The sequence below is a fragment of the Oncorhynchus kisutch genome, linkage group LG2, assembly GCF_002021735.2.
Source record: "Oncorhynchus kisutch isolate 150728-3 linkage group LG2, Okis_V2, whole genome shotgun sequence".
Classification (NCBI taxonomy): domain Eukaryota; kingdom Metazoa; phylum Chordata; class Actinopteri; order Salmoniformes; family Salmonidae; genus Oncorhynchus; species Oncorhynchus kisutch.
In genome coordinates, this window is record NC_034175.2 from 12450943 (window position 1) to 12512756 (window position 61814).

At 42.8% G+C, this 61814-nt stretch overlaps 2 protein-coding genes and 1 non-coding gene across 3 annotated transcripts; 1 reads left to right on the forward strand and 2 right to left on the reverse strand.

The window, feature by feature from the left end:
* Nucleotides 1-6883: 6883 nt before the first annotated feature.
* On the reverse strand, nucleotides 6884-22350 carry LOC109907691 (phosphatidylinositide phosphatase SAC1-B). The gene is made up of 18 exons (XM_020505812.2): nucleotides 22182-22350; nucleotides 21516-21613; nucleotides 20762-20836; nucleotides 20476-20603; nucleotides 19639-19788; nucleotides 16517-16576; nucleotides 16367-16400; nucleotides 15598-15699; nucleotides 13175-13347; nucleotides 12865-13013; nucleotides 12574-12672; nucleotides 12296-12434; nucleotides 11254-11323; nucleotides 10990-11062; nucleotides 10442-10535; nucleotides 10245-10337; nucleotides 10053-10110; nucleotides 6884-9795 (listed from the first exon to the last, which is right to left on the reverse strand). The coding sequence occupies exons 1-18, from the start codon at nucleotides 22208-22210 to the stop codon at nucleotides 9659-9661; spliced, it is 1761 nt and encodes a 586-aa protein (XP_020361401.1). The 5' UTR covers nucleotides 22211-22350; the 3' UTR covers nucleotides 6884-9658.
* Nucleotides 22351-22481: 131 nt separating this feature from the next.
* On the forward strand, nucleotides 22482-22554 carry trnar-acg (transfer RNA arginine (anticodon ACG)). The gene has a single exon. It is a non-coding gene; the product is annotated as a tRNA-Arg (tRNA).
* Nucleotides 22555-23575: 1021 nt separating this feature from the next.
* LOC109907682 (Wilms tumor protein 1-interacting protein) lies at nucleotides 23576-53765 on the reverse strand. Its single transcript, XM_020505800.2, has 8 exons — nucleotides 51629-53765; nucleotides 40361-40462; nucleotides 33286-33353; nucleotides 32542-32604; nucleotides 31745-31875; nucleotides 29596-29647; nucleotides 25687-25755; nucleotides 23576-24659 (listed from the first exon to the last, which is right to left on the reverse strand). Exons 1-8 carry the CDS (start codon nucleotides 53040-53042, stop codon nucleotides 24516-24518), a joined length of 2043 nt encoding a protein of 680 aa, XP_020361389.1. The 5' UTR covers nucleotides 53043-53765; the 3' UTR covers nucleotides 23576-24515.
* Between the last annotated feature and the right edge of the window lie 8049 nt (nucleotides 53766-61814).

Below are 61814 nucleotides of genomic sequence, written 5' to 3' on the forward strand. Positions count from 1 at the left end.
TGGTTAACAGTGCAAATGATTATGGTACAGCTATATGGACACTTAATCATCTTGGTGCTTTTTAATAAATCCTCTTAAGGATCTATACAGATCGGTGTCCCACCCACGGGATGGTTGAGCTAACGTAGGCTAATTTTATTTATAGGACATAGACATATCTGATATTGGCAGAAAGCTTAAATTCTTGTTAATGGTACGTTTACAAACATTGGTTGTGGTAAGTATAATTGAAACTTGGGTATCATTATGGTAAGTGGAGAAATAAGTATAGCCAGTTATAATTGTAGTGGCTTAGGAGATCATTAAAAAAATGTTTATATGGATGAAAGAGAAATAATATAATATCTATTGTTTACAGGAAACTCATTCTACAAATATAGATGAGATTGGGTGGAAAAGGGACTGGGAGGGAGAAAACATTGTTGTAATGGTCAAAGAAATTCAAAAGGGGTGATTATACTAATTAATACAAATTTTGATCCGATTGTACAAGCTGTGCAAACAGATCCGCAAGGAAGATGGATTCTTTTAAATGTTCTATTGGACAGATCTGGCTAATTCATCTATATGGGCCAAATAATGACGATCCACACTTATTTGAAAATATATATAATAATCTATTGAGCTCACAAGCAACAAAGTAATCTATTATTATGGTGGGAGATTGTAATACAGTTTCAAGTACCTCAATGGATCGTAAAGGAAATCATTCTACAAACTATCACCCTCAAACACTTATGGAGATCACAAAGATGGATACATTAGAACTAGTGGATATATGGAGGCTGAAAAACCCTGACCTAGTGAGATATACATGGAGGAGGCTTCATCAAGCTAGCCGTCTTCATTACTTCCTAGTCTCGTTCTTGCTGGCATCAAAAGTAAAAAAATAAAAAGAAAGTGTTAATAGGAGACCGAATGTGATCGGACCACCATCTAATTGACCTCCATATAACTCTTATAGAATTTCCACAGGGATATTGGAAATTAAATCAAAACCTATTGGATGACAATTTGTTCTTAACTAAGACAAAATAATTCATAATTGTCTTTTTTTTGTACAATATAGGTACAGCAGATCCCCTTATTGTATGGGAAATTTTTTGTATGGGACACTTAGAGGCCATTCAATACAATACTCATCATTAAAACAAAAGCAGTTTAGGTCCAAAGAAACTAGACTAATAAAGGAAATAGAGGAAGTAACAGCGCAGGTAGATGGTAATGGAAACTACTATAGAGGCACAAAATAGGTTAGAGGAAAACCCCCAAAATGGAGGTACTTATTCAAGAATGATCAAGTGCAATGTATTACAAAAATAAAGCGAATTGGATGGAAAATTGGGAAAAATTCACAATTTGTCTTGAATCTTCAACACAGAAGTTGTACCAAAAATAATTTACAGAAACTCGTTACAAATGATGGAGTTATCCATGATTCACCAAATAATATTTTGAAAGAGGAAAATATTTGAAACATCTTTTCAGTCTCCTCCATTTCCACTGAATGATGTTAATTGTAAGGACTTCACAGAAAGACTGCTGTGAAGGCTAACTTACAGAATTGGAACTTTGTGAGGCAAAATATCTGGAAAAACACCAGGGCTTAACGGTATACCAGTAGAGTAGAATAGATATACCAGTATATCAGACCTTTTTCGATGTTCTCAAAGATCCATTATTAGCATGTTTTAATTACTCTTATACAAATGGTAGACTTTCAGGTACTCAACAAGAAGGTCTGATTTCATTACTACTAAAACAGGACCCAGGTGGTAAGTATAAAGATCCAGTCCATTTAAAAAACTGGAGGACTCTAACACTTCAATGTTGTGATGCGAAAATACTGGCGAAATGCTTAGCATATAGAATAAAAAAGGTTATACCAGATATTGTTCATCCTGATCAGACAGGTTTTTTACATGAACGATATATTGGAGATAATATACGACAATTACTTGAAACAATTGAACATTATGAAACGTTGAAGATACCAGGTCTGGTCTTCATAGCAGATTTTGAAAAGGCGTTTGATAAAGTACGATTAGAAATTATATATAAATGCCTGGAATACTTTAATTTTGGTGAATCTCTTATACAATGGGTTAAAGTTATGTACAGCAACCCCAGATGTAAAATAGTAAACAATGGTTACTTCTCAGAAAGGATTGAGCTTTTAAGAGGAGTAAAACAAGGCTGTGTGTTGTCTCCATATCTATTTATTATGGCCATTGAAATGATAGCTATTACAATTAGATCCAAAAAGAACATCAAGGGGTTAGATATCCAGGGGATAAAAACAAAAGTGTCACTGTATGCTGATGACTCTAGTTTTTTCTTAAGTCTGCAATCTGGATCCCTGCATAGTCATCAAATAAAATTTTTAAAATGTATTTATATAGCCCTTCTTATATCAGCTGATATCTCAAAGTGCTGTACAGAAACCCAGCCTAAAACCCCAAACAGCAAGCAATGCAGGTGTAGAAGCACCTGCATTGAGCATAGTCTCATTGAAGATCTTGATCACTTTTCTAGCCTCTCTGGATTAAAACCTAATTATGACAAGATTGCCATGTTACGTATTGCATCGTTAAAAAATACAGTATTTACACTACCTTGTAGTTTACCAATAAAATGGGTGGATGGTGAAGTAGACATGCTTGGTATTCACATCTCAAAAAATATAAATTAACTTACCACAATTAATTTCAATAGAAAGTTAGCAAAAATAGATACGATTTTGCAACCTTGGAGAGGTAAATACCAATACCATTGATTAACTCTTTGGTCCTATCACAGTTTACTTACTTACTAATGGCATTGCCTACTCTCGATGATTCCTTTTTAAAATCATATGAGCAAAAAACATTTCATTTTATTTGGAATGCTAAGCCAGACAAAATTAAACATGCCTATTTATATAATTAATGAGTTCGGGGGGCTAAAATGATTAAATATTAAAGCTTTAAACCTCTCACTAAAGCTTCACTCATACATAAATTATACTTAAACCCAAAATGGTTCTCCAGTAGATTATTAAGAAAAGCTCATCCTTTGTTCAAAAATGGCTTTTTTGCCTTCATACAGATTACAACTTCTCATTTCCGACTAATTGAAAATGAAATTTTGTTTAAAGTATCGCTGTTTCTTAAACAAGCCACACAAAGCTGGTTACAATTTCAATTTTAACCTCCAGAAAATAGGACAAATATTACAACAAATGTAATGGTTAAACGCAAATATACTGATTCATAAAAAAACATTCTTTATGGAATTATTATTTTTTTAATTGTATTATATTTATTATTAATATTATTAATAGAAATGGAGGAGTTATGCAATTATTGAATATATGGGAATATCTGCTCAATCCAAATTTACAACTAAAACTGATTGCAGCACTTCCACAAAAATGGAGGAGGCAAGTGGAAAAAAGAAAAGGTAGGGAACTTGTTTGCCTGCCATATATTAAAGATACAAATTGGCTGAAAGGAACTGGCATAAATAGAAAAATATACCAGTTTAATCTGAGGACAAAAATGTTGACAGGTTGCAAAATAAATGGGAGGAGATTGTCAATGTACCAATTCCATGGCACATGGTTTATGAACTGGTACAAAAAACTACACTTGACTCAACACTTAGAGTTTTTCTATTTAAATGATTATATAAAATTCTTGCCACCAACAGAATACTATATATATGGGCCATACAACAATCTCAGCTCTATAGACTTTGTTGCGAAAAGACAGAATCAATAGATCACTTATTCTGGTATTGCCCCTATGTAGCTTATTTCTGGTCACAGCTTCAGGAATGGTTTAAAAATCACAACATGCACTTAAAATTAACCTTACAAATAACTGTGTTGGGCGATCTGGAAAGCCATAGGCAGTCAATAAATAATATAATAATACATGTAGGAAAGGTTTTCATCTTTAGCTCACAATCTGTGGATAATATACGATTAGAAAGATTCAAACATTTTGTGAAACATCACAGCGCAATTGAAAAATATATGGCACATGGAAACCAAACAAGGGCGGTCTATGGTGATAGGTGGGATGGGCTGAAAGTGTCTGAGGGTTGGGATTAAAGAGCTGAGGTCTATGGTGATAGGTGGGATGGGCTGAGAGTGGCTGGGGGTTGGGATTAAAGAGCTGAGGTCTATGGTGATAGGTGGGATGGGCTGAAAGTGGCTGAGGGTTGGGATTAAAGAGCTGAGGTCTATGGTGATAGGTGGGATGGGCTGAGAGTGGCTGGGGGTTGGGATTAAAGAGCTGAGGTCTATGGTGATAGGTGGGATGGGCTGAAAGTGGCTGAGGGTTGGGATTAAAGAGCTGAGGTCTATGGTGATAGGTGGGATGGGCTGAGAGTGGCTGAGGGTTGGGATTAAAGAGCTGAGGTCTATGGTGATAGGTGGGATGGGCTGAGAGTGGCTGAGGGTTGGGATTAAAGAGCTGAGGTCTATGGTGATAGGTGGGATGGGCTGAAAGTGGCTGAGGGTTGGGATTAAAGAGCTGAGGTCTATGGTGATAGGTGGGATGGGCTGAAAGTGGCTGAGGGTTGGGATTAAAGAGCTGAGGTCTATGGTGATTAGGTGGGATGGGCTGAAAGTGGCTGAGGGTTGGGATTAAAGAGCTGAGGTCTATGGTGATAGGTGGGATGGGCTGAAAGTGGCTGAGGGTTGGGATTAAAGAGCTGAGGTCTATGGTGATAGGTGGGATGGGCTGAAAGTGGCTGAGGGTTGGGATTAAAGAGCTGAGGTCTATGGTGATTAGGTGGGATGGGCTGAAAGTGGCTGAGGTTTGGGATTAAAGAGCTGAGGTCTATGGTGATAGGTGGGATGGGCTGAAAGTGGCTGAGGGTTGGGAGTAAAAAGTTTGTTTGGTAATGTATTGTTGTTATATATAAAAGTACCATGTATGTAAAATGTGTATGCAAAATGTATAGATAAAATGTATGTATATTTAGCATAAAAGCTAAGATATTTGTCCTCCAAACGGGGTGCTGGAGATCTGTATCTTTGTAGTGACTGTGTGTATTGATACACCATCCAAAGTGCAAATGGCTTCACCATGCTCAAAAGAATATTCAATGTCTGTTTTTTTAAAACTCATCTACCAATAGGTGCACTTCTTATTTATTGGACTATGTAAATATCAAACTGTGTAGTTTGCAGTACCATTGTTAAAAAATATATTTTTTATTTAACCTTTATTTAACTAGGCAAGTCAGTTAAGAACAAGTTCTTATTTACAATGACAGCCTACCCAGCCAAACCCTAAGCTGGACGACGCTGGGCCAATTGTGTGCCACCCTATGAAACTCCCAATAACGTCCGGTTGTGAAACAGCCTGGAATCGAACCAGAGTCTGTAGTGACGTCTCTAGCACTGAGAAGTAGTGCCTTAGACCCCACCCCTCAGGAGCCCCAATATGCATGTTTAGTTCTATTATTCTATAGAAACCACAAAACTCACTTTGTGTGTGTGTGTGTGTGTTTTGACTAAGAGAATAAAACTCTGGACATGGACACATCTGCCTGGTTCTTTCCGGACATCTTGTAGTGTGTCAGACCAAAGTAGAATCAGCGGGTGAGGGCTCAGAAGCCAACTGCTCAGGCGCTCCAGGTGGCTGTTTTAACACAGGTACACAGCGGGAGCGACACCAGCAGCTAGCTAGCTAAGACAACGGGAGTGTCCTTCGCCCCCGCACTCTGCTATCTAGCAGTTTAACGTTACGGCAAGGGCAGGTGCTCGGCAGGCGGGAGCAAATGACACTGTGAGCTAGCTAGTATTCCAGTAACGTTACACAGGCGTTCTGTTAACGTTACGGCGAGAGCATCTGTGTCTGTTTATCACAGCTTTCATCACAGCTTGGATAAAGAGAAGGGTGAGGTGGCTGGTATCTGTTACATCTTGCTATCCTACTCCTCAGCAGATAAAACATTACACATTAAAGTTAGTCTCAGCAATGTGACATAGATGCAGAAAAATAAACAGCATAGTGGGTCAATTTCCGCAACAACTCAAAGAGAGTGTTGAAACGCAAGGCTCAACTTCCACGCTGCGAAGGGAACCTGTGCACATGCAGATACTGTGTGACTGTGTGAGAGCGATGTCTTGCATCTCACTCTTCTCAATATCTGCGGTCCTGCTAATGGCAAAATCATTTTCGCTGTCTACGTTTAATTATACTACAATGACAGCAACGCCGAAACACTATTGACTCTGCAACACAGTATCACATATTGTGAAATATACAAATGACCTATTCAACATTTGTCACACGAAAAAGTATAGCCTACTGCCTTTGAAATGCAATGAAAACTAAATTGTGTTGCGGACACAATTTTTTTTTTTTATAAATTATTTGTGATAGTTGGTTGACATTTCAAGGGAAAAGCACGTTAAAATTCAAGAGAACATTCTAATGAGATTGATCACTCAATATGAAAATTGACTGTTAAATGTGACCTTTCAGGTATTTTAAATGTCTCTAATGTCTACTTGTCAATGTTTCTTAATGTCTAATGTCTTTTTTGTTAAGTGTCAGACCCCAGGTAGACTAGCTTTCGTCATGGGGTCAGCTAATGTGGATCCTAATAAAATCAACATACTGACATACTGTGCCTCAGTGCATCATAGATGGAGGGAATAACACCAAGAGCAGGCTGTATATGCACATCCTCAAACTAAAGTATGAACATTTAAACTACTTTCTGTTGTGTACCAGCACTAGTAAGGGTGGGTACCACTTTGTGGCACTATGCCACCTAGGGAAAAACTTCCAAGAAAATAGTTAAGGGCAGTTCTGTTGTTTTCTGAAAAGAAATCAGACAATGATAAACCATTATCTAATAAACTGCTACACACATTCATAAACTACCCCCTAAAAGGAAATAGATTTTTATTACGGTACCAATAGTATTTTCCATATTGTCACTTAAAACTTAACCAGAAAACACTATGGACAATAAATATGCTACATTTTGTGTAAAATAACCATTTCTATAGAACAATATTAGGAAATGGAACAGAATGACTGATGACACATTTATTACACATTCTTGGACACAATGTTTTAAGTGACAAAAAAACACAATAACAAATTAAAATCCTGGAAAATAACACCCCCAAATTAAATCCTCTGATAAACAAAAGTGACAATAATATAGGCCTAGAAAACAATTCAAACTGGTCCAGCTTGTTTTCTTATTACTGCATTGAGCCAACAGTAGCAACCCATTTTCATTGGTAAAGCAGTCAAACCAAAAATATTTGTCAAACATGACTCAGCTTAAATAGCACATCATTCTTACAAGCATACGATGATTTGTCATTACATGAAATTGTATCTAGGTTAACATGGCACCTAAATCATCTGTTTAAAAACACAGATCAGCAAGAGACACTATGCTGGCCGATTCTTTTATTTGATAGGCTTATGGCTGATAATGCACAGCGGAATGTACTGTTGTCCATTTGCATGGCATCCTATGTATACCAAGGGTTATAGCTACAGCAAATGAGCCATTTCAATATGTAGCTTTGAGAAGCATAATAACCAACTTATGCTTCATCATAGTAACCATACCCCGATGTATTATTGGACCACTACATTTAAAGTTATAGGACATACATACTCTCATTGTCGTTTTGTACCACTACAGTTGAAGTGGAAAGACACATAAGCGGCAATATAATCAATTTAATATTACATACTTTAACATTCTCAGATCAGCAGATGCCACTCTGACAGCAGGTAAGGTAAGTGTGATCCTGTAATGATTATGTACACTATACACCAGGGTTGGGCTCAATTTCATTTCAATTCAGGAAGTAAACTGAAATTCCTATTCCAATTAAACATGTTCTCAATGCTTTTCAATGAGAATACAATTGTGAATTGGATTTTACTTCCTGAATTGAATTTATATGGAATTGGCCCCAATCCTGCTACTAAACACCCCGTCTCTTACCTGTCATAAGGCAGCATAATTTGACTTGGGGCTAGTGCTACAGAACAGCCAATAATCAAAGGATAAATAATATAGAGAAAGATTGTGTAAGAGAGAGCAACAGTTCACATTCCCATCCAGAGACACACTAAAACAAAGAAATGGTCATAGGGGACAAGTGGCATTTAAAATCCCCAATGCCCCATGAGACTTTGGTTCGTTTAAATGCCCAGTTCAGTCAAAAACTATATTTTCCCATGATTAATATATATTACCAGGTTGGAATAACACTGGGAAATAATAATGCTCTTCTAGTGTTAGAAAAGACTGCCTGAAATTTCAGCCTGTTTTAGTGGGATGGAGTTTTGACCTGCCTGGTGACGTCACCCGACAGTAAAAATGTGTTAATAAATGAATAAGAAAGATTTCCAAACCTCTCTGCCAATAACAGCTAGTTCAGTTTACCCCTCCCCTAAAACCATTCCCAGACAATTATTTTCTTTTCAACCATTTTAATTGAAAACAATAACAGTAAGGTACTTAGCGGTTACCCAGAAATGATTTGATATCGATATAAAAATGGCTGCATTTGGATCCATGCTTCATTATTAGCCTAGGTCTGGGCCTCGCAGTCTACTGGGTAAAGACAGATCCTACTCACTATAGCATATAGTTTGATGCTCCCTCACACCTTTTAGTTGTCAGAAACTAATGAGGATTTGTCTTTCCAGCTGTTTCATGAAGCTTTCCATCCCTGGGAAGACTAGACAGCCAAACATTCCTCTCGTCACATCTCAGAGGAATCCTCATGTGAAACCCTTAGAGTCTGTCTGTGCACTCAGAAGTGCAGTGATTGAGAATAGTATGGCCAGTTACAATGGCATTAATGGTGGTGAGGCACCATAACTAAAGAAGTTCGTCCCAAGTTCGGCCCATTCTCTCCCCAACTATTGGCCAGCTAGCACATTCTCTAGCTGACTGTTGGCCAGCTAGAAAATTCTCTCCCCAATCACTGGCCAGCTAGCACATTCTCTCCATGACTATTGGTGAGCTAGTTTTGGGATCATGGCTTGGGCTGGGCCGTCAGACAGCTGACATATTGGGTGCCAGTGGCTATCACACTAAGACACCACGTTCAGGTCGACCCTTCAGGGGCAATAACACAAACAATATGGCAACCAACAGAGAAAATATGACATGATGTAGCTAGAAGGCGACAAATCAACAAAAACAACGACAAAAAGGGCAAGATTTTTGAAAAAGTAGTTCCCGTGTCAAGATTGCTATGGCAACAACAGCAGTGCCAGTGTCCGTTCATATGCATTCCGTGCAGAAGGGTAACTGTGTTACCGTAGTGGGGTATTGTATCATAAAATCAGACAGTTTTCAGCTTATACAGTCAGTCTATGGACAAGGTTAGGGATCTTCCCCAGCCCCAGCCCAAACAATGTGCTTAGTGGTGTGGACAGCAGCAGGCCAGTGCAGAGCGAGTCCCTGTATGCTTCACAGCCCTACATCATACACCTGGCCTTTCTCTCACCCCATCCTCCTCCTCCTCCTCTTCCTCATGCCGTTGGATCAGTAATCAGTACAGGCTCCAGGCCCGCTGATGCTGAGGGAACGATGATGAAGAAGAGTGGGATGAAAAGGAAGAGGAGAAGTCTGTGGGGCGTAGCTGCTTTCCACACGCACACATTCAGTCCATCTTCTCCTTCTGGACCAGCTTGGGCGAGTCTACAAACTCCCGACCGTTGAAGAGGATGACGCCAGCCGTCACGAAGCTAGCTGTGCCCCAGAACAGCACATACGCCAGGGTCTCCGTCCACGTGTCACCTGAGGGGGGGGGGGGGGGGGACACTGAGGATCACTACGGGTAATAACTAAGTACCGAAAAAGTTCCCATTGATAGCACATACTTGCCTAGTCAGTACCAGTTCAGTACAAGTAGAAACAGTATTGTAAAATTAATGTGTTTATGGACCAAATCTTAACTTGAGATCGGTGCAGGTGTAACTAGAATTTTCAAATAAATTCCATGCCCCTATTAGGATTCAATGCAGAATTGACAAGGGAGTCCACTGCTGTCTTACCAGCCATGAGGAGGCAGATGATACACATGGAGAATGCCACAACCATGATAATGGGCAACTAGAGGGGGAGAGGGGAAACAGGAGTTAAATAAGATAACGGAATCTCAATCTACCACTTGTGACTGAAACCAACACATATTGTAGCCTATCAGTATACATAGCACTGATCAAGCCTAGCCAATCAGATCTCACCGTGAGGAACTTCCAGTCTTTGGTCTCGTGAAGGGGTGTGGTCATGTCTGCCTCATCAATGGCATAGTTACCCAGGAACAGATCAATAGAGTCCTGATGATCAGGAGAGATGTCTCAATTATCAGTTACCACACACACACACACACACGTCAAGGATTTACAAAACATGACTAATAACTGGCGCACACTAGACACACCTGTCTGAAGCCGTCTGAGAAGTTGTTCTTGTAGTATCTGATCATGGAGTTCCAGCCGTCCATCACCAGCCCCCATTGTGTCCTCTTCCCTGTTCTGAGACATGAGCAACGCTTCAGTCATCCCTGTCATAATCATCTCTCACACATACTACAAATAATCATCATCGTCATCCTCCACCCTTTCATTGAGCACACTCTTACTCAGAGTTGTCTTCCTGGTTATCACAAAAATCACAAGCAGAACATCCCTGTTCTTAGGGCACCAACATCCAGTAGGATGTTTTGATGTAGTTCATAGCCAATAATGCATGGCCAACTTCATGGGTGTGACTGACAGTGGGATGGTACTGTGCCAGTAGAAAGACAACTAGTTCTCTGTCATTGTATAATGGACAAGTTCTATTGGAATCCATAATATCCTCCTAAAGCCAGGTGAACTCAGTGACTTCCTGATGGAATGGAGTGCGTTTCTATGGAGAGAGCTAGTCCTGTGCCTTAGTTTGCTAATCACCAGAATAGCAAGAAACACGTGAGCCCTTCTCTCTCACCTTGTGAAGTCTGTCTTCAAGGCCCCTGTGCCAGCATACTGCTTGGCACACGCATTGGCATTGTCTGCCCACGCTGCAGCGAGCAAGGGTGAGAGAGGGAGAGGAAGAAAGAGAAGAAAAAAAAAAACAGATTTAGTCAGTGGAAAAAGGGGAGGATTTCAATCATGTTAAACCTAAGTGTTGGAATAATCTCATAAGGAAGACAATGCTGTGCTCGTGCTGGCAGAGGGGTAGGAAAGTGTGTAGATTTCAGCTGAGGATCACCATTTTTGTAGATCTTCTCGAAGTCGGCCTGATCTTCAATCCTCTGGCCCATGTGGAGAACTCCCAGTCGCTGCAGATAAACAAAGATGTGTGGTAAGATACTGCAGTGGCCTGACTACAGGGGGCAAGGCGGAACCAAGATGGTCGCCATCAGATTCAGCACTATTGTTTACCCGAAAGACCTTGATGCAACTTCACCTTCGTCACCCTGTGGGTCAACTAGCAGCCTTACTACACTATTAATAGATGTTTCAAAGACAGTTTAACCCACAGTGCTAAAAGAGTTTAATAAAAAACACAATGGTACCTGAAGTATTTATTGTACCTGGGTGACATGAGACCTGACCTTTTCACAGCCCACATAGGGTCAGATAACTAAACAGCCCACAGTCAAAGTCCACAGAGACAGCAGCTTTAGTCAGAGGCCTTCCCACATAGAGTTTGGGTTTTCCCCGTCTCTGTTATGTCCGTTTGTTGCTCATTTGCAAATATGGGTCAAGTGAGTCAAGGTAATGTAAGTTGTGAAACGTATGACTTTGTCAAGTCAAAAGGTCTATGTTAGGTCAAAATGGACGAGCTCCTCATAAAATGTCGTTTCCATTAAGATTTTTACCATTGTTTTTACAGAATGTAAAAGGGGAGGCTACGTCTACACCTTTATTGAACAGTAAAACTAAAACTCCTGAGGTAGAACACGGAGGAACATGACATTACTCATTATGCCAAAGACACAGAGAGAGTGAGTCTAGATGTGGTGAAAGTGTATAGATCAGGAATGTGAAACTCATTCCATGGACAGCCTAGTGTCTGCTGGTTTTTGGTTTTTCCTTTCAATTAAGACCTAGACAACCAGGTCAGAGGGGAGTTCATTACTAATCAGTGACCTAAATTCATCAATCAAGTACAAGGGATTAGAGAACCTGCTTCCACTTGGCCCTCCGTGGAATGAGTTTGACACCTGTGGTTAAGATGGATGTGGTAGAAGTGTCTAGAACTAGTGGGAGTGTCTATATATTGGACATGTCTGGTTGGTGGTTCCCACCTCCAGCTGTGACTGCAGTGAGCGTCGTGCCAGCAGACTCTGGATGACGTTGGTACGGTCCAGACAGTCCATGCAGTTACTGCGGAACATCCCTTCCTGTTGCACCAGAACGTTCCCATCCACATCAACCAGGAAGTACCTGACCAACCAATCAAACAATTTGATTCCTATTTGATATTACAATAACATTTGTCCCAAAACAAATCAGCAAACCACAGTCGGAGATGAACACACAGTACACAAACTCATCTCACCGGCCATGCAGACTAAATACTTACCCATACTCATCCTGCATCTCTGTCACCATATCGACTAAGATCTGCAGGCGATGCCACCTCATCCGACTGCATTCCTTGTGGAAGTCAAACGCTATGTACCTAGAGGTGCACGGTACAGGGAGAAAGGTATGTAAAATCCAATTAAATCATTTTCTTTAAGGGGTTATTTGGAGTTCCATGGCTTTAGACAGAATGTTCACCCCTACATTTTTTTTTATACATGAATGACGTTAGAAGAAGACGGGCATAGTGGGATCAGAATGAATGATGGGGAAAAGCTATAGTCCTTACTTGACCATGCCGTTGCCCAAGCTGGACACCATTTTGTCAAAGGCCTGTTCCAATTGTTTCTCTGAGCCTTTCTGGTCGATCAGATTTAAAATCACTTGCTTTCCATAAATGATGATCTGCGAGTCAAAATGCCTTTGGAAGCCATCCAGCTGTGAAAGCAGGACAATAAAAGGTAAGAAAGACTTGACTCAGTATAGTAATACTCAATATCACATACCTCTACTGTATTTAAATGACTACTACTACTGTACATTAAAATGTTTTTACATTTAAACATTGAATGATATGAATATTTTAACAGGTAGCTTACATGGTTGATGGTTTTACTGATCTGAGGTTTTGGTTTGTACTTGAGGTTGGGTCTTTGGGACCAGTAGAAGGGGATGGAGCCTCGGGTCTGTACGAATGAGGCCTTGCCCCCGCTGTACTGGACAATCTGCTCCGTCTCCACAAAGTTAGCTGCATGACCCTCTGAGTCAATGCCTGATGGACCAAATAGACATTATGTAATGATCCATCTGAGTGAGGAGTGTTTGACAGTAAAAATATAAAGAAGTGGACAGGCCAATATTTTCTGCAAAGGGCTGGAGTGTGTGCAGGGTTTTGTTCCAACCCAGCTGTAAAAAACCTGATTCCACTAATCAAAATATTGATTGAAGACCCAGTTAGCATATAACATTCTGAGAACCATGTGTTTCTTAGAGCTTAGCGAGAGTGTGGATGTCCTATGGTTATTTAGCAAAACATCTTCCCACAACTATCTGGGAATGGTGCAGGATAGTTCATGGCTTTGGAACATTCTCAGCACATTTAAGATACATATATAATAATGTTATTTACTTGGCATTTCATTACCTTAACAGAACATTTACTAAAAGTTCAAACATGGTTACATTGACTTTCAATGTTTGTAATGTTCTAGGAATGTTCTCCAAGTGGTTTGACATTGGGAATAATTCTAAACTCAAATGAACAATTTTGTATTTGTTAGAAAAATATATGGCATGCTAGCTCCATCCTGGTGGCGGAGTGGACTAATTCCATGGATCGAGAACAGAAGAGCATAGGGTTGAATCTCACTGACGCCATGCCACAATAAAAAATATTAAAAAGTTTGAATGATTAATGTCTAAGCATATGAATTTCCATGTGTCGCATCTGTGCACAAAACAGTTAACCCAAACTAAGATAGCAGTGTTAAAAGCCCTGTTGAAAGATTTGCTCAGAACGTTAATAAAACCTAACAAGAAAACTTTCAGGGAACCATAGTAAAACATTTAGAACATCCCTGCAAACAAATGTTTTTACTTTGACAGCTTTGCACAGCCGTGTCATTCTCTCAACCAGCTTCATCACCTGGAAAGCATTTCAAATAACAGGTGTGCCTTGTTGAAAGTTAATTTGCGGAATTTCTTTCCTTCTTAAAATAGCCAATCGGTTGTGTTGTGACAAAGCAGGGGTGGTATACAGAAGATTGCTCTATTTGGTAAAAGACCAAGTCCATATTACGGCAAGAACAGCTCAGTTAAGCAAAGAGAAACGACAGTCCATCATTACTTTAAGACATGAAGGGCAGTCAATACGGAAAATTGCTATGATGAAACTGGCTCTCATGAGGACCGCAACAGGTAAGGAAAATAAGGAAGGTAAGGAAGACCCAGAGTTACCTCTGCTGCAGAGGATAAATTCATTAGAGTTAACAGCCTCAGAAATTGCAGCCCAAATAAATACTTCAGAGTTCAAGTAACAGACACATCTCAACATAAACTGTTCAGAGGACACCGGGTGAATCAGGCCTTCATGGTCGAATTGCTACAAAGAAACCACTACTAAAAGACGTCAATAAGAAGGAGACATGCTTGAGCCAAGAAACACAAGCAATAGACATTAGACCGGTGGAAATCTGTCCTTTGGTCTGATGAGTCCCAATTTGAGATTTTTGGTTCCAACCGCCGTCTTTGTGAGACGCAGAGTAGGTGAATGGATGATCTCCGCATGTGTGGTTCCCACCATGAAGCATGGAGGTGTGATGGTGCTTTGCTGGTGACACGGTCTGTGATTTAATTAGTATTCAAGGCACACTTAACCAGCATGGCTACCATAGCATTCTGCAGCGATACGCCATCCCATCTGGTTTGCGCTTAGTGGGACTATCATTTGTTTTTCAAACAGGACAATGACCCAACACACACCTCCAGGTTGTGTAAGGGCTATTCGACCAAGAAGGAGAGTGATGGAGTGCTGCATCAGATGACCTGGCCTCCACAATCACCCGACCTCAACCCAATTGAGATGAGTTGGACCGCAGAGTGAAGGAAAAGCACCCAACAAGTGCTCAGCATATGTGGGAACTCCTTCAAGACTGTTGGAAAAGCAGTCCTCATGAAGCTGGTTGAGAGAATGCCAAGAGCGTGCAAAGCTGTCAAGACAAAGGGTGGCTACTTTGAAGAATCTAAAATAGATTTTGAATTTGTTTAACACTTCTTTGGTTACTACATGATTCCATGTGTGTTATTTCATAGTTTTGATGTCTTCACTATTATTCTACAAGAAGGAAAACCCCTTGAAAGAGTAGACGTGTCCAAACTTTTGACTGGTACTGTATGTATTACTGTTTGGCTGGAACAAAACCCCCTGCACCCACACCGGTCCACTGTGGAAAAGATTGTCCGTCATCCCTGCTCTAGTCAGAAAGCTCCAGTTAGACGTGCTGGTGGATGTGGAGTCCGTCACCTCTGACGTAGTAACGTACTCCAGCCCTGAAGCAGCTCCGCCTGGAGATGATGTTCCAGTCAAAGATCTTCCCATTGATGCAGCAGGACTTCATAACGATGACTGGACAACACATGGTTAAGGATAACACGGTCTTAACCTTTAAAGCCTAACTTTACCTCCTGAATTCAACCTTTCTCTGCCTCCTTCAACCTTTCAGAAAATGTTTTGGAGTTGGGCCTGCTGTGATGCTTAGAAACGTGGGCTCCATCACAATATGTCAATAGATCCACTTTCCATTCATTGTCTGTGAATACAATATCCCTAATTTCCCAATTATAATGTGACGTATATGGATCTCTAGCTCCCCCTTGTGGCTAAAGGAGAAAACCGCAAGTGAACTTCTATTGATATTCATGGTCTGTCAAACAGTTAAAGTTTTTGTCAGGGAAAAGAATGACAAGACTAATCCAGAGTAATGGGCTTTACATCCAGTCACTCAGACCGCCAAACCCCATGCAAAATATGAACGTAAAAATGACCATGTGATCTAGTGTGCTCCCATCACAGAGGGCAGATTTCCAACCAATGACAGATTACAGGGTTTAAACTGCAATGCTGTTTAACAGTTCATTCACTCTAAACAACCGCCCCGTGAATGACATCTCACATGGGTAATATCTGTTGTCTTACAGGAAGTGGTAATGAGGTCTTCCTGTTTATGAGAATTGAAAAGGAGGGAAAAGTCTTCATCTGGAGTTTGTAACAAATAAAAAACCTGAAAGGATACAGCCGTGGACAACTGGGAAAGCAAACCTGTGCAGCTGTCAAGAGAAGAACAGAGACAATGCAGTTTAGAAAGATCATAAGATCTGTACTGGAACATATTCATTTTATATTTACCACAAGTGGTTTTAACATGTGTCAGCTCTGTCCTTACCTCTGGCTGTGGCATGAATTCTCTCAACAGGTGACCATTCCACACAAACCGCTGATCTGCCTAAAATGAGGGCAAGAAAACAACACATCTTTATCATACCATTCAACTTGTTTCCACATGCCCTGCATAGGAAATGTCTGCATCTGGACAGGACACAAGTACAAACACATTACTCGTGTTTTCATGACTGTATCTCCAAATGGAAACATGTTTTTACATTATTGTCCTCCCTCATACAGTTGAAGTCAGAAATTTACATAAACTTAGGTTGGAGTCATTAAAACTCCTTTTTTTCAACCACTCCATGAATTTCTTGTTAACAAACTAAAGTTTTGGCAAGTCAGGTAGGACATCTACTTTGTGCATGAAACAAGTCATTTTTCCAATAATTGTTTACAGACGGATTATTTCACTGTATCACAATTCCAGTGGGTCAGAAGTTTACATACACTGAGTTGACTGTGCCTTTAAACAGCTTGGAGAATTCCAGAAAGTGATGTCATGGCTTTAGAAGCTTCTGATAGGCTAATTGACATCATTTGAGTCAGTTGGAGGTGTACCTGTGGATGTATTTCAAGGCCTACCTTCAAACTCAGTGCCTTTGTTTGACATCATAGGAACATCAAAAGAAATCAACCAAGACCTCAGAAAGAAAAAAATTGTAGACCTCGACAAGTCTGATTCATCCTTGGGAGCAATATCCAAACGCCTGAAGGTACCACGTTCATCTGTACAAACAATAGTACGCAAGTATAAACACCATGGGACCACGCAGCCGTCATACCGCTCAGGAAGGAGACGCGTTCTGTCTCCTAGAGATGAACGTGCAAATCAATACCAGAACAGCAGCAAAGGACCTTGTGAAGATGCTGGAGGAAACGGGTACAAAAGTATCTATATCCACAGTAAAACAAGTCCTATAGACATAACCCGAATCACCGCTCAGCAAGGAAGAAGCCACTGCTCCAAAACTGCCATAAAAAAAGACAGACTACGGTTTGCAACTGCACATGGGGACAAATATTGTACTTTTTAGAGAAATGTCCTCTGGTCGAATGAAACAAATTATAACTGTTTGGCCATTACAGCCATCGTTATGTTTGGAGGAAAAATAGGGGGATGCTTGCAAGCCGAAGAACACCATCCCAACCGCGAAGCACGGGGGTGGCAGCATCATGTTGTGGGGGTGCTTTGCTGCAGAAGGGACTGGTGCACTTCACAAAATAGATGGCTTCATGAGGTAGGAAAATGATGTGGATATTGGAAGCAACATCAAGACATCAGTCGAAGTTAAAGCTTGGTCAGAAATGGGTCTTCCAAATGGACAATGACCCCAAGCATACTTGCAAAGTTGTGACAAAATGGCTTAAGGACAACAAAGTCAAGGTATTAGAGTGGCCATCACAAAGCCCTGACCTCAATCCCATATCAAATTTGTGGGCACAACTGAAAAAGCGTGTGTGAACAAGGAGGCCTACAAACCTAACTCAGTTACACTAGCTCTGTCAGGAGGAATGGGACGGAATTCACCCAACTGCTTGTGGGAAGCTTGTGGAAGGCTACTCAAAACGCTTGACCCAAGTTAAACAATTTAAAGGCAATGCTATCAAACACTAATTGAGTGTATGTAAGCTTCTGACCCACTGGGAATGTGATGAAATAAATAAAATCTGAAATAAAATAGCTCTTATTATTCTGACATTTCACATTCTTAAAATAAAGTGGTGGTCCTAACTGACCTAAGACAGAGAAGTTTTACTTGGATTAAATGCCAGGAATTGTGAAAAACTGAGTTTAAAATGTATTTGGGTAAGATGTATGTAAACTTCCAACTTCAACTGTGTGTGTGTGTGTGTGTATATATACATATATACACACACACACACACACACACAATGGGGCAAAAAAGTATTTAGTCAGCCACCAATTGTGCAAGTTCTCCCACTTTAAAAGATGAGAGAGGCCTGTAATTTTCATCATAGGTACACTTCAACTATGACAGACAAATGAGAAAAAGAATCCAGAAAAATCACATTGTAGGATTTTTTATGAATTTATTTGCAAATTATGGTGGAAAATAAGTATTTGGTCAATAACAAAAGTTTTTCTCAATACTTTGTTATATACCCTTTGTTGGCAATGACAGAGGTCAAACGTTTTCTGTAAGTCTTCACAAGGTTTTCACACACTGTTGTTGGTATTTTGGCCCATTCCTCCATGCAGATCTCCACTAGAGCAGTGATGTTTTGGGGCTGTTGCTGGGCAACACGGACTTTCAACTCCCTCCAAAGATTTTCTATGGGGTTGAGATCTGGAGACTGGCTAGGCCACTCCAGGACCTTGAAATGCTTCTTACGAAGCCACTCCTTCGTTGCCCGGGCAGTGTGTTTGGAATCATTGTCATGCTGAAAGACCCAGCCACGTTTCATCTTCAATGCCCTTGCTGATGGTAGGCTTTGTTACTTTGGTCCCAGCTCTCTGCAGGTCATTCACTAGGTCCCCCCCATGTGGTTTTGTGATTTTTGCTCACCGTTCTTGTGATCATTTTGACCCCACGGGTGAGATCTTGCGTGGAGCCCCAGATCGAGGGAGATTATCAGTGGTCTTGTATGTCTTCCATTTCCTAATAATTGCTCCCACAGTTGATTTCTTCAAACCAAGCTGCTTACCTATTGCAGATACAGTCTTCCCAGCCTGGTGCAGGTCTACAATTTTGTTTCTGGTGTCCTTTGACAGCTCTTTGGTCTTGGCCATAGTGGAGTTTGGAGTGTGACTGTTTGAGGTTGTGGACAGGTGTCTTTTATACTGATAACAAGTTCAAACAGGTGCCATTAATACAGGTAACGAGTGGAGGACAGAGGAGCCTCTTAAAGAAGAAGTTACAGGTTTGTGCGAGCCAGAAATCTTGCTGGTTGTGGGTGACCAAATACTTATTTTCCACCATAATTTGCAAATAAATCCTACAATGTGATTTTTTCTCCATTTTGTCTGTCATAGTTGAAGTGTAACTATGATGAAAATTACAGGCCTCTCTCATTGTTTTAAGTGGGAGAACTTGCACAATTGGTGGCTGACTAAATAGTTTTTTGCCCCACTGTATATCCATCCCCTCATTCTCTCACCCTTTCCAGCAGGCTCATCTCCTGGAACTCAGGACTGGTGTTGGCAAGTCTCTGCAGAGTGTGGGTCAGGTCGTAGTCTGTCGCAAAGTAGAAGCCGTCTGTGAGCAGAACACTGTTGATCATGGACAGGAAGGCTTTGTTGTCCTGCATCTGATGGGGTCAGAGGTTAAAGATGGGTCAGGAGGCAGGTTGAAGAAGGAAAGCAAAACAATAGTTAGGTGGAACAGTGGTTAGAAAGTATCAGATGACCACTATTTTTCTAAAATAATATATACAAGGAATCTAAACTGAAATACTATAAATAACATTTCCTCCAACAGTAATTCAACTTGAATCCAACATAGAGATGCCCACTAATAGAGAAACACTTGTCTAGACTTGGGGACAGAACAGAGTGTTCTTGTAACAGCTACATGATGATGATACAGTCTGAAAGCAGTACTTGTTCTGTCTGTGAGAAGGGGTCTCGTTCTCTGACTGATAGACAGCTTTGCCCTTCACATACACTCGACTGTCTACAGACACACTGTCTGTCGTTGACTGGCTCCATAGCCAATTCAACGCAGGGCATTTATGTCAGCGCAGACGCCTAGCATTCTCTGTCCAATATGCTGCTTTCCTATTGGTCACATACAGGCGTGAAGGAAAGTGACTTCTGCAGCTAGCAAATAACCCAGAGTATCAGGCTAGGCTTTTTGACATCCACATCAAAACAACCCACTGTCATTAACAAGGAATCATTGTGAAACGCTCTCTTCTTGGCCTGAAACATCCACAGTCATGTTGAGCTTGGGTGCTTGTGGACTGGCACTGGGGCCCCAACTCACACCTTCCTACCTGGTTGTCTGTCAGGTGCAGCACAGTCTTCTTGTAAGAGATAACGTCAAAGTCCATAGCCTTCCACACGGCATGGCCCAACAGGTCACCCACCTTCTTCTTCTTTGTGATAACGATGAGGTACGTGCCTGTGGAGGGTAGGCAGAGGAGCACAGGTGTCGCTAAAGTAAACACTCACCCTGTTGAGAACATTTGTGTGTAATGCACAGGTAAAGTCTTCTCAATGGATAATTTTACTGGAGAGTATGAACTGACTCACGTTGAAAGAGTGCAAGATTGAACCTACCTGCCACCAGACGGATAGTTCCCATGATCCCACATATTGGCCTGGTGACCGCATGGGGAGGAATGTCCTTCCTCACTAGAGGGACAGAGACAAATAATCATTTTTTAATAAAAAAACAACAACATTTTAGTAATTTAGCAGACATGCTTATCCAGAGCGACTTATGAGTGCATATATTTTTTTGTTTTTTTGTACTGGTCTCCCATGGGGATCAAACCTATAACTCTGCTGTTGCAAGTACAGTGATCTACCAACTGAGCCACATCATTTTTTCATTGCCTTTATGATCACAAACCACCATTTGCTCATCTTTTCAGTTCGCTGCAACTAGCGACTGGAATGAGCTGCAACAAACACTCAAACTGGACAGTTATCTTAATCTCTTCATTCAAAGACTCAATCATGGACACTTACTGACAGTTGTGGCTACTTTGCATGGTATATTGTTTTCTCTACCTTCTTGCCCTTTGTGCGGTTGTCTGTGCCCAACAATGTTTGTACCCTGCTTTGTGTTGCTACAATGCTGTGTGTCATCTTAGGTCTCTCTTTATGTAGTTGACTCTCGTCGTGATGTGTGTTTTGGCTTATATTTTTATTAAATGTCATTTTAATCTCATCCCCACAGGAGGCCTTTTGGTAGGCCGCCATTGTAAATAAGAATTTGTTCTTACCTGACATGCCTAGTTAAATAAAATAATGTGGACTTTGGTCATCGTCATGATGAACGCGCACAAACACAGCGTACTCAACATACCGGTGAGGATCATTTCTGTAGACACCCTGTCAATGGACAATACATCATTGGAGCCGTCATCACATGCCTCAATGTAAAACTTCTCTGGGGTAGTGTGCCTATGGGGAGAGAGTGGGCACAGAGGAGAGAGATACAAAATCAGTGACCTTGGTAGACGAACATCTGGCATGGTGAATCCCGCCTTATACAAAGGGAAACAAACCATTGGCTTGATTTGGCAATGCTCAACATAGTGGCTAACGTCACCACAAGCTAGCTCACACATACTAGCTGGCTCAATGGGCTAACTAACGTTAACAGCTAAGCTAACTATTTTTTAGCTAGCTAGCTGCTTCATCAACAAGATCGATTGAATTCTACCACTCAATTAAATCGAAAGGCAGATGGCTAAATAAGTACTGTTACGGACAACACAACTACACATCATTGACATAACTGTAAACTATCTACAATACTGTAAACTGAAACAAATCCCGCATACGAATGACTGCAGCCTGTAATTGCATTTGAACGTTCGCTAAATAGCTTATAATCTGCTAGCCAGCTCTAGACGTGCACCTACGCCAATTTTCTCTCATCAGAATATGGCAATTTTTTTCAGAAAAGTTGTCATAGCTAGCTTCTGAAAATAAAAGACTGAAAACGATATATATTTTCAAGACTTACAGGTTGAATTTCTCGTAGGCGGTCGCCATCTTTAGAGGAGGTCTGACATAGTGACTTGCCAATGAATGCGCACATTGTATATTATGGCTGGACCGGAATTCGCGTCCAGGGTCAGACAATTAGCGTCGTACTTGCAAACTATGATAAAGTACAGGCAGTTACTTATTATGTAGCACACACAAATACATTATTTGATCAAAGTTACAGTTTAGTAATCCTACTATTACTCTACGAATCCTCATTTCAGATCATGATAACTTTATAACTTTATAAGGCAACAGTTCTTATGCCAATTTCAGCGGGCTAGTGGCGCAATGGATAACGCGTCTGACTACGGATCAGAAGATTCTAGGTTCGACTCCTGGCTAGCTCGTACTTTTATCTTTCCGGATCTTCTCTGATCTTTATATTCTACGAATATTAAGCTATTGGTTGTTTGTTTTCATGATGAAGGAAGACTTTATTCTTTGTTTCGATACTATCATAAATTGTTTGATTGAGTTCGACTCTTGGCTGACTCGGATCCTCTGATTCGGACCTTTTCCTCGCCAATGGGCTACTGCATATTTGATTCTGCACTGCCGCGAGTTTGTTGAAAAAACAGCGCTGTCTGGTCTAACGTTACTGCTCATATTACAGTTGATCAGACTTTTGTATTCATATGTTTTTGTGTCCCAATAGCCTTAAAATGACAATCAGCAGTTGTTAAATCCATACATTAATGCTCTGTACCCCTTGATTATTGAAGAATATCATTTATAAATGCCTCATAAATGTATTTTAACTGTCGTACCCCATCAGAACCAAAATATATAAGCTTGTTTTACGCAATGTTAAAAAAAAAGTAAACGTCAATAAACACTGTATAACCTCAAAACATGGAAAAAAAACGAATTTTGCATCCATAGCTATGTCTATGGATAGGAATTACATTTCTCCAGCCCAATCTATCAATGTTTTACTGAAACAGTGGTGGAGAGGGCTTTGTTTTCGTTGCATCTGCTGATTGCCCCTTTAGGCCTACATTTATTTGGATTATCCTAAATACCCGTGTAAAGATATACCCACTACAGGTGTGCAAAAGCTTTTGTTGTATATAGGCTACTCGTTCATGAAGAAGAGACAGACAATTTGACAGGCTATTACAATGCATTTATCTATATATATATATATATATATATATATATATATATATATATATATATATTTCTTATGGACATCTCTCAAATCATTTTCAAATATAGTAAGCCACTGGAATACAAATTATTAATGATCATGGGAATTGTTTTAAACAAGCATAAATACTGTATAATAAATCCTGAAATATGATAGACTAAGCTTACTAAAACAGAATCATTTAGAGTCACTTTTTTATCACTGCAAAACAAAATGGGTTCAGGGCATTTGGTGGTTTATTGGAATAGAATAAACCTAGTTATCTATTTTGGAAACATTGTTGACCCAGGCATAACATAACTGCCATATTTGGGTTAATAATGCAATAGAAAGTATATGCTAGGGGTGGTGTGTGACAGAGGACAGTGGGAATATTAGCCCAGTATCAGTGTTGGGAACAGAACATCCAGGGTTCATTTAACAATAGAAATGTAATACTAATACAACATGATTCCCACTGACATGGAATAATACAGGACCATGTACAGTTTGTGTATTCAATTGCTAACTTTGACTTTCTAGACACTGCCTGCATATTAGCTAAAATGAGCAATTCATGTATTTCTAGTATAAAATGTCATGGAAACACACCTTCATAACCCACACACGGAGACATACAACAAAACTGGGCAATTTCTCTATTAAGCCATGCAAACTATTTCAACTGTATCAGTATCTACAAACACATTGATTCAAACTGAGCAACTGAAATTGGTGGCACACAAAGGGGAAAATGAAGATCAAGATATTTACACATAAGCACATGAAGTATAAGTCATTAAAATATAACTGTGCTTTGGCATTGGTATTTAAATATATATATATATATATATTTAAAATAAAAAAGTTTGTTATTTCCAGATTATTAACATTTGTGTCAGATGAAAGTTCAACACTTTACAACTAATTAACAATGTCTTCAATAAAAAATAATAACAGGTCATTTACAAGCACACTCCCACACACACAATCAATCAATCAACAAATCGCACAATTAACCCTAACAGAGACCTAACTTACATCAGAGATGTACAGTAAAGGCACACATTATCATCCAAACCATTATAGACAGATTTTTTTGGGGCAGATTGGTTGTGGTTGGTTATTGGCAGTTAGTTCAGAGGGCCACCTGGTGGCACCATGCACTAGATCCTAAAACTAGAACTGGTGCTGGTAGGAGGCAGCGGTGGGCGAGGCGCAGCCCGGCTCAATGTGCTTCAGGTGGCAGGCGTGGCAGAGGAGGTGGCCGTCCAGCGGGTAGCAGCGGTGCCCCTCCTCGTCGTTCAGCTCCATCTGACAGTCCTACAGACCAACACAGAGGGATGAGGAAGATAAAAGGGAAAAGCCTATCAAATAAATCGAATAACACTTGAACATTACCCCAAAAGGTGATTGTGATTCCATCGACCCAATTCTATGGGATCTGAACGGCAAAATGTGCATTCAAAACGTGGGTTTAAAATACACATTTGTCTATATCCCAGAGGTATAGCGATCTATGACAGCAAGGTGAATTGTGGGCCATTCTATCCCCCAATGTAAACATATTTGAGAACAAAACCTTGTCAAAGGCGAAATAACTTGAAGAGATTCTTAAATCCCCTTGAATTGCCCAGCAGGCTTGACAGACTATGAGAAATGCAGTTGAGAAGGGCAATTGTTTAACTGGCTTCCACAGTGGAGCAATTCAGAGAGACAGATCCTCAAAAGCTCTCGTCTCCACACGGCTTACTGCTGTTTGTTTTCAAGTGCTCTCAGAACTCTATACGTCAATCAAATGCTGTTGAGGCGGGAGTCAGGAGAAAAGGCACTTGAGGAGAATCAGACAGTGTTGACGAGCGAAGCAAATTAACATGTGCTTGAGCTCCTCTTTCTAGCTCGCAATTAGGACCAAGACTGTAATTAAGTACTGGGACCACCTTGTCTATGATCTGTGTGCAGTAAATAGCTTTCCAGAATATGTGACCAAACGAAGTGAGACTATTCTCCTGACACTTTGTTTTTCCTTTAAAATTCTGTTTACTTTATGACGACTAATCTTAGAGACCAAATCTCTCTAACGTTTATTTTCAAAGACTAAATGATGACTGAAATATGGAGTTCTTGATATGATGAGAAGGCTGACATATGGTATAGGATCTAATCCCTGGTATTTAAGCACATTCATGTGGAGAAATAATGAGCCATTTTATAGTGGATATACTTACTAAGATGACAACTTTAACATTTAGTCTGGTCACCAACAACACAGAACATCCAGTCTCTACAAGGATATAGGGAAAACATCAAGGAAATAGAAAAGGGAATTTGTATCTTAATGTTTACCCACTTCACAGTGATAGCACTCCACGTGGTAGTCTTTATCCATGGATACCACTCGGATGGTTTCATCAGAGCCCTGTGGAGACAGACAGCCTTTTCAGTGTCCACTGAACCCGAGTAGCTATCAGTATAGGCTTGATCGGTTCATTTAAAGCAGTTAAACAAGGCATGCATGGCCAGGACAACTCTCCAATTTTTCCTGCGGCCAATGTCAGGTGTGGGAAAAACATGTGACAGGTGGCTCTGTTCAGTGGACTTTTAAAATTCTATTTAAAATATGTAGAAATTTTAGCAGCCTCTCTGCTCCAGAGCGATTGACAGGTAGTGCATCCTAAAATAGTTGAGACCATAGAGATCCAATTAAATGATTCTATGGCTGTGACAACCACTTATCACAGTCATAGTATGTACATTTTTCCTTAGTAGTTATCAGCAAAGATGTTTTGTTTGTTTGTTTAATGGACAAAAACATAAGTAGATCTTGGCAGTAACAGAGTGCATTCAATTCAGAGCACTTCTCATCTTCTGCAGGTGCAGGTGACAGTGGGAAATGCATCAGCCAATCAGAGCCCTGTAACCAAAGAGATCCTATTCAAATGGGATTCCATAGGTCGTTATCAGTAAAACGTCAGAATAAGGTTCAGAGCGTTTTTTATTTCACCTTTATTTAACCAGGTAGGCTAGTTGAGAACATTTTGATTCACCTGCTGGGGGGCAAGGAGTCACCCAGTTCCACTAAAAGCATTGACAACTACTGTACATGGTGTTTTTAATGGATTGTTAAATACATGTTATAACTATTTGGTTTTAATATCATCACCTTGAAGAGTATAGTGAGAACTACACATTTCAGATTATTCCACATTTAGCTCTATCATCAGAGTTATACAGTAAGTAACTGCATGTTTGTCATGATAAAGAAACATCAATTGATCATGTATTTTCAGATTCGTGAGGATAGCCTATCCATTTGGCATGTAGCTAGCTGTTGAAAAGGGTTCATGTTAGCTAACTGGTAGCTTGCAAAGTAAACATTATCAGCTAACAGAACATCGGCAAATGAGCCCTTCTGCTACCTCTCATTCCTGTAAGGTATAATTCACTTATATTTTAGATCACTCAAATATCCAATTAATGGTGGCCAATATTGAGAGATATCATGAGGCTACCCTCCTTGCCCCCCAGCAGACAAATCAAACGCTCTGCACCTTATTGTGACGTTTCATGGATAACGACCTACAGTATTGAGATGCTGAGATCCTTAGATAGCCTACAGTACATTTGTTTTTTAATGCTGAGCGTCCATGGATAAAAATATCCCTTTGCGTTATATGCCTCTGTCCATTGCCTTTTCATTTAGCCTGATTATTTTTCAGCTACAGTTAGCCGTGATTGCTAACAGGTACAGTAAGCTAATTACTGATGATATATCAACCAGCAGGCAAGCTAATTAGGCTTTGTCCTGACATCCATATATGTCCTTTTTCATCCAACCTTTACAAACTACAGCATTTGAAATAGGCCTACACATAGGCCAAGATTGGCAAGATGGTAGTTGTGTAGAAACTTGTCCTTTGGCCAATACCAGCATTCTGAACAGTACTGTGGACCTTCACCTGAGAAAACAGCCAGGTGTCAAAGACCAAGGCTAAACCAACAGTCAGCTTCTGACAGACAGTCTGGGTTCAGCCTGCGACAGCTTCAGAGGGCAGGTACTACAGCTGGAATGTTCCGTATATATTAGACTTTCACTAATTATTACTGTCATCACGCAAGCTATTCATCATGGTCATGTGGTTATATACCATTGTTATGTGATAGTGAAGTAAGGCTGGTCAGAAATGACATTATGATAGAATTAACTATTCAGCCAACTGACTTCTTATATTCTACATCAGCCAGACACACTCAGCAGGAGGGTACATGGAAGACTTTCAACTATCTATCAACTCATTTAAAACCAGTTATACACATGAAATAAAACCTATTCTAAACTCTCCCCCTTGTACTGTAGTGGTCCTACAAACCACCTGCTAGTAGGCATGAATTTATCTGGCCTTTTTCATGACAAAGTACATGCACGTCCAACACAAACTGCCCCCCCCCCCCCCCCCCCCCCCCCCCCAGCACTGAATTCTACCCTTATAGCCTCAGTGAGGAGGGGCCACATTCCTGTAGAGTCAACTCTAATTTTGGACATTTTTTTTAAGAGGGAGGGATAACGTTTAGGGTAACAGTCATGCACTGAGTGAGGCATTAGGGTGCAGTGCCTGCATCTGAACCACACACCAGAAAATGCAAACAACACCCCTCCCAAAACCACCCCACGTAGGCCTACACACAGAGGTCTCCAATAGAAGCCCAGCCCTGAATCTACACCTCAGTGGATGGTGTCCTAGTAGGGCCTCTGGTTCAAATAGTGCTCTTTCAGATACTTTGATAGTTTGATTGAGCCTGAATGGAGTGCCAGATCGTCTGGGTTTGCTCTTTTGGGACTATTCCATTTGCGCCAGCTCAATCAACCACTAAATAAATAAATAAAATGTTTGGGGGGATGTCTGCTGACCTGCGTGTAACTATGGCAGCCATTACAACAAGAGATGTTCCCAGGTCTGTTATCAGGTTGGTTTATTGGTTCAGCCCAGACCTTAGACTGAGTAAATAGCTGTAAAAATTGATGTCTTCCTGAATCCTGACTGCAGCTTGCTTGGCTCAGGAGAGAGCCTGCAACGTCTGCTTGCAACTCACACTCTCAAACACGTAGATCCCCTGAATGCCGCTCACTTTCCAGCCCACTTTCCAGCTCACACTCTCAAACACATAGATCCCCTGAATGCAGCTCACTCTCCAGATCCCAATCACCTGAATTCCGATCACCTGTTCACACACCTGTATGTCATTATCACACACTATTTAGTGAAGTTCTTTGCACCCCATCATTGTGAGGTATTGTTTGTTTTGTGACACACTTCTATTCGGAGCGCTGTGTTTCCCCTTAATTTACCCCTCCCGTGTATGATAGTTTTTGCCTGCCTCACTAACGACGCCTTTTGCCTATTCCCTGCCTGTACTTAGCCTATCGGACCTATTGCCTGATCTCATGGACGACGTTACTATACTATTCCCTGCCTGTACTGTTGCCTTTTTGGACCCCCTGTGTATGACCTTCTGCCTGCCCCTGGACCCAGCTACCTGCCTCCTCCTGTGGTCTTTTACAAATAAACACCTGCTGCGCCCTGCGCTTGAAACCAGCTCTCTGTCTCCCATCATGTTCATTACAGAGTGAGACTTCCGAGACGAGTTCCAAATGTTTAAAGAGGGAAAGCTGATCATCATGCCTGAGATCCCTTTCAAGTCCCTCTACATCCAAACAACTGCTTAAAGGGATACCTGCTCATGTGCAACATGTTAAAACACAGCACACCCCTTCCTCCTTCTCCGGCACTAGAGCCTGACCTAGGATAGTAGCATACTTGATCGTTTTCTACTGCATCAGGATACTTGATCGTTTGCTATGCCAGAGAAACTCTCTCCTCACATCTGGCTCCTGTCTCAGGTTCAACACTGGGGTTGGTTATCAATCTTTACCCTGAGGGAATCAGGTCAGAGGTTGTAATGTGACTGTCTATATCGACATGGGATGGGAGTGGAAGTGTTTGCATCGTAAACCATAATATATGCCTGAACATTTTGATTATCATTCATCATTACTGCGGACAGGAGTTCTTCCTGTTGAAATCACTTTGCAGACAGGAACCATTCCAGGCCCTGTTCATTATACTAGTAGTCAACTGATCAATTTGGTATTTTTTTCATACATGACATGAAGATGATCAGAAAAACACCTATTTTATGGCTGTATACATGTAAGTCGTTAGGCTATTACTTGAAGATTTTGTGTTCAAAGAGAGCTTACCTCTGAAGGCAGAATGGGCTGGTTACATGCTGCACATTTGGGGGCCAAGACCCTGAGAAAACGAGGGAACAACGAAGATAAATCAATTGATAAAAATAATAACAGTTTCAGACTGAAAATATAGGTCTGGTTTATATTGGTTCCCTACAGAAAGACCACCAGGCTTGATATAGATACAGCACTTGTATCTGTTACTCTTTTTTCAGGATAATACTTCTAACCCTTCTTCCTCTCTTTGCCCCTTCTCTCCTCCTTTGCCCCTTCTCTCCTCCTTTGCCCCGTCTCTCCTCCTTTGCCCCGTCTCTCCTCCTTTGCCCCGTCTCTCCTCCTTTGCCCAGTCTCTCCTCCTTTGCCCAGTCTCTCCTCCTTTGCCCCGTCTCTCCTCCTTTGCCCCGTCTCTCCTCCTTTGCCCCTTCTCTCCTCCTTTGCCCCTTCTCTCCTCCTTTGCCCCGTCTCTCCTCCTTTGCCCTGTCTCTCCCCTTCAGTGTGTGTGTGTATGAGAGCGTTGAGACTGCTAAGGAAAGGTGGTGAGTCTCCAGGTCTGCAGATGTGCTGGCTCAGCCTCACACGTGATTCAACCAATCCAGAAAAATACATTCATTCTTTCCCCACACAAACAGACGCACACACCGTGTGCAGCTGGCTGGCACCTGAATGTCTGAGTCTGTAAAACAAAGGCCCTCTCAGTGTAGTGGGCATGACTAGGTCTGATTGAGAAACCACACACATTTCTTGTCCTAGATATATGCGTAATAGGGTATCCGTATTAAATTCCTGTTTTTCCTGGACTCTGTGCAGTATTTATAAGAGTATTATTGTGTTAATAGCCCAGTGTAATACCACATACTTTTATTTGCATTTAAAGGATAGTTTACCCAAATTACAAAATTACACATAGTTTCCTTATCCTGTAAGCAGTCTATGGACAAGGTATAACAGCAATCCATGCTTTGGTTTAGTTTCATTGGCACTGTTTCCACATGCTAACATTTTAGCATTTGTGGCACAAATACCATTCAAGTCATGTGACCAATTAGCATTAGCATTTTTTGGGCATCATGTTCACAGCATCTATAAGTGACTTTGTTGAGGATGCTGGTTCGAATTCCCGAGCCGACTAGGTGAAAAATCTGGTGGTGTGACCTTGAGCAAGGCACTTAAACCTAATTTCTCTTGTAAGTCGCTAAAATATAAATGTATATGTTGAGCTTCACAACCACTTTTTTATTTTACATTTTTATTGAACCTTTATTTCATTGGGCAAGTCAGTTAAGAACAAATTCTTCTTCACAATGACGGCCTACCCCTTCCAAACCCGGACGACCCAATTGTGCGCCACCCTACGGGACTTCCAATCACGGCCGGTTGTGATCAGTCGGGAATCGAACCACGGTCTGTAGTGATGCCTCTAGCCCTGAGATGCAGTACCTTAGACCGATGCGCCACTCGGGAGCCAAATTATGATTTGGACTTTCGGATGATTTGGACATGATGCACGAAAAATGCAAATATCGGTTTCATGACTTCAATGGGATTGGCGCCATGAATGCTAAAATGCTAGCATGTGGAAGCAGTGCCAGGGAAACTAAACAAAAGCATTGATTGATGTCATTCCTTGTCCATAGACTGCCTATAGATTGAGGAAACCAATGTGTCATTTTGTAATTTGGGTGAACTATCCCTTTAATCAAAGCAACAGTATGCTAGAGAATGAATGCTAGTGACAATTCACCATGAATAGGCGGGAAAAGACATCTGGTGGCTTCAGTAGTGAGCTCTGATTGCTCTAACATAAGGCCCATGGCTCTTAGTTTCCACATGGTTCTGTCAGTTTACTGGGTGGTTGCCCTGGTCTGGCCTGGCCGGCTGCTGTGGATTCCATTGTGACCAGATTCCTGATTCAGTGTGTCTGTTGTGCTTGGCTGAGGTGACCCCATGCTGCTACTCCCTTTGCTCTTCCACAGGCGACTCAGCTCTTCCTACCTAACATCTCCTCTCTCCCCCTTCCTCTCCACGTGGCAAAAACCTGATCCTGCTGGAACTGCCGCTGACTTCTGTTATAGCAACATGACTTCTGGCCGTATTGTTAGCACCAGTTAAACTAATATGTTTATGTTTTGCAGTGTTCATAACGGTTGTACCCACATACCTGTGGTAGTCTTTGACACAGTAAATCTTGTTCTCTGTGTCCACAGTGAAGGGCACTCCGTCCAGACTGTCGTTACAGATGACACAACGGAAACAGCCAGGGTGGTAGGACTTCCCAAGGGCCTGCAGGATCTATAGTGGTGGAAGTGGGAGAGATAGAAAGGGAGGGGAGAGAGAGAAAGGGGTGGAGAGGGAGAGAGAGACCGAGAGAAGGGGTGAGAGAGAGAGAGAGAGAGAGAGAAGGGGCGACGGAGAAAGGCACAGAGAAAGAAGGGGATAGAGAGAGCAAGAGAAGGGGAGTAAGAGAGAGAGAGAGAGAGAGAGATAATTTCAATGCTTTATCATATCGAACAAGTAGTGGATCGCTGATCACTCATCCATGGAGCATAGAGTTGATTGTCTTACAGTTAGTAGCTGAGGGAAGCAGTGTGTTGGAGAGAGAGACAGTGATATTAGGAAAACAGATCTGTCCCCCCCTGCTACAGCTATGTATGGTTAACATGTGTAAAGCCATGTCATGGTAAATCCTTCATGTGTTACTATACCTGCTGATGACTACTGGCCTTGGGTTTTATATTCTCTCTATGTGTCCTGGTTTTACCCTAGAGTTTGTGTGTGTGTGTGTGTGTGTCCTGAAACCACCACTTCCTCCTAAGCTTTCTCCAGATGTAACCACAGGAAGTTCTCTGAAGGAGGAGTGACTCTATGTTTCTGCTGCCCAACACACTGATGGAGGGCATGCACACACGCATGCGCGCACACACACACACACACACACACACACACACACACACTCACCATATCCATGATCAGATGTCCGCATGCGTTACACTTGTCTGCAGACTGCTGGAATCCAGAATACTGGAACAGGCAGAGGAGAGGGGAGGACAGTGAGGTTACGGCTGCTACATCATCTCATAGGAAACTGCTGGCATCTTAGACTGACTCCTAGTCTTCTTCTCATATGAGCCCAGTCCACCTCATATGATACATGGGGGAATTCTCCCACATCAACTTAATGTTTAATTAGGGATAAACACAACCATGTCCAGAAATAGTCCTCTAATACCAGGTGAGATACAGTAAGTTAGACTCATTAGCAGAACAGAGACAGTAGGACAACTGATTGAATCGACTAGTAACAGACAAACTGTAATGTAATGGAGCGTGTTGTTGTGACAGGGCAGCTGAGGTAAACATGGGTCCTCCTGCTTGTCCTTCTTTATACAAGGTGTCACTGTGCAATGCCCAGGGGCGTATGCCTCTAAAACATGGATAAGTACAAGCTCCAGTTACCCAACTCGCCTCCCTAATGCCCCTACAGGAGTAAACTGATCCAGAATTTCTTAGAATCTTGAACCTGGGCCACGAGGTGAAGAAATCAAATTTAAACTATAATCTGGAGTCCACAGGTCACGGTCACATATAGTCACAGTAGCACATGGTGGAAGACACATATCTGCTGTCAGAAAGATAATACCCTATTCACATACTGCTAAACTATGCAGGGTTCTAGATATTGTATCCAGACGGACTACTTACCAGGAAGTCCTCTTCACAGAACACCTTCCCACCGACGTAGTAAAATGCTTTCCCCCGTAGCCTTCTGCCTGGGACGAAAAACAGAGAGATGGGCTTTTAGAGTATAAACTTAACTGAAACAACACTGAACAATTTGGGCTGGGCCCAACCATGAGATCAAACTGTCTGACCATGATTAGACCAAATATTACTTTTTCCAAATTGCAGCAGATCACACGGGAGGAATCTGGGAGTATTTGGAGAGATGTGTGAACTCCATATGAAATCCTAGCCTGGTCTCAGATCTATTCGACCGCACAAACTGATCTGGGACCAGGCTAATGAGCCCTATACATCTCTCCTAAGCGCTGTGGTAACTTATTTCAGTTCAAAGGCTCCAGAACGTCAGACAGAATCCATTAAGTCTTGCTAATTCCCAGACACCAACTCAAATAAACACTGAGTCTAATACTGTAGCAGCCTCTTGATTTAATCTGCTTCAGAGAGAGATGGGCCTGGTTGGACAGCTTTCTGCTGCACTGGGAACTACAGGGAACACATCTGGGGCCTCGCTGAGACAATCACTAGCACATGAGGGGAAAATGGTGTGATTGAATACAATGACTAAACAGAGCGTAACTGATTAAAACAGAGTTCTCTAATGGTTTGCTTCACGTGGCAAAGAGAGAGAGAGAGACAGAGAGAGAGAGACTTATTTATTTTCCCTTGTGTACTCGAACCATTTGTACATTGTTACAACACACATACATATATATATATGACATTTGTAATGTCTTTATTGTTTTGAAACTTCTGTATGTGTAATGTTTACTGTTCATTTTTATTGTTTATTTCACTTTTGTATATTAGCTACCTCACTTGCTTTGGCAATGTTAACACATGTTTCCCATGCCAATAAAGCCCCCTGAATTGAATTGAGACCCAGGCCTCAGGCCCAGAGGCAGTGCTAGCTCTTCTTCTTTCCTGCTTTCTGTCTGTTCTCTCCAAGATCGCTCCACACACCGAGAACACTTCCTGTCTGTCTGTCTGAATCCCCCATAATATACCCCCTTCTCCCCTCCCCTCCCTCCATCCCACAGGAAGGGGAAACATTCCACACATTTTCAGGGAGGAGGTGAAGGAGGGACAGGGGAGGGGTTAACACTAGTGAATGGTAGCCTTAATCTCCTGTCTGCCACAGAGCCATTAGCTACACACGTTAGACTAATCAAAAATGTGGAAAGGTGAGTAGAGAGATGGTGCTAAAACAATCACTAACTGCTGAGGGAATGGGGGTCTTAACACAACAGGCCTGGGATGGAGAGAAGAGCAGAGCACCGGTTGCAATGATACCAGTGGTGACCTGATCATGGCATTGAGGAGGCAGCAGAGTTCAGACAAACACCTAGGGCACACTGTAGCGAAACCTTTTGCAATGGAAAACGGACATGTGTGTTTTTCCTGACAGTTCAGGTAGTTTTGTCCAATAAGAACGCTGAAGTTCAGGTAGTTCCTTCCTGTTTCCCCGAGTTAAGGTTTTCTCCCCTACAGAACATGACCCTAGTGACCCCTCCCCCCAGGGAAAATAATGAAAAATAAGACTTTCCACTGACTTCTCCTCTTTGGTACTCTAAATCCGTGATAAACCTACATTATCCTAAAAACATCTAACACCATGTTGGACCCTCTCAGGGGTAACAACAATAGACACTAAATCACAGTAGAGCTCCTGAAAGCCCACAGCAGCCATCTGAAAGGGTTTTATCCTCTTACGGACATGGATAGGGCCAAACAATGAGACATCCTGTACTGTACTTCTATCAAGGCTTTGAACCTGCGCATTCAGTAGCATTATGAAACTGGCCAAGCTTCCTGACAAAACTCGGAACTAACGGTCTTATCATGTACAACCTTTAATTGAATTACATTGAACTGATTTGAATGGAATGTAACATTCCTTTGTAATAAGTGCCATATGACATGCCTATCCTGCCTGTACTTCAGAGGGATAAACTGACAATATCAAGGTCAGAAAGGCAATCGTTACAACAACAAGACCACCATCTCCGCATCAGGAAAAGGTGCAAAACTGTCCCTTGAATAATCATAATTTAATAACCCTATTTTCCCCTTCATTTCCCTCAGGAACGAAGAAGAGAGTGATGGATGGAATGGGGGGGGATGAACCCTTCTTCACATTCCTGCCTTTTTTAGAGAGAGAGAGAGAGGGAGAGAGACAGAGAGAGAGAGAGAGAAAAGGCAGGGAGCCTTGCGAGAAGATAAGATGAATGAATGGCAGAAGAAGACTGTGCTGACAGTAATGACAGAGTTGCAGAAGAATGATGACTATGTCCCCCCCTAATATAAATGATAAATGCCTCAGAGACAGAAAACACACACAGGCCTGGGCTGTTTTCAGGTGAAAACGTTCTTTAATACCTCAAGGTTGATTCTAAGATCTATATGTCCACTTCTCCAACACCTTTCATGAATGATTTATAAGCCTGTCTATTAGTGTACTATAAGCACTAGTACATTCACAATCCCCATAACCCACTCTTCCTTAGAAAAGCTGTAATGGTTCACAAAAATCCTTTCTAATACTTATTTCCCAGCACAACATCATGTGTCCAATAGGGCCTAGAAGTGTTTATTTGGAGGAAATTGTTACTCACAGCAAACTCCTCCCTTACCTCAATCACATTCATCAGATGTAGAGTGTAGGGACACAGGGACAGGGTAGGGTGTTTCAGCTTCACAAACTATCCACCATCTAAGAGTGCCAGCATTCAAACCGCAGCAGTTTTCAGATCACTAACGTCACCTCCAATCCATGTTTGTGTTCTATAACGGCAGAAGATTAGTTGGAGAGGCTGATGTTGTAAATTGGGTTGGGATTGGTTGGGCTCAGGACACAACAATTACACTTCTGTTCCCACAAAAACCCACATCCCCTCCATTCTCACCTCAGCCAGATGCTCTAGTCCACACACGCACTATGCTACTCTCCGCTTGATCAAATCATGCCGAATCAAGTTCCACTGGGAAAAGCTGGGAGATGACTGCCTAACTGTGTGTCGTGAGGGCAGATTTAGACTCTACGTTTGTGAGAACAGGGCCTCTTTATTGAGGGAGACAAAGACAACACTTACTGAGACGCAAATATCTCTAGTCGTGCTGGTATTAAAGGTGTTCCATTCTCTCTGGTCCAAAGTTGTGAGCATTATGAGTATTTGAATGAGAATGAAAGTGCAAAATAAATAAAGGTCTTAAAAGGAAAGTAAAACATTACAATTCAAGGTGGCAGAAATATTTTAGACGTCACGGCGACCAAAACCACTTCCTGCCCATGTCATTTCCCGTCCAGTGCACTTCCCAGCCGTCCAGTCTGCTGATCTGCTCCTGAGGTTGAGATGTGTAATATCCTACAAACCTTCACTCTCATTCTCACCTACTCTGGTCTTTAGCAGCGAGCTGGAGCTTTGCTGTCTCTGCTCACCTTCTGGTTTTGTTGCTCCTTCTAACAGCCCTTTGTCTTGACCAACTGATTATTGTCATAGACTACCTGGAAGCCCACTCTATAGCCAAATTTAATAGACCTGGAAGCCCACTCTATAGCCAACTTTAATAGACCTGGAAGCCCACTCTATAGCCAACTTTAATACCTTCCCATTTAAGTATTTTAAGTTCAGGGTAATAAAGATTATGTTATGCAACAAAAGAACCATGAAGGTGGTAGAGGGGTGAAGGGGGAGGGAGAGTCTGCTTAACAAGACCGTCGTTGTTGTTGTGTGTGTGTGTGTTCCGGCGTAGGTGGAACTTGACAGTGGGTGGTAGGTAGTTCTGAATGGTCCTCCTGTCCTGCCCCGTGCACCCCTACCTCCCTGGGTCCAGCTGGCATAACACCAGTCTGTGTCCTCTCCTCGGATTCCCACCCGGAGGCCCCCTACGCATGCATTCCTCCCCGGCCCGGTCCCTCTCCCTGTGGAGCCGGCCACAGCCTCTGTGCCCTCAGATGGAGAAGGGTATGGGCGGTATGTAGTCAGTGTGTATCTACCTAACTCCCCCCAGTTTAGATACTACCAGCCTCCCTAACTCTATCCATTCCGTGGCTCTTCTTTTTAGTGCCTCACATAGTCACACACAGTCACACACAGTCACACACACACACACACTAGTCACCTAGTCAAGGGTTTCCCAAACTCGGTCCTAGGTGACACTGAAGGCACATTTAGTTTTTTGCCCTAGCACTACACAGCTGATTCAAATAATCAAAACGTACTGATCAGTTGGTAGTTTGAATCAGCTGTGTAGTGCTAGGGCAAAAAGCACAACGTACACCCAGATGTGGGGGCCCCAGGACTGAGTTTGGGAATCCCTAACCTAGTCCACCCAGTGTGTTGAACAGGCTCCCATGCAGCTCATGTCAGATCATGTTGCTATGAGTTGTATTGTATGCTGAGTTCCTGTTCTACTAAATGGAACTGTCACATCATCTCTCCGACACTCATCCCCCGCCCCAGGCACACACACACACACACACACACACAATACTACACACATATACACACACCATCAGCTCCATGATTATAACCCAGGAATTGTGGTGTTTCGTTTCAGGGTGTGTCAGTCTCTCCTTCAGCCCACACAAAGAGAAGAGAATGCCACATCAGAACACACAGACCCTGGGACATGAAGCTAGAACACCGCAGCTGCAGTTTAGTGGCTCATTGATTCATCAAATCAATCGATGTGAGTCAGTTACTCAGGGATTCTTAGAATCAGTGATTCAGTAGTTCACCAACTTTATGGTTCAGTGTCTCACTGATTTAGTGATGTTCAGTTTGGATGGTTCCCTGGCTGCACCAAATTTGCTTCCCCCTGCCCTTGCCTGTCTGTCTCCTCACCTCCCATGACCTTGGCTTCTCTCATAGATGAGCTTGTGTTTTCACTGTGATCTCCTTACTAGAACTTCAGAGGGATTCCAGAGCCATCCTGTCCAGATGGTTGATGCTCTGGTATCTATAGATGAGTCGACCAATTAAAATCCCCCTGTGGAGATGATCTCTGACCTCTGCCCATGCCCATTAGAGGGCAGTGTGAGGCCTCCTGACCCCTGACCTGAAAGCTCATGCTCTACCTTCGCTGATTAACACACCCTGTGTTGTCCTTTATCTGCCCAACCGTGTGTTTGTTAGTGCGTGTGTGTGTGTGTGCGCACGCACGTGCTTACATGCATGTACACAGAAGGTGAGGAAAGAGTGAGTGAGGCAGGTTGGGTTTGTGTATATAATTCAGTAGGTTTGGGGGAAGGTCGGCGTGGTCATAGTAGCGGTCGTAGTAGTGGTAGTGGTTGTAGTAGTGGTAGTGGTCGTAGTAGTGGCAGTGGTCATAGTAGTAGTGGTAGTGGTCGTGGTAGTAGTGGTGGTAGTGGTCGTGGTAGTGGAAGTGGTCGTAGTAGTGGCAGTGGTAGTGGTCGTAGTGGTGGTAGTGGTAGTAGTAGTGGTAGTGGTCATAGTAGTGGAAGTGGGCGTAGTAGTGGTAGTGGTCGTAGTAGTGGTAGTGGTCGTAGTAGTGGTAGTGGTAGTAGTAGTGGTCGTAGTAGTGGTAGTGGTCGTCATAGTGGTAGTAGGAGTGGTAGTGGTCGTAGTAGTGGTAGTGGTAAAGGCCGTGGTTGTGGTAGTGGCCGTGATAGTGTCGTAGTAGTGGTCGTGGTAGTGGTAGTAGTAGTGGTAGTAGTAGTGGAAGTGGTCGTAGTAGTGGTAGTGGTCGTGATAGTGGTAGTAGTAGTGGTCGTAGTTGTGGAAGTGGTCGTAGTAGTAGTGGTCATGGTAGTGGCCGTGGTCCTGGTAGTGGTCGTAGTAGTGGCCGTGATAGTGTCGTAGTAGTGGTAGTAATAGTGGTCATAGCAGTGGTCGTAGTAGTGGTAATGGCCGTGGTTGTGGTAGTGGTCGTGATAGTGTCATAGTAGTGGTAGTGGTCGTAGTAGTGGTAGTGGTCGTAGTAGTGGTCGTGGTTGTAGTTGTGGTCGTAGTTGTAGTAGTGGAGTGGTCGTAGTAGTGGTAGTGGCCGTAGTAGTGGTAGTGGTTGTAGTAGTGGTAGTGTCCGTGGTCGTGGTAGTGGCCGTGATAGTGTCGTAGTAGTGGTCGTGGTAGTGGCCGTGGTCCTGGTAGTGGTCCTGGTAGTGGCCCTGGTAGTGGCCGTGATAGTGTCGTAGTAGTGGTAGTGTTCGTAGTAGTGGCCGTGGTCGTGGTAGTGGTCGTGATAGTGGTCGTACTAGTGGTGGTGGTAGTGGTCGTAGTAGTGGTAGTGGTCGATGCCAATGGCGCGGTATCCGTAGATCCGAATTTTAGATGCTGTCCTCTTGGCCGCAGAGACAACATGTTGCTGTTTTTTGCTCATTCCCTGCCATTCTACAATGGGAAAGGGGGAGACCTAGTCAGTTGCACAACTGAATACATTCAACTGAAATGTGTCTTCCACATTTAACCCCTCTGAATCAGAGAGGTGCGGAGGGCTGCCTTAATTGAAATGCTGAGAGACAAATGTGCAATTTTAAAGCTAATTTCCTAGCTAAGTTCTTATGCTATCTGAGTAACTATAACGTTATAACAAAATCAATGGGGGTCCCATGCCATGACATTTTTTGAATTTTAGGCTTTCCCTGTCTAGTTTTATTTCGATGATTGTTAGTTCTAAAATGTTTAGTTCTCAAAACATGATCATATAAAAACATACAGCTCCATTATATTTTCTACGTACTTTATATCTGGTTTAAGTCGTTTAAGTTTACACAGAATACGATTTACCATCCATTGAAAAAATATATAAAATAGTTTTAATAATTATAAAATGTTAATTATATATATATATTTTTTAAATATATATTTTATACATATATATTAATATAGGGGGTGAAGTGGTAGGTTACTTACTTCAGGTGAAGTATGTCATGTTAGAGGTAAGGAGAGAGTAGGTGAGGTGGACAGGTTTTACTGTAGTAGTACTTACTGCAGGCGCTGCAGGTGAAGTATGTCATGTTAGAGGTAAGGAGAGAGTAGCTGAGGTAGACAGGGTTTACTTTAGTAGTACTTACTGCAGGCGCTGCAGGTGAAGCAGACATCATGATAGAGGCTTCCCATAGCCTGGCAGGCCTCAGTGGCTCCGTACACCGCCTTGTTACACTTCACACAGCTCCCTGGAACACAACACAACAGCCAGGTCAGAGACATGAACACACACTGTGCCACCATCATGTACTTTGGCACCACTAGTGTCTCAGTCTTAAGCAGTTGTCCTGTTAGAATAGAACGTTAAAATTGTACACATTCCATAACATGAATAAAGAGGCTGGATCCATAACAAGCAGCCTGACAAAACCAGACACAAACAATGGAATAAAAAAGGCCTAACAACAGTCAAAGGAAATGAGTTAGCCATGCTGTATCATTGAAAGGGGAAATATATTCCAATCTGCTTGTTTGGTTTGGCTCTGGGTTAGAGGAGTCTGTCACATAAAAGACCTGTTCCTACCAAATGCTGCTCCCTGCACACACTGCTGCTAGACAGACGGCATGCACACTGTCGTGGAAATGTCCTCTATTTACCAAATCATGGGAGCAAATCACACACACACGTCAGAGTTAGTTATAAAAGTCCATCTTTAATTATATAAGCTCTATAGCATTTTCTGTGACTCTCAGATAAATTCAGTGTCTCCCAGTGAATTTTCTGAGAGCCCCCTTACAATGCAACTGAGATCCTTTAATAGCAAAGAACACACATAGTCAGACAGCATAGACATAATTCATCGTTCAGCTTTGTCTCCTTTCTCAAACCCCAGAACCATTAACCAATCCTCCAAATCAACAGGCATATATCAAATTGTAATTTAGATACAACCCACTCTAAATACAAACTCCTGGACAAACTCACGGAGAGGAGAATGAGGCTATAGGTTAAGATAGAAACAACATTAGAGGGAGCATAGAATGATTCCAGACACTGCCACCCTCTTTTCTCCACTGGGAAAAAGGTAGGGAGTGAAAGATATGTTTACACATGATGACACTTTGACCTCTCCCCTCTCAGCGGCCCATGCAACTTAGTCTTGACATAGAACAGATAACTGCAACCTCGCCACAGTATAATACAAAAATACCATTCTGATGAGAATTAACTTACACACATTAGATGAATATAAAACATCTTACAAATGTTACCAACAAATTCTGAATCTTCCACGACAACACACACACACACACACACACACACACACACACACACACACACACACACACACACACACACACACACACACACACACACACACACACCCCTTTCACCCTCCCCTTTATAGACCACCAGTCAGACAGGACAGGAAGTGAGAGGTTGGTGGTAGAGACAGACAGACAAGAGAAGGAAAGAGAGAGAAAGGGGTGAGAGAAAGAGGACAGAGGAGAAAGGGATAGAAAAGTAAGAGACTGTAATGCAAGTTGGAGAGCTGTCCAAGCTGGTGTGTGGAGGGTGAGGTTCAGTAGTTCATATGGGCCAACTGTTATTGGGTTGTCACCCAGAACATGCCATGTCTTGATCAATGTATCATGTTGGGTCTTCACAGCCAGTGGTTTGTTCTGTCACCCTCTTCAATCATGCATGTGCATACTGCAGTGCATAGCAACGTACACACACACACATAGCTAATCATGCAGTATAATCTAGTCAGCTGACAGGCAGCAGAGGTGGAAAGTTCCATAGACTGATAGAGAGTGTGAGAGAGTGAGAGAAAGAAAGACAGAAAGAGCGAGAGAAAGAGAGTGAAAGAGTCCAGTGAAAATAGAAAGAGCTCTTGTGTCATGTGTCCTCTGAGGTGTTTTGTGTGCTGAGGTCTTCTGACTGAGCTGAGAGGTTGGCAGTGTGCTGAGAGAGATGTGGTAACAGAACAACATGAGCCCACAGCAGCATGGCGTGGCACTGTGCTGAAACAACAGTGTGTTACACACACACAACATTCCCCAGGGGGACGAAGACCACGCCAGGGACAGTACCGCCTCGCCTGGCCACTCACAAAGAAGCTTCTGTCTCTGGCCTGCTCTCCTGCAGACAGACATCACCAGGCACTACGTCTGTACGCCTCCCCTAACCCACTGGCAGCATCCCCAATGCTCCTCTACTCCCTACATTGGGAATAGGGGACCATTTGCAACGCATCCACTGTCAGCCACAGACAAGAGACAACATTAAGTTTCACCTCTTCATACTTGTAAAACAATATAGAGCTATACACACAATATAGAGCTATACTCACAAAATAGAGCTTTACATACAATATAGACCTTTACACACAATATAGAGCTTTACACACAATATAGAGCTATACACACAATATAGAGCTATACACACAATATAGAGCTATACACACAATATAGAGCTATACACACAATATAGAGCTATACACACAATAGGAGGAGACAGGTTACAGAAGGATTTTTGAGACACGGATTGTGTATGTGTGCCATTCAGAGGGTGAATGTGTCATGACCTGATCTGTTTCACCTGTTCCTGTCCTTGTGACAGTTCGTCCTGTTTGTCAAGCTTACCAGCATTCGTCCTGTCAGCTTCTGTCTTTTCCCAGCCTCTCTTTTTCTCGTCCTCCTGGTTTTTGACCCTTGCCTGTCCTGACCCTGTACCCACCCACCTGACCACTGCTCCCATCCCTGAGTCTACCTGCCGTCCTGTACCTTTGCTCCTACTCTGGATTTTCGACCTCTGCCTGCCTTGACCTGTCGTTTGTCTGCCCCTGTTGTTACAATAAACATTGTTACTTCACACAGTCTGCACTTGGGTCTTACCTTGATACCTGATAGAATGGGCAAGACAGAAGATTGAAGTGCCTTTGAACGGGGTATGGTAGTAGGTGCCAGGTGCATCGGTTTGTGTCAATAACTGCAACACTGCTGGGGTTTTCCATGCTCAAGAATAGTCCACCAACTTGACACAACTGTAGGAAGCATTTGAGTCAACATGGGCCAGCATCCCTGTGGAACGCTATCGAACACCTTGTAGAGTCCATGCCCCAACGAATTGAGGCTGTTTTAAGTGTATATACTTAATTGAATCAACATCTCCTGTTAACTACAACACAGTCCTCTAGTCTGGCCTTATAACCTATGACTGGCTTTAAGCCATTTGTCCTGTCTATCATGACTCTCAGATACTGTAAAACAATATAGGAATACCTTTGATACTGTAACACAATACAGGAATACATCTGATACTGTAACACAATACAGGAATACCTCTGATACTGTAACACAATACAGGAATACCTCCGATACTGTAACACAATACAGGAATACCTCTGATACTGTAACACAATATAGGAATACCTCTGATACTGTAAAACAATATAGGAATACCTCTGATACTGTAACACAATACAGGAATACATCTGATACTGTAACACAATACAGGAATACCTCTGATACTGTAACACAATACAGGAATACCTCCGATACTGTAACACAATACAGGAATACCTCTGATACTGTAACACAATATAGGAATACCTCCGATACTGTAACACAATACAGGAATACCTCTGATACTGTAACACAATATAGGAATACCTCTGATACTGTAACACAATATAGGAATACCTCTGATACTGTAACACAATATAGGAATAGCTCTGATACTGTAACACAATATAGGAATAGCTCTGATACTGTAACACAATATAGGAATACCTCTGATACTGTAAAACAATATAGGAATACCTCTGATACTGTAACACAATATAGGAATACCTCTGATACTGTAAAACAATATAGGAATGGGCTATATACACACCTTATTGAATTAACCCTCCCCTCAAAATGACAATAAACCACTATAGCCTACAGCACAGCCGCATCTACCCTATCCCCTTATATAACAATGTCTGGAGATTAAGGGCCTACTCCTCTCTTCCTCTTCCTCTACCCCTCCTCTCCTCTCCTCTCCTCCAAAATCTGGCCTCAACCCTGGAATTCTAGGTTTAATTCATCATTAGACTGACTGACAGACAGTCAGTTCTACTGTATGGACAGGGTTGGGTTTGTTCAGCTCAACTTTGGTTTTACTTGGTTGACTTTTCAAAACTGAGAATGGTATGATTTTCCACCAGAGTTGAAAGTCACAGCTGGTGTTTGTAATGCACATGCCATTGAAACTGTAAAATGCACTGAAAAGTAAGAGGGATACATAAACAACCAAACAAACTGGTTCCTGTTTAGGACAAACATTCTTAGGTAAAGAAGCAACATTTTTCTCCCTGATTACAGTCCCATATTCCAAAACCCCTGTGATTTTATAGGGGAGTGCTTTCTTTAACGGTTATGAGGGCATGGGTGAGGGGGGAATGGAATCAAAACACAGAGCCAAAACTTCACCCCCCATCCTCCCCCCCCAAAACACCAGCACAGCTGTCAAAACGTCTGCCTCTACTGCTTCCCAATGGCTCACAACAAGCCTCTTCATAAACCTCCACAATATCTGACAGGAACTTGATATTATGGTAGTTGACTTGTCATGTTAGAAGCCAAATAAGACTACTGCACTTAGTAATATCCATATGGTAGTTATTATTTTGTGTGTGTATCATATGGCAGTATTAGAATCCAAGGCTAGGACATTATGAAATCACATCAACACTGGTCCCACCCAAAACAACAGCCTAACATCACAAAAACATTATCTCACTACACTAACACACATTTACTAATACAACCAATCAAACACTGAAGCAAGGCACCAGGCCCAGACACAGAGAGAGATAAAGAGGGAGGAGAGAGAGAGAGATGCACACACACACACACACAAAGGCTTCCTGCAGGACTTGTCAGGGGTACAGATTGAGTGCCAAAGCAGAAGCCAAGAAACTCTGGGAAGAGTTAAGGCAAACTGTCCAGTCAACAGACAGACTACAGCCTGATAGGAGTAAGCCATCCTTGATCACAACACAATACAAAGCACTCAACCTCTACTATCTGTGTGTGTGTGTGGCGACAGTGATCCCCACCACCCTCTGCCCTATCCCACCACTCACCCTTCCTGTCTGACCTCCCACCCATAAATCTGCTCTCCGCTCTGCCTCTCTTTCCCTGCTCTACCTCCCTCCCTCTCTCTCTCACAGCCAAAGACGCACCAAAAGGTTCTATAAATTAACCCGAAGTACCTTCTGCTAATCTAATCATTTATGAAACTAAGTGTGCTCCCCACCCACTCTTTATATTCCTCAGCCCCGTCCCGTCCTCCAGACATTCCTCTGTGTTCCCCTGGTGCAGCCGTTTGGCACGACACTCAATTTCCCAGAACATCCAGCTACAGCTCTGCCAATCAGAGCAGAGAGTATATGATATGAGAGACCCCAGCCCTAGTTGGCTGGAACTCACAAGGCATGGGTCTGAAATGGCACCCTATACCCTATACAGTGCACTACTATATGGGCCCTGGTCACAAGTAGTGCACTAAATAGGCAATAGGGTATCATTTTGGTGGTGGCCCATATGAGCCTTTAGGATGGCCACACTAAACTCCCTTTTACATGAACCTACTACATCACTAGGTATATGCCCCCAGTGTAAATATGGCTTACATACTCAATACTCTATAGTCACACTGGTCAATAATATACTGTATCATACAAATGTCATGCCCTGGTCAAAGTATTTTGTGTTTATCTTCATGTATTGGGTCAGGCCAGGGTGTGGCATGGAGTTTTTATATTGTGGTGTGTTTTGTCTTGGGGTTTTGGTGTGTATATATTTGGGATTGTAGCTAGTGGGGTTTTCTAGCAAAGTCTATGGCTGTCTGGAGTGATTCTCAATCAGAGGCAGGTGCTTATCGTTGTCTCTGATTGGGAACCATATTTAGGCAGCCATATTCTTTGAGTTTGTCGTGGGTGATTGTTCTATCTGTTCTATGTTAGTTTTACACAAGTATAGGCTGTTTCGGTTTTCGTTTCGTTCTTTGTTTTGTAGTGTTTGTGTTTATTTCGTGTTACGTTTTGTTCATTAAATATGGATCGCAATCGACACGCTGCAGTTTGGTCCGACTCTCATTCATCACCACTAGAAAGCGGTAACAACAAATGAGGCAATCCTTTAGTAAATGACACCAAATATTGAACTGATAACCCTGGAATAGAACATCATTCCCATAGTATTATGGTTCTTCATTTAGCCATAGTTTAGCTTGGTAGAGAGGAGTAACTCAACACAATCTGGCCTTAATGACCATCTACTCTTATAAACTTTACCCGACACAGCCACTCCTCGGAGCCTGGTTCCTCTCTAGGTTTCTTCCTATGACCCTGGCTTTCTAGGGAGTTTCTCCTAGCCACTGTGCTTGCTCTTTGAGTATCCAGACCTATGGTTCAGGCTGAAAGAATACTCCTCTCCTTTCAGTGGAAAAAGCAGGTCAGGGATGGCGCTTCTCTTTCAGTTCAGTATGTAGACCAGGCCAGGAACTGCATCTGGCCATCACACAGGCTATTTTCTGGCACGACAGCATGACGCAGAAAATGAGTGTGTGCTGGGTGTGTGTGCTGTGAGCGTGTCAGCGTTACAGTATTGTCATACACAAAGGTTCTACCATCTTCCACTGCGGCCCCCCACAGGAATCTCTATAACATGTTAACATGTGTGCTTATGAATCTGTGTGGGTGTGTTCAGCATGACAGCGACATGCCCCAGAACATCTTCCCCTACACACTGAATGAGTGGACCTCTGGGGGTCTGGGACGGCGTTTGAATTACAATCCTGACTGACGTTCATCGTTCCTGCAGGAAATTCCTTTTATGAGGCGGCAGTGAGATGCTTTATGACCGATGGACAAGTGCACGCTAGATATATCTCTCTCTCTCTCTCTCTCTCTCTCTCTCTCTCTCTCTCTCTCTCTCTCTCTCTGAGGAGGAGGAGGAGGAGGAGGAAAAACTCCGGGCCTTACCTTCAGGACATAGTATACTGTACACATATTTTCCACCAGGACTAGCCTGGAACTGGGCTCTCAGAGCAGAGTAATAAACACCTTGTCAGCCGTTTATAACTGCAGCACACAGAGTACAGGTCTGGTACGGTACAGCAGTATAGCTGGGGGAAAGACAGCCAAGCACTTATTTTCTCCCCGTTTTTTCCAAATAACAATTTCCAGAGAGCACGCAAACTGGGTGCTGCGTGGCACTAGCTTAAAAAAAGGAGCAGAAAGCCATGCTCTTGGGCCTTGTACAAATCTGTTTCTGCTGACCAGTTGAATTCCTCCTCCTTCCTCCCTTCTCCTCCTACCCAACCTCTTTCTCTCTTCTCCTCCTGACCTACCTCTTTCTCTTTCTCCTCCTACCCAACCTCTTTCTCTCTTCTCCTCCTACCCAACCTCTTTCTCTCTTCTCCTCCTACCCAACCTCTTTCTCTCTTCTCCTCCTACCCAACCTCTTTCTCTCTTCTCCTCCTACCCAACCTCTTTCTCTCTTCTCCTCCTGACCTACCTCTTTCTCTTTTCTCCTCCTACCCAACCTCTTTCTCTCTTCTCCTCCTGATCTACCTCTTTCTCTCTTCTCCTCCTACCCAACCTCTTTCTCTCTTCTCCTCCTACCCAACCTCTTTCTCTCTTCTCCTCCTACCCAACCTCTTTCTCTCTTCTCCTCCTGACCTACCTCTTTCTCTCTTCTCCTCCTGACCTACCTCTTTCTCTCTTCTCCTCCTACCCAACCTCTTTCTCTCTTCTCCTCCTACCCAACCTCTTTCTCTCTTCTCCTCCTGCCCTACCTCTTTCTCTCTTCTCCTCCTACCCAACCTCTTTCTCTCTTCTCCTCCTGCCCAACCTCTTTCTCTCTTCTCCTCCTGACCTACCTCTTTCTCTCTTCTCCTCCTACCCAACCTCTTTCTCTCTTCTCCTCCTACCCAACCTCTTTCTCTCTTCTCCTCCTGCCCTACCTCTTTCTCTCTTCTCCTCCTACCCAACCTCTTTCTCTCTTCTCCTCCTGCCCAACCTCTTTCTCTCTTCTCCTCCTACCCAACCTATTTCTCTCTTCTCCTCCTACCCAACCTCTTTCTCTCTTCTCCTCCTGCCCAACCTCTTTCTCTCTTCTCCTCCTACCCAACCTCTTTCTCTCTTCTCCTCCTACCCAACCTCTTTCTCTCTTCTCCTCCTACCCAACCTCTTTCTCTCTTCTCCTCCTACCCAACCTCTTCCTCTCTTCTCCTCCTACCCAACCTCTTTCTCTCTTCTCCTCCTACCCAACCTCTTTCTCTCTTCTCCTCCTGACCTACCTCTTTCTCTCTTCTCCTCCTACCCAACCTCTTTCTCTCTTCTCCTCCTGACCTACCTCTTTCTCTCTTCTCCTCCTACCCAACCTCTTTCTCTCTTCTTCTCCTCCTGACCTACCTCTTTCTCTTTTCTCCTCCTACCCAACCTCTTTCTCTCTTCTCCTCCTGACCTACTTCTTTCTCTCTTCTCCTCCTGACCTACCTCTTTCTCTCTTCTCCTCCTGCCCTACCTCTCTCTCTTCTCCTCCTGACCTACCTCTTTCTCTCTTCTCCTCCTACCCAACCTCTTTCTCTCTTCTCCTCCTACCCTACCTCTTTCTCTCTTCTCCTCCTGACCTACCTCTTTCTCTCTTCTCCTCCTGACCTACCTCTTTCTCTCTTCTCCTCCTACCCAACCTCTTTCGCTCTTCTCCTCCTACCCAACCTCTTTCTCTCTTCTTCTCCTGCCCTACCTCTTTCTCTCTTCTCCTCCTACCCAACCTCTTTCTCTCTTCTCCTCCTGCCCAACCTCTTTCTCTCTTCTCCTCCTACCCAACCTCTTTCTCTCTTCTCCTCCTGCCCAACCTCTTTCTCTCTTCTCCTCCTACCCAACCTATTTCTCTCTTCTCCTCCTACCCAACCTCTTTCTCTCTTCTCCTCCTACCCAACCTCTTTCTCTCTTCTCCTCCTGCCCAACCTCTTTCTCTCTTCTCCTCCTACCCAACCTCTTTCTCTCTTCTCCTCCTACCCAACCTCTTTCTCTCTTCTCCTCCTACCCAACCTCTTTCTCTCTTCTCCTCCTACCCAACCTCTTTCTCTCTTCTCCTCCTACCCAACCTCTTTCTCTCTTCTCCTCCTACCCAACCTCTTTCTCTCTTCTCCTCCTACCCAACCTCTTTCTCTCTTCTCCTCCTACCCAACCTCTTTCTCTCTTCTCCTCCTACCCAACCTCTTTCTCTCTTCTCCTCCTACCCAACCTCTTTCTCTCTTCTCCTCCTACCCAACCTCTTTCTCTCTTCTCCTCCTACCCAACCTCTTTCTCTCTTCTCCTCCTACCCAACCTCTTTCTCTCTTCTCCTCCTACCCAACCTCTTTCTCTCTTCTCCTCCTGCCCAACCTCTTTCTCTCTTCTCCTCCTACCCAACCTCTTTCTCTCTTCTCCTCCTGCCCTACCTCTTTCTCTCTTCTCCTCCTGCCCTACCTCTTTCTCTCTTCTCCTCCTGCCCTACCTCTTTCTCTCTTCTCCTCCTGCCCTACCTCTTTCTCTCTTCTCCTCCTGCCCTACCTCTTTCTCTCTCACTCTCTCCTTTTCCTCATTCTTTCTTCCTCAATGCTTTTCTCATCTGTAGATCAGCCCCACCAAACATGTGCTCTTTCACTTCCACTTCTCCTGTTGCACACATTGGGCACAACTGTTATATTCAATAGTTATTTCTGCATTATAAGGGAAAAGTGTCAATTTACTCGTAACCAGTTATATATTAATCTGTAATTAAACTAAAGAGACTGATGTCATGTATCCTAGGGCAGCTACAGGCTACATGGAAAAAGACTAACAGGTGCTGTTATTCAGTTGTCATTGTCTGTATTCCCCAGACTGTGGCTGCGTACAAAAGGTGTGTGTGTGTGCCTTTGTGTGTATATGGATGCATGTGTGTGTGCCTTTGTGTGTATATGGATGCATGTGTGTGTGTGTGCCTTTGTGTGTATATGGATGCATGTGTGTGTGTGCCTTTGTGTGTATATGGATGCATGTGTGTGTGTGTGTGTGTGCCTTTGTGTGTATATGGATGCATGTGTGTGTATGCCTTTGTGTGTATATGGATGCATGTGTGTGTGTGTGTGTGCCTTTGTGTGTATATGGATGCATGTGTGTGTGTGTGTGTGTGTGTGTGTGTGTGTGTGCCTTTGTGTGTATATGGATGCATGTGTGTGTGTGTGTGCCTTTGTGTGTATATGGATGCATATGTGTGTGTGTGTGTGTGTGTGTGCCTTTGTGTATATATGGATGCATGTGTGTGTGTGTGTGTGTGTGTGTGTGTGTGTGTGCCTTTGTGTGTATATGGATGCATGTGTGTGTGCCTTTGTGTGTATATGGATGCATGTGTGTGTGTGTGCCTGTTGTGCCTTTGTGTGTATATGGATGCATGTGTGTGTGCCTGTTGTGCCTTTGTGTGTATATGGATGCATGTGTGTGTGTGTGCCTGTTGTGCCTTTGTGTGTATATGGATGCATGTATGTGTGTGTGCGAGCATGCACATGGTGGTTTAGAGCAAGAATGTTCAAGTCCGGGTCTGTGCTCGGGCATGTGATGATGTTATTTGGAAAGACAGAGTCAAACAGCCAAACACATGATGAGAACGGATGTGATCGGTGAGAGAATGGATGTGATCGGGGAGAGAATGGATGTGATCGGGGAGAGAACGGATGTGATCGGGGAGAGAACGGATGTGATCGGGGAGAGAACAGATGTGATCGGTGAGAGAACGGATGTTTTACAAACAATGACAAAAGCGCAGCGCTGATCTAAAAAAAAGCAGCCAATATCCTGTTACTAATTAATTTAGTTATTGATGTGTCCTCCACTTAATCCACCAGGCTTATTACAGCTGAGAGGAGAAGACAACCTTCTCCTGGATGGCCCTGGGCCGAGCCTGAGAGGTAGGCGGGCGGGTGGCCGTCAGTGATATACCCAGACGGGAGGATTTAAGGAGAACGAGAAGAAACAAATTAGACAATTATTCATTCTAGACTAAAAGACGAAGAAGAGAATAGAAGAGAGGCCTCTGGCTAAACGCTCTGTCTGTCTGTCGAGTTCAATACTGAACAACAGTATGAGCCACGATGATCAGAAACATACACAGACAGAATGGCCGCTAGGACGCCTTCACAACTATTCCACTTGATCTGGCATGAGCAAACCAAAACATACACACGCATACACAAAGATAAGGTTAAATGAAGGAGGTGAAAAGTTTGGAACAGTGGGCCATTTTCACACTTAGTGACCCACACAGAGAAATAGTGAATTTGATTAAAGAGAGACACCTGGTCGATCAAAATGTCAAACTAAGCTTACCGAAGTAGTCTGCCTTGGGCTGGGCGTCCATCTCCTTCTCCAGACGCTTGGTCAGGGCTTCTAATTTGATCTCGGCGGCAGACGGCCCCTGCTCCGGCTGGACATGGAGAGTCTGGCTGGGCAATTTGAGAGCTCTGGGGGTGCTGGGGGCTTCAGACTGTGGCTGGGGTTGGCATGCCTCACCACCAGAGGACAGCTGGCTGTCTAGGCCAGAGGGCACATCCACCCCCATGGCCACTTGCCTGCCCTGCGCCTGGCCTACACCTTGCCCCTGGCCAAAGCTTCTAGAGACACTGATTCCAGAGGGAGAGGCAGAGGCAGGGAAGTAAGCTCCAGCTGTGGCTTTGGGCTGGGCTGCCTCAGATGGGGGTGCAGGTGGGGTTGGGACAGCCACTTGAGCAGGGGTGGGGCTGGGGGTGAGAACCACAGGACTCTGAGAGAGCCCGTTCTGGCCTAGATTTCCATGGTTGGCTGTTGATCTTGGGCTCATAGAGGATGCTGCTGAGTAAGCGCCTGTTGGTGGTGTAACAGTGGCAAGTTGGGGAGACAGCTGCTGGTACAGGTCAGCTCCGCCAGTGAAGGCACTCAGAGGGAGCCGTGCTAACAGGTCTGGGTGCCCCAAGCTCCGCATCCAGTCTGCTGCAGCACCAGCATCAGCCAACATGGGGGGTCTCTGCTGCACCAGTAGGGTGGCAGCCTTGCTCTGGTGCAGTCTAGTGGGGCTCGGAGATTGTAGGCTGTCGGAGAAGGGGGGAGATGGTGAGTGGTGTGGGGGATGCTGAGATGGGCTGCACATAAGGCCTGATGATCCAGCAGGGCTGGAGGATCCTGAGGAGGCCTGGCCACCCCTGGAGGAGTAGGAGGCCGAAGTGCCCGAGGGACTGGCAGGGTGACCAGAAGCATGTGTGTGTGCGTTCCCAGGGCTGGTGGGACTCAAGGCGTGGTGGTAAGAATGCGGCTCAAAACGCTCCTTGTTATCGTAATTGTTTCCGTAGCCGTATGACTGTTGACTGGGTGAATGGTGTTTCAGAGCGTCATAGGGCGCGTACTGACTCGCGCCACTGGCGGTGCCTGGCAAAGGGCCAGAGAGTATGGGAGGCTTGGCTGCAGCTTCCCCTGCCGGTCTGTAGCTATTGATAGGCGGCCTGTCTTTGGTGTTTAACGTGCTGTCTGCCGCTCTGTTTTGACCCCCGTTCATTCTCACTGCCAAATTGTTTTTGGCAATTTCCTCTTGCTGTTTCTGTATGTGGATTTTTGTCATTTTGGAGGCAAAAACTCTCCTGGTTTCTTCAAAGTCGGAGTTGTTCCGTGCATCCTTCTTCATTCGGAACAGCCCGTCCCTAGATGCCTCATACATATTGAGGTCTTCTAAAAACTTACTTGCCTCAAGATCCAAATCGTCGTATTTATCCATCTTGAAGTGAATTACAAAATGTGTATAAACTATGATCTGATTTAAAGTTCGAGCCACAACTTTCACAAAAAAAACGTTTTGTTCAATTTATTTAAAAGTAGGCTAGCCAATAAAAAACAACGTTAAACACAGTAAACAATTGAAACGAAAATATGAAATCCAAACTCTCGTTACTCCCAAAGTAAAATATTACCGCAGTCTACTGTCCAGTCCAGTCAGCGGAGAGAGAGCACTGTCACGCGGTATTCTGACGTGGAGATCCCAACCCGAAGTTATAGTACAGTTTCTCCCGTAGTGTGTCAGCTATCCCGCGGAAGCAATTATACCTAGGTCTACTCCGGAATGGACAAAGATCCGAATAATAGCGAGAATAAGCTTCGTCCTCTCCTCGGTGAGCCAGCTGACTCTGCTCGCAACAGGATACTGTCTGATTATAACGTCAGATCAGATAGCCTACCACCCCAGCCTGCGCCCCCTTTCCGAACTTCACTATGGCTCTCACAGCCGAAGCCTCCATTCAAAAAACGTTATTTGCAACTTTGTAGCGAGTGCATGTGTTCCAAACTTTTCCTGCAAGTTGCTGAACAAATTCCACTGTGGTCCTCTCACAACGCCAACTTAGCTCGCCTATAATTAAACGGTTATTACAAGTCGGTAGGCAAAACACTGAACTAAAGCAAACCTCTTGATCCGAATGTGGATAGTGTGGAGTCGACCGTGGGATTAGGGTGCGCTGTTTGATTTTAAAGGCGCAGTGTTCACTTCATTCTGGGGTAGATTTTTTCATGATATCCGGACCACCAGATAACTCAAGACACATAGCATAACAAACATTTACCTTTAGGCTATGTTATTTTTTATCACACATTGTTTATTGATAAGTTTACTTTATACCCACAATCTCTTTGGCTACGTTGTTGGTACAGGACCAACTGAATTCAAGTTAATTATGAATCAACACAGTGTAATAGCTAAGGAATCATGTAGGGCTACAAAGTGTGATTTGCAATCTAAATTAGTATTATAGTCCCTATAAAAAGAATTGGCCACATATGGGTAATGTGGATTTATACCTTCAGATGTCTCGAGTTCATATGATGTGCTGACAGATGCATATCGGTAGCTTCGACATGTTTACATGCATGTTTTTAACAGATGTTATTGCCGGTGTTGCGAAATGCTTGTGTTTCTAGCTCCAACAGTAAAGGGATGGAATTAAGAGAATATTAATATTTGGATGAGCAATGTCAGAGCGGCATAGACTAAAATACAGGAGAATATAATAAAATACAGTATATGCATATGAGATGAGTAATGCAAAATATGTAAACATTACTAACTGTGTGTGGAAAAGGGGGGGAGTCTTTCTCAAACGGACAAGTTGGGATACATCTGTATTTTTCTGTGTCCTTGGTGGGGAGTTTAAGTACTGTGTATGAATCCCAATGTCTGTGGAGCCGAGCTGTATACATACAGTGGGGAGAACAAGTATTTGATACACTGCCGATTTTGCAGGTTTTCCTACTTACAAAGTATGTAGAGGTCTGTAATTTTTATCATAGGTACACTTCAACTGTGAGAGACGGAATCTAAAACAAAAATCCAGAAAATCACATTGTATGATTTTTAAGTAATTAATTTGCATTTTATTGCATGCAATAAGTATTTGATACACCAGAAAAGCAGAACTTAATATTTGGTATAGAAACCTTTGTTTGCAATTACAGAGATCATATGTTTCCTGTAGTTCTTGACCAGGTTTGCACACACTGCAGCAGGGATTTTGGCCCACTACTCCATACAGACCTTCTCCAGATCCTCCAGGTTTCGGGGCTGTCACTGGGCAATACGGACTTTCAGCTCCCTCCAAAGATTTTCTATTGGGTTCAGGTCTGGAGACTGGCTAGGCCACTCCAGGACCTTGAGATGCTTCTTACGGAGCCACTCCTTAGGCTATGTGTTTCGGGTTGTTGTCATGCTGGAAGACCCAGCCACGACCCATCTTCAATGCTCTTACTGAGGGAAGAAGGTTGTTGGCCAAGATCTCACGATACATGGCCCCATCCATCCTCCCCTCAATACGGTGCAGTCGTCCTGTCCCCTTTGCAGAAAAGCATCCCCAAAGAATGATGTTTCCACCTCCATGCTTCACGGTTGGGTTGGTGTTCTTGGGGTTGTATTCATCCTTCTTCTTCCTCCAAACACGGCGAGTGGAGTTTAGACCAAAAAGCTCTATTTTTGTCTCATCAGACCACATGACCTTCTCCCATTCCTCCTCTGGATCATCCAGATGGACATTGGCAAACTTCAGACGGGCCTGGACATGCGCTGGCTTGAGCAGGGGGACCTTGCGTGCGTTGCAGGATTTTAATCCATGACGGCGTAGTGTGTTACTAATGGTTTTCTTTGAGACTGTGGTCCCAGCTCTCTTCAGGTCATTGACCAGGTCCTGCCGTGTAGTTCTAGGCTGATCCCTCACCTTCCTCATGATCATTGATGCCCCACGAGGTGAGATCTTGCATGGAGCCCCAGACCGAGGGTGATTGACCGTCATCTTGAACTTCTTCCATTTTCTAATAATTGTGCCAACAGTTGTTGCCTTCTCACCAAGCTGCTTGCCTATTGTCCTGTAGCCCATCCCAGCCTTGTGCAGGTCTACAATTTTATCCCTGATGTCCTTACACAGCTGTCTGGTCTTGGCCATTGTGGAGAGGTTGGAGTCTGTTTGATTGAGTGTGTGGACAAGTGTCTTTTATACAGGTAACGAGTTCAAACAGGTACAGTTAATACAGGTAATGAGTGGAGAACAGGAGAGCTTCTTAAAGAAAAACTAACAGGTCTGTGAGAGCCGGAATTCTTACTGGTTGGTAGGTGATCAAATACTTATTGCATGCAATAAAATGCTAATTAATTACTTAAAAATCATACAATGTCATTTTCTGGATTTTGTTTTAGATTCCGTCTCTCACAGTTGATGTGTACCTATGATAGAAATTACAGACCTCTACATGCTTTGTAAGTAGGAAAACCTGCAAAATCATCAGTGTATCAAATACTTGTTCTCCCCACTGTAGAAGCATGGAGACAAGTTAATGTTTCCCACATTTTCGGACCACTAAACAACTATTGATTTAGAACACCAGAGAGTTACCGCAAGTCGCAAAGAAAACAGGAGCTGCCTCCATTTTTCCAGCACCATTTTAACATCAAATCACCTAGGCTTAGTCTAATACAGTGACATCTAAAAGATACCAAAAACAATTTAGTTCAATCAGTGTAAGGTAAATATGATTTGGCTGTCCATAGTTCTGATTTCTCTGTGTGTGTGTGTGTGTGTGCGTGCATTCGTGCAAGTAGAAAAAACATGTCTACTCACCCTACATGTAGAAAAATGCCATCCTCCTCTCTTTCATGTTGACAAAATGGTCTATGACTCCATCGTACAGTACACGGTTTTAGTTTTTGTTGTCCTAGACTACCTGGCTAAAATGCTTGGTCACTAGCCTAACTTCCTTTCATGGAGAACGAAAGGGCCAACTAGTTAACATTAGTCTACTACATCTAGCTACATATTCAACTTCCATCCTCTCAGGCCAGGGGCACAATGTATGAATTTTTGGTTGGATCAGAATTACCGTTATAATCATTGGCCAGTATGGAGAAATAAGTAAAACCTCAAGTCCAAATCGCTATCTCCATCCATGGCTAATTTAGGAAAGGGACAATTTTATCTACAGTAGCTAGCTAGCCATCAGGACAACAACACAACGAGATACAACAATTTAAGTTGTTTCTTTCAATTACATTTAGCTCTCAATGTGATGTGATTGGTGTGAAGCCAAATCCAAACTGGATTTTTGGTGCGCCAGGACCATTCACAGTTGAGCTCAACTCTGATTGGCTCTATTTTATGTCATACTATTTTTGACCAGACAGCATCAGATAGATGAGTTACGCATACAGAGACAAAGGGGGACTGTTTCAGATGCTTTCTCCAGTGAGATACAGTACATTCAGCCTCTTGCGAATTTAAGGAAAATTATGAAACACAGAGAGACTCATTTGTTTTTTAGGAAACCTGGCTTCCTGTGGCTTTCATGAATACACGCCACTAGCAACAACAGAGATGTTACGTTTTCATTTGGAAAAGGTGAAATTAGCAATAGAACTGAGACCTAATTTCATAATGTATGTACATTTAAATATATGAAATACCAATGTACAGTTAAAAACATGAAATTGTAATGTAAAAGAACTTGAGACAACCTGCTCCAAGTGATGTGTTGTTATGGAGAGGTAAACAACAGAATAACTGTGGTTTAATGTGGTCCTTTACCATACATACCAATGCTTTAGCTTTACCATCAAAACAATTAAATACAACAAACAAACCTCCTTGGATGACCAAATTACCCGATTTAGTTCAGTCTCTGAGAAAATTAGCCAGCTCCTGTATATTTTTAGCCTCGTACAACCACACTGATTTGGTGAGCTTATATATACAGTTTGCCAGATCAGTCTGGTTGTACCACGCTAGTATGTTTTATCCCCTTCAAACAATTAAGCAGGCTGGAATCAGACTAGTGAAATGGAGAATGCTTGTGTGACTATCCATCATACTCCACCCTTGCTCACACATACTCCACCCTTTAGTTTCCACCAAGTCAAGATCGGGGCAGGGACACTTTCAAACCCATTAAAGACTATGTTAATGTAGGCCTTCTGTAAGTCTCTGGAGAGGGCCTGCTGCTAGGATTGTGGTCTTCCTCTGGTAGTTGAGTCACAGTGGAATATTGTTGCCTATTTAATGACTTACAGTAGCCATGGAAACAGCTGAGCTGATGAAAGTGTCAAATGTCTCTGGGGCTGTTGCTAACACAATTAAATGTGTGTTCAGGGGAATTTCGGTCTGAACTGTGTCAATATACTGTATGATAACTGGGCAATGAAATGTATTTATGTGAGCATAAAGTAATACCTGACTTTTTTTTTTAAATCACTAATGACTATCACAAGCCTTCCTCTGAGACACTAGCTCTGTCTCCATTAAATTATCTAGAGATTGTTTTTGTCGACATTTAGAAAGTTTGCATAGAAAATAGATGCGACAATTGCCTGCTATGGTGCTTTCCATTTAACTATCTTGTGTGTCGATAAAAACAGCTGGACGTAATGACGTCATACCTATAAAAAAAAAAAGACCTAGCAAAAACCTATACTGTCGAATAAAAATGTAGTGGTTGAAGTGTTTCCATTGCCCATTTAGACAAATTGCGCATTAATAAATTGCCACCGCTCATATGTCCTGACACCTATTAATGTCTATGTAGCCCGCGAAAGTCAGCATGGATAGAATGCAATAATTGACTATATTTGCCATATTCTAATGTCTCATGTTGTTTTCTGGCTAGACTGCAAACTCTCCTTCCAGACTCATATCAAACATCTCCAATCGAAAATCAAATCAAGAGTCGGCTTTCTATTCCGCAACAAAGCCTCCTTCACTCACGCCGCCAAGCTTACACCCTAGTAAAACTGACTATCCTACCGATCCTCGACTTCGGCGATGTCATCTACAAAATGGCTTCCAACACTCTACTCAGCAAACTGGATGCAGTCTATCACAGTGCCATCCGTTTCGTCACTAAAGCACCTTATACCACCCACCACTGCGACATGTATGCTCTAGTCGGCTGGCCCTCGCTACATATTCGTCGCCAGACCCACTGGCTCCAGGTCATCTACAAGTCCATGCTAGGTAAAGCTCCGCCTTATCTCAGCTCACTGGTCACGATGGCAACACCCATCCGTAGCACGCGCTCCAGCAGGTGTATCTCACTGATCATCCCTAAAGCCAACACCTCATTTGGCCGCCTTTCGTTCCAGTACTCTGCTGCCTGTGACTGGAACGAATTGCAAAAATCGCTGAAGTTGGAGACTTTTATCTCCCTCACCAACTTCAAACATCAGCTATCTGAGCAGCTAACCGATCGCTGCAGCTGTACATAGTCTATTGGTATATAGCCCACCCTTTCTCACCTACCTCATCCCCATACTGTTTTTATTTATTTACTTTTCTGCTCTTTTGCACACCAATATCTCTATCTGTACATGACCATCTGATCATTCATCACTCCAGTGTTATTCTGCAAAATTGTAATTATTTGCCTACCTCCTCATGCCTTTTGCACACATTGTATATAGACTCCCCCTTTGGTTTCTACTGTGTTATTGACTTGTTAATTGTTTACTCCATGTGTAACTCTTTGTTGTCTGCTCACACTGCTATGCTTTATCTTGGCCAGGTCGCAGTTGCAAATGAGAACTTGTTCTCAACTAGCCTACCTGGTTAAATAAAGGTGAAATAAAAAAATAAAAATAAAAAATGTGCTCACATATCGCAATGGCCCGTGCCATTGTGAAACTTGCAGATCTGAAATAATTGGATGGTGAAACTTCCCGGCCAACCAGAAAAGCAAAGCGAAGCAATTCAGGCAGTCAGGCAAAGCAAATGTGTTTAGCAAGCAGTAGACTAGGCATTTAGAATTAAATGTGGAGTGGAGTTTATAGTTAGGCTACCTGACATCATGTGCCCCCGTACCTTTAGAATTATTCGTCAATCATCTTGTATTCTAAAAACAGCGTTTTCATCGTAATTTGTTTTTAAAAAGTTAGACAAAATAAATCCACCCGTCAAACGTATAAAACTGTTTTCGATCTTTAACTATTTATATATCTGTCGTTTCCATTAGATGGCGCAATGATTTTTTATTTTTTTTGCAACGCTTTTGTGGAATAAACCTGGGTCAATGGAAACCTGCTTACTGTCTCTCTCCTCCACGAAAGCAGTGGGCAGGGAGCTCAAAACACCATGAGAAAGCTACTAAAGTTGGCTAGCAAGTGTGTCCATTTCACTACATTTGTGTGATATTCAGTGTGGATTCCCGGCTAGAACACTTGTGGATCCAGAGAGAGAATGTAACGGCGAAGAAGCAATAACAACACAGAGAGAAAGGGGAGGGAATCAGGTGGCTGATAACGATTCACAACCACCTCCCTCATATCCCACACAGCCTTGAGTCATGCCTCAGCAGTGTGAAACAAAACACACCACATGTGCCAAAAGAGAAACACTGATAGGACTGAATGAGAGTAGCTAGAATGTATATTTCTCTCCTTCCCTATCTCTCTTTCCTTCCTCTCCATTTTGTTCTCTCTGGTGGCATCACCAGTAAAGAGAGTACTAGCCAGGTTGGGTTCTGTTATTTCACTTGTAACACTATGAGAATAAAACATGTTTGTACCTTCTCATAAAACAGCTATGGTGTCTTTCAACTAAAAAATTTATCAAGTCCTCAGTTCAGCTTGAGTCATTTTCAACAAGAGGTTATAACTGCTGATTACTGCTAGTCTGGCTGACATCTAACTCAAAGTCTTTTTCACATCAGTCTGGGAAGGCTCCATGATGTTGTAGGCAAGATGAGTCGATAATGAAGGGGGCTGTGCTTTTTTAATGATTGGCTTGCCTTTGTGTTTCTCACTCAAACACCCACATGGGCAGCAACACACAACCCACGAGCCCCGACCCCTTTCAATACAACTGTTGGATTTTCAAATCCAAACAATGAGATTTTTCAACCCCCCTGGGAAAAAAACTATGTTTGAGAGAACCAATCAAAGCTCAAGCCAGCTTCTGCATTAACGACGGCTCTTGTCCTGTTCAGACCAGTGTGTCACAGCTCTCCCTCGCATCAACCTGACTATATTACTGCAACATTAGGATAACACCTGCTTATTACTGCTCAAAACTGCACCATTAGGGTATCTCACCCAATCATTATCAGCTAATAAGTATCCAACTTAAAATCGAGTGAACTGCAACTACTTCAAGGATTGTGGGGGGATTGTTTTCTAAAAGGGCCTTTGGTCCTTAGCTCATCCCTTAATTCCTGGTCATTTTTCTAACGTCCTGTTATTCTGTCTCTCCTGTGAGTAATTTCCTGTCCACCTGATGGTTAGAGATACACATGGAATGTCCAGGGGGTCTGGGTCAAAGGTCAGGTCACTGAGGCAGTACACCGCTCAGCCTCTGCCATTCTTTAAAAGCAACCATCTTCCCTCCTTCCCCTATATTAATCCGTCTCCCTTATTCCCTGTTATTTAAATGTTCCACCTGATCACACATCACACTGTCCGACCGTGTCAAATCTAAAACAACACCATAATAGAATGACAGACAGGCTTCTCCTTCTCTGAGCTGACCCAGAGTTTCAGACCATACATTATAAGGTCTGTTTATCAATTACATACATTCAATGTCACTTTGAACATTCACACAGTAGAAGTCACAGTAGGAGACAAAAGGAGTAACATCAAAACAGACATAAGGCTATACAATTCATATAAAAAGGACCATAGAAGGTCAGGATGGAACAAGAGATGGGTACTGACAGACTGATCTTGAGACTGGCACATCACATAGAGTCCGGTAATCAAATGACAACTTCCTGATTGCTCAGAATGCATGTCTAATCCTGCTGATGGGAGCTGTCCATGTTGTGTTGGACCCTTTAAATTTCTACTGGAATAAAACGTCCTGCCAGCAACATGATCTGAGTGACTCACTTAGAACCAGTAATGGGTCTAGTCAGTAGATGTTAGACAGAGGACTCTGTGCTCAGTCACTGGGGTATACACGACAGGGAAGGAGAGTCCCATTTACAAGCCATGAGGTGGCTCACTGATAGATGATGTTAATGACCGGCAATGCAT

Coding starts and splice junctions, on each gene's coding strand:
- LOC109907691 (XM_020505812.2), bottom strand. CDS start 22,210: ATGGCGACCGCCTACGAGAAATTCAACCT. Junction 16,401..16,516: donor AATTCATGCCACAGCCAGAG/GTAAGGACAGAG, acceptor TTCTCTTGACAG/CTGCACAGGTTTGCTTTCCC. Junction 10,536..10,989: donor TTGAAGACAGACTTCACAAG/GTGAGAGAGAAG, acceptor CTCATGTCTCAG/AACAGGGAAGAGGACACAAT.
- LOC109907682 (XM_020505800.2), bottom strand. CDS start 53,042: ATGGATAAATACGACGATTTGGATCTTGAGGCAAGTAAGTTTTTAGAA. Junction 29,648..31,744: donor TGTGTCAAAGACTACCACAG/GTATGTGGGTAC, acceptor TCGTTTTCTCAG/GGTCTTGGCCCCCAAATGTG. Junction 24,660..25,686: donor TGGAGTGCTATCACTGTGAA/GTGGGTAAACAT, acceptor GTTGGTCTGTAG/GACTGTCAGATGGAGCTGAA.